Here is a 72,089-nt window from a genome sequence, read left to right as displayed (position 1 = left end):
TTAACTGATAAGATTTCATGATTCTTGAAACATACCCCTTCAGAATCATCATTCTTAGCTAAGTTAGCCAGAGCATCCCCATTTTCATTATAAGACTTAATCTACTTAGGCCTAGTACATTCTTTCTTATAATAACCAAGTTTCCCACAATTAAGGCACTTCCTATTGCCTTTGGGATTCCTACTCTTAGACCTAGACTTTGCCTCTGTTTGACTTTTTCCCATCATTATTCTGCTTCCCATTTTTATTCCCCTTGAATTTAGATCTACCTCTAATGTTCAAGGCCTTATTCGTGGAAGATTTAAGGTCATTATTCTCTTTAGTTTCAATTTCCTTAGATTTCAAGAAACTAATGATCAACTCAAGGGGGGAACTATACCTGCCATACTTAATGGTAGCCTTCATATCATTGTGTTAGTCAGGGATAGCATTCATCAAAGCAATGCTGGTGTATTCATCAATTGTTTTTGTCACCAGCACGTTTAATGTCTTGAACAAGCTTATGAAACCTATCCACATTGTCATCTATGTCCTTAGTAAGATCAAGTTTAAATTTGAAGAGTTTTTCAAGAAGATACATCATACTTGACATAGATGTCTTAGTGTATAAGGTTTCAAGAGTTTTCCACAATTCTGAAGCAGAATCAATGCTACCAACCTTCTTATAACAGAGTCACTCAGGTTGAGTATAATAGCTGACATTGACAACTCATTCATCTCAGCTTTCTTTTCAGCAGATTCAGTTTCAGGAATTGTATCTTCAACAGCTTTGAAAACTTTTTACTGTATCAGAATGCATTTGTTTTTTTGTTTCCAAATACTAAAATCATTTTTCTATTAAAGGGAGTAATCCCAATAACAAGTGCAACCATTTTGAAAATAAAAAAGGTTTTAGCAACACACACAGAAAAAAGAAGAGAAAGAACACTTATAGGCACAACACACAACCCTGCACAATCAAGAGGTGAACTGAAAAGCCACAGAGACACATAAGTTCACCAAGAAAACACAGAATGCACGGATTTGCTTAACCAGGACTCCACAGATGCAAGTAATCACTTAAGATCACATACAAGCATGCACACACAGGTGGTTAGCCCAAAATGTGTTCAAATAGAAAATACACACCTCAAAACTTGAGGTCCTCTCTATCTGTCATGAGCACCTTGGCTAGAGGATTTCCCAATTCTCAAGCACTCACTGAATGAGGGCGCAGGGGGTCACTCTAGGTAGTTTGAATAGCACTTGGTGGATAGGTAATTCTCTCTAATAAGCAGTCTAAGCACCAGAACACATTTTTTCCAACACTTAGCACACAAGAGCAAACACAATGGAAGAAACTAAATGAAAACAGGAAGAGCAACTTAAAAGCAGTAAATCTTAGGCATACCTATACAAGAAAACAAGAGCACATAGCCTAATCCGCGGCCAGCGACTACTACCGCGACTACTACCTGCAACAACTGCCCACCCCTAAAACTAGAAAGCAGTAAGCGTTTTAGGGTTTCAGCCAATTTACCAGAGCGAGTACCCTTAGTTAAGGAGTACTCGTCTTACCTCAGGGCCTGTACCAGAGGCCGAGCCTTACTTTAACGAGCCCACCTCCTTAAATTTAGCGACCCGGCGTGCCCGAATGATCCCCGCGTGGCTCTGATACCACTGCAAGGATCAGATCATTCGGGATTCACTAATTACCAGAATCTCTTTGCAATTACACCGCTACTGAGATGGCTAATCTCAGAAGATACAAGCCGTAATACAAAAAGAGTATACAAGATTTACATACTACGACTATGTACAAGTAATACAAAAGAAAAAACCCTAGCTACTATCTGATGCTTTTCTGCATCAGAATTCCAGCTAAGTCACCGTGTTACTTGCACACTAGATGCACAAGTCAGTAAACATAAGCAAGATCCTCTAAGATCTAATCAAGTACAAACCACAGAGAGCGAGTTAGAAGATGAGAATATGGCTCAGGTTGCACACGCAACTTCACAGGGCCAAAGACCTCTTCTATCTTCACCAACAAGTCACAAGGAAGTACACTTTGCTCCAACCAAGTACCACACGAAAATCACCATCACACCTTAGATCCACCTCCGAAACCACTAGAGGTCACAGGTCTCTCGGATCACAAGAAATCGCCCGAAGTTCTTCACTCAATAGCCACAGATCTGAACTTAACCGTTCAATCTTGCATCAAACGTATCTATCAACACAGGAGTAGACAGATCTACAGTCTTCACTCGCTTAACCAGAGGGAGAGAGTCACCGGAGAAGAAGATCGGCGAAGACCAAAGATGAGAGAGAAAGAGTATCGTATGAATGAAGGAAGTGATAAGGGAGAGTATAGTTTACACTCAGCAAACAAACACAGCTATCAATCCAACGGCCAGGAGACGTGATCCTCGTAGAGGTGCCACGCGGCTGCAATCGGGGGCTCCCAGGTAAGTAATGAGCCTCAACAAGTTGGGCCACTCAAATAAGGATCCGGGCTTAGAATTAATTCATCACATTCGATTAATTCTTCAAGCCCAATCCCAATCAGGTCCATTTATCTCACACACGTCATGCTAAATTAATGTGTTGAGTACAAACCCATTCCATATCGGGAGTCTAAGGGAAGTTGGAAGGTGTATATAATTCATGTCCAACCCCAATCAATTTGAGGCCTTTTGGGAGTGACTCAAAAACAAATCTGTGTGGGCTTGATCCAAAGCCGACAATATCAAACTACTGTTGCAGTCGACAATCCGAACAAAGGGTATCAGAGCCAGGTTGAGTGGGGCCCAGGATGACTCAAGTTTGAGTCGGGCACGTAATGTCTCGATGTGTCAATTGCGTCTGTCTGTTCCCGATGTGATCTGGTTTGAGGGGGAGGTTTGTTGAGTACAAATCCATTCCACATCTGGAGTCTGAGGGAAGTTGGAATGTGTATATAATTCCTGTCCAACGCCAATCAGTTTGACCCCTTTTGGGGAGACCCAAAATAAATCCGTGCGAGCTTGACCCAAAGCGGACAATATCAAACTACTGTTGCAGTCGGCAATCCGAACATAATATATAGGTAATGTTTAGTTTACTAGATAAAATAGTAGCAAAATATAATATAGGATTAAGTTATGAGATTATTTAGCTAGAAGGAGTTGACTATGGCTAATTATCACATGACTATCCATTAAGGATTAAGTCATGAGATTCAATCTCATGAACCAAACATAATTAGTACAAATTTAATCATGAGATATAATAATCTTTCAATGTATTCCATCTTGCTATATTGGAGTCTATTTCCATTATTAATGATCGGATACTTAATAAAATGTTAAATATAGAGTGTACTATATAGGTCATATACTCATTTATGAAGTTTTAGTTGGAAGATGGGAATTTGAATATGATTCATTAAAAATTTAATGAATTAGTATTAATTTCTTAGTAAAGAAAAGAAAATAAATATTACTCCCTCCATCACTAAAAAATATGTACTTTGAGTTCGTCACGGGTTTAATACAAAATTGGTAAAATAAGAGAAATGTATAGAGAAAAAAATAAATAAAGTATTGTTAGTGAAGACTGCCACCTCATTAAAGAGAAAAAAGTTCTAAAAATAGAAAATACATATTCTTGTTGGGATGAAGATTGTATTAAGACAAGAAAAGGTGAGGAGAAAAAAAGAGAAAATTTGATATTAATATCAAGTTAGAGACGTCACTGTAGTTTTAATAAAAGATTGCTTATCAAATTTGTAAAACATTTAAAATCATCGAATTTTATTTAGGAACGTAACTATAAAATTGTTGTAAGATTGGATATAATTTTTGTAATTTAGTATAAAATATTAATATTTGGAAAAAGACTCAAATATGGCAACTGGCAATGTGGAACATGGTAAGATTAGAATATTAAGTGTATTAGTTTTCGTCTAACTTTTGTAAATGAGGGTAAATTATGGTTCCACGTGTCAAAGAGGTATTAATGAGGTATGCCACTTCAGATTCGATGTTGCACAGATTTTTAATTTTCCGTAGTTAAATCTTTTTCTACAACATTTAATTTGTTACCGTTACTTAATGGTGTCAATCCATCTTAAAATCAAGGTTTACGAGAATACACAAAAAAATTATTCCGCATAAAATTATGATAGACTTTATTATTTGGGTTGGACCGAAGTGGAAAATCATGTTGCTTGGCCTGATCGAGTCATGAGCTAGCTAGACAGGCTGTAGATGTTTTTTTGTTTTATACTTGAAGACAATTGAAATTTGGGTTAATAAAACACCATGTTCCTTCAGTTACCGGCGTTCTAGTTAGTTTAACTCCACTTTACAAGTTGCCTTGAGTTTGATTGTCATGCAAGCGTCCGTACTTTTCCCATCCGCTAGGTCAGTTAGATAGAGTCCAGTTTCATTTCGCCAGGTCAAGTAGATTAGAGTCTTAACCCACTCAATGAATGCGTGGCAGCAACCGACCTCTTTTCCAATTGTGTCGTACAAACAATCTCGAGTAGGCTCATAGCCCCTGTGGTTTGACCCCGCTCTTGCCGCTTATACTTAGTAATATTTGTCACATTAGTGGGAAAATTATAAATCTTGTTGAAAGGAGGGACACGTGCAGGCGACCCACGTGAAAAATCCCTCCTCTTCAAGGAACCTGAAGATAAAGGAGGATCGATCATAGAGAGCCTAAAATCTCGACACACACACACACTCAGTTCCAGATTTCTACACCAGGAGAAACACAGCAGCCATGGAGAAAGTAAGTTAGATAGAGGAAGGATCAGCATTCTACCGGAGCAATACTCTCTTCTTCCTCACTTGGAGGGAGAGAGCTTAGTTTAGAAAGAATCTACCGTTTGTTCATGTGTTTTTAAGCTCAGAGGAGCCGCTACAATCGTTCCATTCTGTTTTCGTTCTATTTTTTAAATACACGTTTTGAATCTACTGTTATTTCCATGTTTTCTTAGTTAATCTCTTTTGCAAGCTTGATTGTCATTGAATCTTTGAATTTGAGTTTGATTTGCTGTTTTGATTCTGAATTTCTATGAAATGTTCGGTGCAATGAAGTTTTCTGTTGGATGTTTGTTCAGATCTGGAGTTTCAGAGTTCGATTCTGTTTGCTCGTGGTTTATTATGTATGATATTCGTCAAATTTCTTAGATCTAGGTTCGTAGTGTTTTCATCGTTGTTCGATTTCTTAGACTTAGTTACTTAGTGTTTGATTTACGTTGGAGCTTTGCATGGAAATAGAGTAGTTACTGTTTGATCTGTTGTTTTCTTGGTTGAATTGCATGGATCAAATGTTCATTTGTTGCTTTCCTGTTTTCGCTATGTGCTCTGTTTTTCCGATCTGCCATAGTTGATTTGTTATTTTAGCTTGTTTGTTTGGGGAAGAAGACGTCCGTAGTTAGTTAGTATAGCAGGTGTATGTCACCTTCAGCGTTTGATGCTTTTTCTTTTCAGCTTTATTTGCAACGCTTTAAATAGGTAGTTGTCTCGTTACTTTTCTGTTCCTGCAGGGTACCTTTCCGCTTTTGTCGAGTTCAGTTGATCAGTCAAGAGTAGTAGTAGTTCAGTCATGTTTTCGCGTAGTTAAATCCAGTTGATCAGTTAGATAGGTTTCTTTTTTAGCTCACTCAGTCAAGTAGGATAAATCTTAACCCACTTAGTTGCGTGGCGGCAGCCATCCCCAAAATGTCAACAACACATGCCGAAACACTTTCATCTCTATGGGATTCGACCCTTACTTTCTTTGCTAGTTAATAGTATTGTGGGTTAAGGTTTTGAAAGTTCCCTGTTTTGGTTCCTACATCCGACGACACGTAGATAGAGCTTTAGGAATCATCTTGATCATTCGGTCGATGCCCTCTTGATCAGTCTGCGATATTTTGAGCATTCATTGCGTGTAATATACAACGGGACGAACTAAGCACAACATTCATCTACATTCATATAGCTTCATCTCAATTCTTAACAAAATTAAAGTAATCGAAATAAAGTTCAAAGTGAGACTATTACATTAAGCAAGTATCAGTTTTTAAAAATCATCTAAAATATACAAATAACAATAAAAAAGAAAGATTTTAAAAAAACATGTTTCGGGTCAGGTACCCGCGGTATCGGGTGCGGATACCCGACTCGAGTATCGGGTAATACACGACTCACTGTGGAACGGGTATCAGGACTAACTTTTCGGCCGAAATCGGGTGCAAGTACCCGACTCGTCGGGTGCAGGTACCCGCGGGTACCCGTTTCGACACCTCTATATTTCGTGTTAATCCTTTCAGTGCTTTACCACACCAATGTTACTAATATCTTCTTAGGTACGAGAGAATTAACACAAACACTGCAACCATACCAATAGGTAGCCACGGCCTATCTAGGTTGTGAACTCGTTTAACCTTCTTAGTAAGAAGCCTTAGGCCATACTTGGTATGGTGGAATGGAATGACATTCCTACCTCCGATCCATTCCTTTGCTTGGTAAATTCTTTTCTTAGGAGTCACCATTCCATTCTCTATGGGAATAGCTATTCCATCCATTCCATTCCATTTCATTTTCCTTTCTTATTTTAAATTTTAATAAAATTATATAGATATTATTTTATATTATTATATTTAAATTTAATATCATCACAATTTTATAATAAAATTAAAATCTTGAAATTTTTAATATAACACATACACACACAAACAAACACACACCACCACCACCACAACCACACACACAATCACACTAACACATATGCGCGCGCACACACACGCACACTCACACATATGCACACACACATCACCACACACACACACTCACACATATGCGCGCGCGCACACACACTAACACATATACGCGCACACACCACCACCACCACACACACACTAACACATATGCACACACACACATACACATCCACCACACACATGCGCGTATACACACACAACACCACATATACACACACACACAGCCACACGTACATACACAACACCACATATACACACACAAGAAAAATGGAATATTTGGTAAATATATTTTGAATAAATTTTTTTTATAGAATCAACATATTAATTATTCATATTTCATTACATTCCATTTCTATATTATTTGTAGTTATCAAACATAAAAATGGAATCAATCAAGAAATAACAATTACATTCCCTTTGCATTCCTTTTGCTTACCAAGCACAAGAATGGAATGGAATTGTCATTGCATTCCCACCTTCATTCCATTTTCATCTCCATTCCATCATATCAAGAAGCCCCTTAGACTTGTTTATTTATATTACAATAAATAAACCCTTATATTATATTATTTATTCTCTAGGTAAACAAGTGGACTTGGCGTTTCTCGTATACATGCACAAGCTAACAGTACAAAGGTCTGTACGCTCGAAACATCTTTTAGTATACAAATCCCAGCAAGTCAAAGATACCACACATCTCCGTAAAAAAACAAATGTGATGTTGGCTTTTTGGTAACGGAGGCAATCTGAGTAAATGAGTGGAACCTTTTTAGGTAATAAATCATCTTCTTCACATTTAATCAATCTTCTTCCTTAGGTGGCCCTATAGGTTTATCATTATACATTCTTTCACTCAAATCTTTCCCGAATATGTAGAGTTCCATCGAGTAGGAACATCCATACACAATTTCTTCTTGCAATCAATCTTGTCTCCTAGATAATCTAAGACTTTTTCCCATAAACCCCATCTCTGTGGTGAACTCTTAAGCAACCTCACAGCCTCCCTAACTCGCCTAATGGAAATGCCAATTTCTTTCAAACCGTCTTTTACAATCAAATTCAAGACATGCGTTGCACAAAGCACGTGGAAGTACTAGCCACCCAATATATCTATATTATTCAGCTCCTTGTGAGTCTGGATGGCACCAATTGCGGTATCATTTTCTAGACTCTACGAGTAGGTAAACTCATAGAATTACAGGAATTGAGAATAATTGACTCGAATGCTTTTCTAATTATTTATCCAACGTCCAAATCTCATTTTACTTTAATAATACATGTTTGCTATTGCTTTTGATTATCTAGCCATAATTGAATTATCATCCGTTGAGTTTGTAAAATTTTTAGAGATGGGTATTAATACTTTATCGTATGAATTATTAATATCAAGTCAACAATAACCAATGATATTTGAGACTAAGTGTAAGAATAGTAGATCTTAAGGAGTTTTTAGGAGTTACACGCTCAATTTAAAATTGGATCAAGTTTGTAATCAACTATATCTGTGTAAGATTATAATGACGATATTCATAGTATAACTTGAGTCATAATTGGATGTTAGATTTATAAATTAAATTATTGAAGAGTCAATGAAATCAATATTGTAAAATCCCCTACCTACTTAATTAAACCTCATTTATTTTTTTTATCTTTATTTAATTATGTCTAATTGCCTATTGGTTACAAAAATCAGTCCAAAACCTTGTGGTTTAGGTATTTTCGAGGGAATTGCATTTAAATTAGATTTAGATTGTATAAGTTTTCATTTCTAATTAATCATTCAAAATATGCTCAACTCACATACATATGGCTATCAATTTGGGTAAATAGTGCATGCATGCGTCTTTGTTTGAGTGAGATGGAGGAAAGTTCAAGTTAGTGATCAAATTAAAGAAACTACAAATGTAGTCGGTCTAAAAAATATTTATATTTAGTTCTTACAAATATAGGACAATCACGTAAAAATATAAAAATGTAACGGTCTACAGGATTTATGGGTAGTCATCGCATGAGGGAGGAGGAACAGTTAGTCAATACAAAGAGCCTTTGAGCTATTTCTATACTCCCTCCGTCACACGTTACTCGATGCATTTTTTTCGGCACGAGATTTAAGAAAATTATGTTTAGTGAGTTAAATAAAGTAGATGAGAGAAGAAAGTTGATGAGAGAAGAAAGTAGATGAGAGAATAAAGTAAAAGAGAGAATAAAGTAGGTGAGATTAGATGTTCTGCTTTTAGCCAAAAAGAGAAATGACTCAAGTAACTTGGGACAACCTAAAAAGGAATACGACTCAAGTAACTTGGGACGGAGGGAGTATTAGTTTGTCTCTGAAAAATACTAATACGAACTTTCAAATTTTGAATAGTCAAACAACACATTAGAGCATCATCAATGGGGCGCCATATAGGGCGCTCTATAGTCTTCCACGTTAGCATTTTATCCTCCTACCCATTCACCTGCAGTGGGAGTGGGGCACCCTATAGCCCGCCCTGTAATCTGCCATATAGCATTTTATTTATCTTTTGTATTTATTTTACTTTTTATTTGTATTTGAATAAAATAAAATTGTAATTTAACACTACAAAATAAAAAAACTTCATTTTATTGAAAGTCGAAATAGTAAAATACGAAATACTTAAAAAAACTACAATTTCAACGGCGGTTACGTGCCAAAATTTCTTCAATCATGTCAGACATGAGTCGAGCATGGTCTTGTTGGTTGCGCATTGAGGCCTGTGCTGCTAGAACCTCATTGTAGTCCATCAGTAATCCTTGAACGTAGGGCGAGGTCGCCACACCAGAGCTAGGTCCAGCTTCCTCATCGCCCCAATCGGTGACTCTTGTACCTTCGTCTTTGACTATCATGTTACGCAAGATGATGTACATATACATGACATCGACGATAACTTCCATGTACCAGAAACGCGTCAGACCTTTCACTATTCCCCAACGCGCTTGGAGCACACCACATACCCGCTCCACAACCTTCCGCGCAGCCTCATGCCGTTGCGCAAATGAAGCTCTCTTCCGATCCGTTGGACAACTGATCATCTTTAAAAAAATAGGCCACCTCAAGCATATGCCATCGGCCAAGTAGTACCTCATATAATGCTGGCGTCCGTTTGCAGTGAACTCGATGGCTGGGTCGTTGCCATTGCATTGCTCGGTGAAGAGATACGATGTGTTCAGGACATTGCTGTCGTTGTTCGACCCCGCCACACTAAAATAAGCATGAAAAATCCAGAACCGATGGTCCGCGATGACTTCGGGGATCATCGTCGGGTGGTTGTCCTTGTATCAACTAGTAAATTGGCCTCTCCACGCCGTTGGGCTATTCTTCCACTCTTAGTACATACATGTTCCCTAGCATTCCAGGAAAGTCGTGCACCATCTCATGCAAGTCCATCAGGGTCTGGCAATTGGCAGAGGTCAGCCTTCACAAATATGTGTTGTGGAAAGCCTCCACAATTCCCTTGTAAAATTTCTTCATGCACTTGCGGCCAGTTGTTTCCCCGATGTGAAGATACTCATCGAACATGTCCGTCGTGATGTCGTAGGCCAACTACTGCAGCGCAACCGTGCACTTCTGCAACGGCGTAAGTCCGGGTCTGCCGATGCCATCAGGACGATACTGGAAGTATGTATCACATGCCTCCAATGTATGAACAATGCGGAGAAAAAGATCTCGCCGCATTCTAAATCGACGGTGAAAAACCGTCGGGCCCCACCGTGGTTCATCGGCAAAATAGTCTGTGAATAGATGTTTGTGACCTACATCATGCTCGCGGGGGACAAAGGTCGGATGTCGGATTGGCCTCAGGACCTGCTCTGGTTGTTGACGCTCATGCTCCATTTCGGCCAAGTAATAGGCCGCGGCCTCAGGAACGCAATCGAATAAGGCCCGAGTTAAGGCCCGATTAATGCCCTCCGAGGTACTATGGTCGTTGTCGGGATTCATTTTAATAGAGTGAGAGGGAATTGAGATGGGGAAGAAAGATTGGGTGTGAAAAATGGAATGAGAAATGAGGTATATGTATAGATAAGGAGAAAAAAAACATGTGCGCGTCGTTCGCGCCCCCGCAATGGGGCAGACGATAGGCCGGACGGTGTGTAATCCGAGGCCATCGTCCGCGGAGGAAGCAGAGGGTGCGGAGGAAGGAGAAGCTATCGTCCGCGAAGCTACAGTGGTGGATGATGGGGCGGACAATGCATCGGGCGGGCTATCGTCCGCTCCATTGTGGATGCTCTTACTCTTACACATCATTTTATTTACAATTTACTATTACAATTTAGACTACACTACTAATAATGTGGTGTCCATTCTTCACTAACATTATTTACACTTCTTTTTATCTCTCTTTCTTTTACTTTATTAATTATACACTAAAACACATGTGTCAAACTAAATGTTTATACTTTTCAGGAAGATAGAGTATAAAATAATTTGACCCGACAAATTCCGTTTCATGTATGTCACTAGTTTTATTTATTTGCTACTTGCTAGTTTCCAGCTGCTAGCTGCTAGCTTCTAGCTGCATAATTGGTTTGAGAAATTATGATGTGTAGTGTGTGAAGGGGAAATAGTGGTAATTTGTGCTTTATTTTTATGAAAGGAGACTTATAATACATGTGTTTGCGAGTGCTTGTATGCGTATACATATACGTATCTACACGAGAGGAATAAGAGTGGCGTTTCTAATATTAAAGAAATAATATTGGTCTAACACATAATGACATATTAAATGGTGCTCTGCACGACAATTAAATTTTTTAGGCTTAATTGCACTGCATATAATTACGCAGCTAATATAGAATTAGTAACCGAAAATGATAGTTTGAATTAATAAACGTGGTCAAATGTTAATACGTTTCGGTGTATCTACTTAAAGCAATTTAGCCGTGTGATCACTAACTACTACTACTACTACCATAGAAACTCCTTAAGTTATAAACTGTTTTTTATAGACAAATGAACATAGAGTTAAAAGTAAATTAATGTGGACTCAAATTTAAATTAATTTTATTATAGTCTTAGACATTACAATTATACAACTATACACACCAAGTTAAGCTGTTTTGATAAGCAAAGCTTAATTTAATTAGGTTATGCAGCATAACCTAATGCTTTATCTGTGGAATATATAATATCAACGTTAAGAGATCAGTAAACAATTTTTATACTTCTTTTTGCCAATAATGAATTTTATTTTGACATTTGTAGCCGACGATCAAGGTAGTTGTAAAATCCTAATATGAAAGCAAATTTCAAAACTTTTTCATTTATTAAGTCCTAATATATATTCATTTTAGGAATGCATGTATCATTTTTTATAGATACTTTAAAGCAAACTATTTCCCCTCATTATTATAAAATATGCGTCACAAACCATAAGTAGAGGAAGAAACAAAAGGAGAAATTGTAATGATAGCCTAGTTTGTTAAGGTGGGAGGGACCAAAATAAAAAATATTATAGTACTATATGGTTATTTATTAGTAGTATAATTATTAAGCTCGGCCAGTTTTTTTATTTATGAGGCTACAATTCATAGCTTACTTGTTTTCTTATTTTCAATTTCTTACCGTGGATGGTCACTTTTACCCTACAACTCTTAAATGGACAAGAATATTGTGTGTCACGAACGAATGATATGTGGCCGAATTAATTTCTACATATTATGAGGATTTAATTTTTATGAATTTGTATTGTTTATAGTAACTTCCATTGCACCATATGTATTGAGTTATATTTAAAGATGATTATTTCATGTAAAAAATATTAAAGAGTCTATTAGTACAATTTGACATATTTTTTTTAATTATTCCTGGAACGTGAAAATTGTATGTAAATACAAGGAGATGTTTCTTAATGAACGGAGGGAGTATTTGGGTTATTCTAGTTTTTTTCTTGAATAATCCATATTGTCATAAACTTAAACATGAGACATCATTATCCATTTATTTACCACAAATAACATTCAACACTGATGACAAATTAACTTTTAGCTAATTGAGATTATATACAAACTTGTTTATTGCATTATAAATTTTGACTCAAATAATAATTTCTACTTGCGCGTAAGTCGTAACCATTGACCAAGTTAACCCTAAAGCACAAAAAGACAAAATATTTACTAAGAATTATTAGATGCATGGCACCAAATATATTAGCTATTAATTTACAATTAGAATTCAACTCAAGACATTCTTGCCAAGAAAAGAGCTATGGTTCCTCAATTTGCGCATAATGAACAATCAAATTATGATAGTATTACAAATTGTAATCTCAATAAAAGTCGTAAGATATTATCGCAGAAAAGAAATAAAATTAGTGGTTAGAGATGGGCCACCAAGTGCAAAATATTTATTAAATTTCGGTTAATAATTAATCATTACAAAAAATATACAGTGTGAGTATCCCTTTTCGTATAATTAAAGTTAAACCCTAAGCTATAGAGCCGTTTTCGCTGATCATTTGGCTTAGGACCACCTCCTCCGCCGCCCCTAGCAGTCCCATTTTTATAGTGAAGGCGTTGCCGCCGCCGCTGCCGGCTTTCCTATCTTCAGAGATGACCGTAGCTCCAACACCTCCCTCTTCAATCTCCGATTCTCATCGGTTAATCTCTCGCAATTTTTCTTCAACACCTCACACTCTACCTCGGTTTGCTTCAATTTACTCCTGCAATTAATTAATTAAGCATCACCAAAAAAATTAATATAAGTAATATATTTGTGTTTGTGCATGGATAGTACTACTAAAAGAGAGAAAGAGAGACCTTGCTCTTCTATTTTGAAACCAAACTTCAACTTGTCTTGGCTTGAGATTCAGTTTCTCTGCAAGGGATTGTTTTTGTGCCTGCAAGATTCCATCATTTATGCAAATAAGTAATGTGAGAGAGAATCACTAATATAGTGTAAAGTGTGTGCGCAAATTCTTCAAATTCAATTTATTCACCGTGTTGAGGGTGGTGTGCTCTCTGAAGCTGTCTTCAAGCAAGGTGGTCTGATCCCTAGTGAGCCTCAATTTCTTCCGGCCATAACTCATGGAGAAGTTGACGTCGCGATCATCATCTTTTTTATCATGACTATTATTTGGATGAATTGGGATGGAGAGATCAAAAACAAGAAGACGTTTGTTGTTGTTGTTCTTGTTTTGTGGGACTTCTCTTTTCGGAGAGAAGCCTAATCCGAGGCCAAGGCCAAGGCAAACATTACCATCTCCATTATCCATGTCTTGTTAAATGAGTTAGGATTGGGAGCCACATTTATACTGTTATTTAATATAATGAGATGAGTAATAACAGCTACACTATAAGTTTGGGGTGTAAGTGAGATTAATCACATGTTTAATTATGTATTTATTATCAATGGAGTGATTATCAATTCAAAATCAAACAATAATGACATGCGTTAGGCATATATATGACTCCTACGAGGAAACCAAGAGAAATTTTGAGAGAGAGAGAGAGAGAGAGCAATCACATGTTTATCATGTTTGACTTACTGTTAATATTTGCTTTGCATTTAGGGGTGAATTTAATTTACTGTATTAGAAAAGACTAACAGTAGGAGTTAATACATTATAATGCTCAGGTAAAATTCAACTTTCTAACTTGTAACCCCTCCATCATTAATTTCTTCCTTTCTTTCTTCTTTTCTTGACTCAAATATGCTTCAATCTTAATAATGGAGTACTATATATGTAAAAATAAAGATAATAATTGTGATTATAGGGATGTGATCAAGTGCAAACTCTAAATATTGTACAAACTCCAAACTATGATCTAAATTGTTGGAAAATGTCAACAAATTATAAAATAATAGCAACAAAAAATGTGTCAACGGTTGATGATGTGCTGACACTGCGTTGACATTTTTTGTTGTTGTTATTTTGTTATCTGTTGACATTTTTTAACGTCCATATCATAATTTGGAATTTGTACAATATTTACGGTTTGCATTTTATCACTGATTATATATATTAACCCTAGTATAACTTAATATAAATTTCGTGCTCACATTATGTAAATATACACCAATATAGGGAACAAATAGCTATATGCATGATTCAAGAATTTGTTTGGGCTCATTGAACATCGTGATAGTGAGGGCAACAACAGTGTTATATAACTAATTTTACTGTGCACTATTAATACCGAGAATTAGCTTTTTAGAGTCGAGGGTGATGACACACTGCATTTCTTCCCTAATTAATTAATACTACTCTAATAAAAATATAATTTAATAGGACCTTAATATTTTGCATAGAATGAATACCATTATGATTAAGGAAAATATTTTGTTTAGCTTAATGAATCATTTATTGAGCAATGTCTAAATTATTTTTTACTTGTAAAAATTCAACATGATTATGCCCTTTAAATTTAATTAGATTATTTCAGAATATCGTATAGTTTTTTTTATCATGATTTTGATGAACGAAGTTTACTTTAGATATAATGCACACTGTACTTTATTGCAAAAACAAGTACAGTTAGTTAAAAAATAATGGAGTTTGAACAATGAACCTATACAATCTATATCTCGGCCCCTTTCAACTCATTAATTTTCATTTTACATTATGTAATTATATTCTTTTTTTGGGTAGCATATAATCATGATGGTGTTCGAGAGTGTATTTTTTGTGTTCATCAATACTATTAAAAAGAATAATACATAAATTAATTAATATTACTACAAATAAAAAAATTGATGTTTATCTCATTATCTTTTTTTTTGCGTGGGAGGAACGCATAGCTCCAATCACTACTTCGTGTGAAAATCTATATGACAAGTTTAACGAAAAAAATATCAGTAAAATCGCATAAATTCAACAAAGCCCGAACTATTTTCCGAAGGAGCATAAATTGCTACAAAGGAAAATATAATATTATTAATTTCAGAAATTAAAAAAATGTATAATAGAATTTTTTTTATTACTAAATCGTATATAAGAGGGCGTGTATATAGTGTGTAGTACTGTTAGAATTAATCAATTTGATCCAAACCACTGTCTTCTCCAATCCCAATTCCCTAACTTGTAACAGCACAATCAATTCTCATTTCAGATACTCCCTCTATCCCATTAGAAATGCAACGTTTGCCTTTTTAGGACGTCCCACTAAAAATGCAACATTTCCTTAAAAGAAAAAAATTAAGGAATTTTAATTACTAATTAGGGCTCACTAATTAAGTTCATTAAGCATTAAAAAATATAAAAAAAAAACCCTAGCAGACCCTACCCTACCTACTCTACAATCAATTTCCGTCTACCCTCATTTCTCTCAGGCTATGGCTTAATTTCTCCGCCACCAAGCCTCCGACGACCCTGCGCCGCCAGACCTCAGACGATGACAAAGCTTCCCGCTTTCCCATGCGCCCCCGAAGATGGGAACGCTTCACGATGTCTGATTCACCTTTCTCGCCGCTTGATTTCCCCATTCGCCTCCAGAATTCCACTCTTCACTCACTGATTCCCGATTTTCTAACCTTTGTCGCCCAATTATCCCTCTTCGTTGTCTGATTCGCCGCGTTAGGGTTCATCCGCTGCTCAAACTGTGGAAATGTTGCTCCAAGGTTTTATCTTGATACAAATCTTTGTTATCAGTTTTTGAGATCTTGTTAATTGCTTTGGGTTCGTTTATTTTTGTATGCTAATAATATGCGATCGGTTTTTTTTATCCTAATTTGAATAGCAAGGCTGGTTTATTGAGTGTGAGGCGCCATAATTTAAGACTTAGCCACCAACTTTGAAAATTAGACTTCGAAATTTTAGAAATGTGGTTGTTCTAATTACTTTGGCATTTGTTTTGTTTATCATTTTTTATTGTGCTTATTATAATCATTTTTTAGAACATTATTTAGAAATGTGGAATCAAAATTACGAATATGAAACGCTTAAGTATGGACGGCAAATTTGGCAACCAAATGTCAAATTTATTCAAGTCAACAAAATAGAATTAATAAATCAAGTCAATATATTCACTTTCCCTCTCTCCTTTAAAACATCCACCAATTTTTTCTCTCTCTTACTTTTCTCTCTCCTTTAAAACATCCACCTACTTTTCCCCTCTTTAATCATTCAAACTTTTCTCTTTCTTACTTTTCTCTCTCCTTTAATCACTTACCTACTTTATTCTCTCTTCACTTAAATTCACTAAATCATCTTGCATAAAATCTTGTGCCCAAAAGGAAACGTTGCATATTTATCGGGACGGAGGGAGTATTAATCAAGAGTAGAAGAAGTAGCTACAAGTTCTATCTTGTAATCAAGAACAAAGAATGTAGATTAGAATGATAGTTTTTCTATGCTGCGATTCACGTGTGATATGAGATTGTAAAGCATTAACCATAGTGAAATTTTCTTAGCCCGTGGATGTGTTAGAAAATAGAATATGGAAAATCAAACACGGGCAAAGAAAATAATGTTGAAAATAAACTAGAAGAATTGTAAAGACTGCATTGTATTTGATTGATTTTCATTCAATGATATGACACCTATGTTACATGGTAAGACTTGTGCTCCAAGTATTCTTGATTTTATTATTTTATTTTCTAACACTATGTAGGTTCGTATAATCGAACCGGATAAATTCTTGCTTGCATTTTCTGTTATGTTGATATTCATCTGAGCTGCAAATTTATAACAAGTAACAACATCTGTGGGAACATTTTTTGCGATCGTTTGAAGGGAACGGTTGAAGAAGCAATAATCGCGACAAGATTTGAAGCGGAGAAATTTTTTGGTAAAATGATTTTGTTTTATAGCTCATAACCTTCCTCATATAGTTGAACGTGATTCTGAGTATTCCCAAGACCATCATAATAATTTATGATACCTTTGGAGTGATAGTTAACTCAAAGAAATCAGGAGATCAAAAGAATACTTCACATATAGAGAAGAAGTATCATATTATATGAGATATCATGCAAAGACTAGACATAGAAGTAGTCAAGATTGCATCAGAGGACAGCTTTATAGATCAATTCACAAAGATCCTTCTCGCCTCGAGGAGACGTTTGAACATTATGTGGAACGATTGAGAGTTAGATGTATAGAAGACTAAGATATGCTTTCTTTATAAGTGGAAGAGTTTGACAGTCAAGTATACTTGGAAGCATGTTTTGAGTATAAGTGAGAGATTGTTATAGTTTATATATTGTAAAGCATGTTTTGAACTGCTTTGTATATGTAAAACTATACACATCCATTTTTATTCATTAATGGGAAGAATTATTTTGTCACACTGTGTGTTTTACTTATTGATATATGTGCTAGTATTGTTATTGCACTAAATCGCGTGTAGCGGTCCAGTTTGATAATATCTCTAGAAGATCGTTTAAGAAAAGGTTTTATTATTTAGATCCCTGACCAGTTGAAATTTATTCCATGCATGAATATATTACTTTCAAATTTGACAACTCTTGGATAAGATAGTAATTAATTATAGGTGCATAACATATTTGAATTAATTAATGAATATTTCTATCTTAAACACGACAAATATATTAGTTAAATTGGAAACCCGAAATACTCATAATTTGAGATTGGTGGTACAAGATATTATTCTATTAGGCTTAAATTAAATCAAGGACTTTTATTTAGTTAGTGAAAGTCTAATAGGTTTGGCCCAGTCCAATATAATCATAAAACAAACCATTATGATAATGTTAGTTTATCTCTTTGGGTGAGAAGTAGATCTAAGGTTCTTGTATACACTCGTATAAGTATGCATTTGCGTCAGGACCATGCACACTCGAAACATTCTATTAGTATACTAACCCTAATAAGTATGATGCCATGCATATTTATGTTGAGCCCTATTCAAAGAGCCTACATTACAATCAATTTAGATGTTTGATTTTTTTAATCACATTATGTTGAAAAAGGATTGGGCTTTGAGCAACTTATGTTTAAACTTTGTATGTTGCATAATATGAGATCATACACTTATCTTATATAAACATTGAGAGTGAGAGATGAACAAACATGTTAAAATACTTGTGAGAGTATGTTCTTCAAAGTGATCAAAGAGTTAGTAACAAAAGTTCACTTGTCACACTTTAACTTTAGTTGATAAAAATTATGTTTTGTTTTACGATCCATATTTTCATAGGCAATGTTGAATGCTAGTTTTTACCACGTGTATTTTTTTAAATTTCTATCTTGTATTGTCTGGACAAACAAATAGTTTAATTTAGGGGTTGATAAACACAAAATTTACATATTTTTAAGGTCTGGGTTTGACTAATGTCGAACATGTTAATTATTCCCATTATTTTGATGAATTCCATTCGGTATTTAAATGACACTATTCACTTCATCTTTGAAAAACCATCGCATGAGTATCTTGCATTCTTCAATCAGAGTTCTGTAGTTAACGTTATGATCAATTTACAAACGTTGCATAATCCAACCAAAAGCTGACGAAATATTAGAAAAAATTCAAAATATTAATAAAATTATTGTCTTTTGAAGCTCAGTCCTTTCCCCATATGTCAGCATTTTTTAAACCTATAAATACCATATTTCTTTTATTAATTCGTTCATCAAGTGTGACGCCTCAAAATTTCGTTCCTTTCTTTCGAGATAAATCGGATTTATTAGCTTAATTAATTCTCGTTTAGAAGGTGTAGAATTTTCGTTGTAATTTTTGACGTTGGAATAAATTAAGTATTGTTGTTGGGGAAAATTAAAGTGCAAGAAAATTATTACTTCAATGATAAGAGTAAAGGAGATATTTATTAGAAAAAAATGCTTGGAGGAAAATTTAAATACAAGTAGTACATGCCTCGATTCCCACACAGTGAGAACAAAATAACAACTAATCCTACTCTAAACTTTGAGAGGAGCCAACCTCAAACTAGTAGCTAATTTGGGACTTGGTCAAAAGCTACTCAAAGCCTAATGCTTAACCAATAGCTAAGCTTAGCAATAAAACAAAGTGTGATGTAGTAGATTCCTTCTCTCTCTTCCTCCATACCTTCTCGATTCTCACCTCCACAACACTCCAAAAAGGGGCAGCCCCTAAATCTGCAAAGTTAGCACAAATGAGGTTAGAAAATGAACTCATAAGAAAAGGGGAGGGGGGGGGGCGAGCTCGAATGAAAATGGAGAGGAGGCAGGCTGATGTGTACAGCCAAGAGGCTGCCTTTTAGGGCAGTGAGACCAGCCATTTTGTCACATTCCCATCTTACACCAAAGTAGAAGTTAGAACAAATGAGCATAGTAGAATGAGCCCAATGTACATGCTGAGCATAGTAGAATGCTCCCAATGTACATGCTAAAAATGAACATGAATTAGAGCCTTTTTCCCATCACCAAGGCTGGAAGAACATCCAAGGAGAGCAGCCCCAAATATTCACCAATCTAGTAAGAACAACATTATCACAAAGCTGAGAAAACAGCCCCAAAATAACATCACAACCTCCCAAAAGATGCCAACATTTTGAGAGCTATATAAACAAGCCCCCTCACCACTCCCTCCTTCCCATATTTCGACACTATCGCAAGAAGTGCAGCGAAGGGGAGGGAAGAGGAGCGAGGGCGGCAAGAGATCAATCCATAACCGAGAAAGGCCACCAAGCAAGGTAACTCGATAATACACCCTCTGCATCATGATAGGCAGCCAAGTGCATAGCTCCAAGAACATAGATTATCACTAAGGAAATCACAGGCAACACAAGGACATAGGAAATTAAAATTTGCCACAAAGCCTTAAGCATAGATACTGCAGTGATCGAGTTCCTCCACCAAAAAGAAACCCCAATTTCACATAGCTACTGCCCAGCTTACAACAAAACAAGAGCAAGCATAGTAACTGAGTAACGACGACAATGAAACAACGGGGAAAGGGAGATGTGACTTAGCTTAATCACGAGGAGGCCACGACGCCGCTGGAGCAAAAGTGCGAGGCAGCAGAGGCGCGCCTCGGAGCACGCCCGACAGCAGCGGCGACCGGGGTGCGCGGGGCAGCTGCAGACCGCGACCGAGAGAGGGAGAAGGAGGCGACGCCTCCTCTCTACCGCTGAACTCATCAGGGAGCATCCGGCGGAGGAAGTCGTCGGCGAGTGTCGTGGCTGCCTTGCGACGGAGGCAGCGGTGATGGGTGACAGGCGGCGGTGGGTCTGCTCGTCGAGCAGCCGAAGGCGATGACGGACGGAGGCTCTGTCTCTTGAGTCCCCGACTTGGGAGTTTCAAATATGGAAAAAGATCGAGAAGAAGAAACGGTGGAGGTAGGCCGAGGAAGAAAGCTGGAAAAGGAGAAGCCGATTTGGAGGACTCGCCGGAGGGAGTGAGGAGCGACGGTCGGCGAATCGTCGGGAAGGAAGGAGTATCCGCCGCTGCTCTTTTCTTTTGAATTATGGATTTACAATTGAGAAGAAAGATGATTTGGGGGAGAGAGTGTCGATGGGTAAGGAGAGGGGAGTATTTGGGCTGATGTCCCATTGTTAGTTACTGGGCCAGGTAAATTAAAAAGGATTTGGGCTAAGTCCCCTATAAATTAATTCCCGAATAAATTATTAAATTCCCAAAGATGGAAAGAGAGGAAGTGGGAGACGCGAAGGGCCGACCGGCGTCGCCCCGCGACGCCATGTGCGGCCTTAAGAAAAATTCGAAGAAAAGGATTTAAGAAGGGATTTTTCCAAGAATCCATATTAAATAAGAGCACAAATAATTGTGTTAGAGAAAATAGAATTTTCCAGATTTAGTAAAGAGAAGAATTAAATTCTACAGAGCAGTGAAACCCGAGATAGGATTAAGAAAAATCCTATAAAAGCCGAGACTAAGATGTAGGTGCTATCCTATAGGATGCATGCATTCTTTTCTCAAGGAAAAATAGTTCAAGTACTAATTAGCGTGCTACGCTATTTTTACATGATAGATTAATCAAGGGCAAGTGAGGCCAGAAAAGAGTTAATAATTGGAGACAAGTGTATCAGATGGGCTTTCTTTTAATATCCAGCACTATAGTGTGGATATAAAGCAAATACTTTTGAAGTTATGAAATATCATCTTTTCTCAAAATGGAGCAGTAATTATTTTAAAGTTGTTGTCATGCCATAAAATGTTTGTTTTCGAGGCCTGTCTGTTGGGGCTATATGCCGAGAGTTTTGGCGATGCCAAAACTAAGTAACAAATTCGGTTCCCAATAGGACCACAAATCCTATTCGGAATAACGTGCACAAGAGCCGTGAGCCATCCTAGAGAGGTTGGCCGGCAATGGTGTCCGTTGAAGGTGGCCACCTTCACGGTACACGTTTCTCAGACATGGTATGAACTTTGAAAAACTTAGACTGATCAGTCGCACTTTTAAGATCACAAAGAATTTAGTATGCTCGGGCATTTTAAGAAAAACCCACATGTGATACTGTTGATGGATGACAACTATATAATGTATGTTTCGCTTTTCGGCACGTGTCCACTGAGTACTCCTGTACTCAGCTCTGCATGTATTTATAAATGTGCAGGTTGAACGCCAAGAGGAAGGAGGGTTGATCACAGTCGATATTAAATAATCAAGTGGATTTCTCGACGATTCGTGTCTTCATACACGAAGTCGTTTATTAAGGACCTATTCCGCTGTACTTTTGTTAAGTGGGAACTTCAAAGTCTCACCATCGAACTCTGATTTAGTTGATAAGAGGAATTATTCTATTTTTGAGACCTTGTAATTAAATAATTCGCTCCTATTTTATGGTATCTTTCGATTGGCCTTTTCGGCAAGTTCCTTGAATTCTACCCCTTTCTTTTCCCGTTTCTATAATCCCTCTTATTAGTCGCGAATTACCCGTTTTTGCTATCCTTAGCAAAATAGGGTCGTGACACTAAGAGTATTCAAGGAGTCTTCTACTTCACACATAATTTCATCCATCTTCTATATAAGCTCTGAAGATCGAGGTAAGAGAAAGACTGAAGATAATTCTAACCAGTATTATATCTAGTTGGTTATCATAGTATTTCATTCTTTAATCATTGTTTTTGTTACTTTGTCTATGAGTAGCCAATAAAAAAAAATTATGTTTACTGTTTTTGATATTCAAAACTTCATTTACTTTATTCGGTTTTGCAGAATAATGCTTTTGATTGCTTGACAACCAATTTACTTTATTCGGTTTTGCAAAATAATGCTTCTGATTGCTTGACAACCAGTTTATGTATGATCTACTGATGTGAGGCGGAATTGACAGAGAAACTACACATTTGATTGGAATTGATAACGGTAACACTAGAGTGAATATGACAAAAAAAAAAAGCAAATCTATTAGTGATACTTTGAAGGATCTGATAAGGGTATTTCCCTTATCACAATGCCGGAGACGATAAACAAGAAGTCTCGGAGGCGGAATCCCGTCGACAACTCAAGCTTTAAACAAAGTACTAAAATAAAACAGAAAGAGACGTAAATTCATATATTCATTCATTCGTTCAATGAAAGGAATTACAATGACACCTATTTATAATGCTAAATACCATAACTTAAGGAACAAGAAAATATCCTAAACATATATGGAAAAGATATGACAAATCACTAATTAACTAATTAATAAAGATGTGGGGATCTTCATATAGATATGCACGTATCAACTCCCCCGCGAGCGGTTAAAATCCACCTTGTCCTCAAGGTGGGAACCACGAAGCAACGAAGAGTGTTGAAAATCGAAACTTTGGTGAGTTATTTCCTCCTGGATCAAATGTATAGTGGTAGGAAACATATATATCATGCTTCAACCGGTCACCAACGCCATTTTTTTGGAACTTGTGGTTCTCTTTTAAACCACATTTTGCCATTATCACCACCATTATTTTCAGAAGTGGTCTCTTCTGCAATATCAACTTCTCTTCTTCTTGAGCAACCCATCTAGAAACCCGGCTGTCTTCCTTGGATCTAGAAAAGAGTTGTTCCTCCTCGTCCATGAGATGCATTACAAAAACATCACAAGACTTCTTTGGTGTTTTGTCAATTTTTGCGCGTGTTTCAACCACCGCCTCTGCATCATCTTGAGGCTCACCAATAACCTTCGTAACAAGATATTCTTCTTCTTCTTCTTCTTCATTCAATACAAAGTAGGCTGGTGGCGGAATTGCAGCATCAGCGGCCATCGACACTATGGTTGAGTGGCAAAGACTTGTCGGATGGAGCAGAGACTGCAGCACACCAACCTCTATATGTTATCTACATTCTCTATTGTCTGATAGGAAACATAGAATAGTGTGGCGATTCGCTCTTGTAAACTTAAATCAATAATTGGATATCTTAACTTTTGATTAATAAACCGAAGTATTAATGAAATCAAATCATATTTTTGAATTCTATCTATTTGTTTGAATGATCTTATATGTTTATTTACTTTTATTTTATTAATTGTTACTTTATCTGGATAATGTATAACAGTTGCTTGCAATAGTCCCTATGGTTTGATACAATACATTATATACTTACCAGATATATTAGAATGGGTTTGGTAGGATATAACTCATCTACGGATGAAATTCTATGAATAAAAATGTCATTTTTATTCATAGAATTCCATCCCTGGATAAATTATCTACCCTACCAAACATGCATTAATATCAGATATATTAGAATTGTATGACATTTTTATTCATAGAATTCCATCCTAGATAAATTATCAACCCTACCAAACATGTATTAATATCAAATATATTAGAATTGTATGTATACTTGCATATTTTTTAATTGTTATTAAATTATGCATCGATTATCTTCGTCAAGTATGCACGTCTTTATTGGGTCTATTTAGTAATGCCCCATAAAATATATGTTTAAATTAAGTTATACATACTCACTTTGACTTCTAGTAGCATTGATCAACAAAAAAAAAATACTTATATCACTATGATCTATTTTGTGTATATCACACTTCGGTGTCACCAGTCATCTCAAAAGAAAGTTACTTTATAGTATATCGTTGATATTCAGTGATATAATTGTCGATAATGATTTTATACGATGACCGATATTCATTGACGATGATACATAAGCCATTACAACAATAACTATAACTACTCCTACAGAAATGGCCTATTATCATCTTCGTATTTGAATCTCACTGTGATATTGACGAAATTTGTTTTCTGCTTCAATTTCATTGATGTAGGTTTATCATGAATTAACGGTTGTATTAGTATACTATTGTATCCATCGATTTTTTGTACTCAAATCATGTTTCTTTAAAGAAAGGAATCATTGTAACTAAATACACAGTACAATTCCTTCATTGCTCTTTCACGTTACACGTCATTAAAATTGTTGGCCACGTGGCATCATTGTTGAGCGTTGAATATTGATATCTAATATACTTAGACTATAGTTCATCATATTTTGATAGTACTATTTTTTAGACAAGTCTATCTCTATATTTATATACTCATAAAATGTATATACTTCCTTCGTAGGCCGAAAATAGAAACTTTTTATTTTGATCCATCCCCTAAAAATAGAAACTTTCTATTTAAAGAAATTTCTTTCTCTTTAAAAAGGTAAGACCCATTTTATATTAACACATTTGATGTGAATCCGGGAGTCCTAAAGAAAAATCGAAGAACCGGATTTGAGGACAAATCCTTTGACAAAGAAGGAGAGGATGATGTGAATCTAGATATTCAACATCATAAATCACCAAGACATCGCGGGCCATGGGTTGATTGGGTCAGAGAATAAGGTGGAGACATGGCAAGGAGCCAAGCCGGATTCAGAGGTCTGATTCAAACTGGAATTGCACTATAAAGATAAAATCCAAATCCACTCCTCAGACCACCATTGTCTTCATCGTCGAAAGAGCTTCACGTGGGTATCTTGCATGCCTCAATCGGAACCCGGATGAGGAAGTTATGATCGTTTTAAGAAAGCCGCGCAATGCAGAATGAAACCCGCGGGCGGGCGTTATTCCTCATGCACAACGCCGATCGGGCGTTTTTCTCGAAAGATCAATTTTTGTCCAGAAACTTCACGCGGTCGGGCGAAATGAGCCTAGGGAAACGCCCGGTCAGGCGTTTTGTCCGGGATGTGACTTTTTAACCAAGATTTATTTTATTTTGCTCCTTTTCACTCCTAGTATAAATAGACAATTATGCAGACTTTGAATGATATTGTAAGAACAAAGACTCCATTGTGAGCACCCATCTTTATCATTGAAGATTTATCCAAAATCCCTTGTGGTTGCATTTAATCTATTGTCGGGCTTATATTATTTGTTAAGGTATGCTTTCTAGTTCTTGTGTTGCTAGTTGGTGGAGCCATTAGGTTTTTGTTTGTGAAAGTAGCCATTGGGTTTTCTTTCTTGAGCTTGAATCTAAATCTTAACACTTATCATCTTCTTCTTCTTTTCCATCTTTTTATTGTCATATTTCTTGTTTGGGTTATTGGATATTATTGCAAGAACAAATCCGGGCAACATATGTTTCTTGAATCCTTAATATTCACATTTTTTTGGTATCAAGAGCCATTGGTTCTTGTTCTTGTAAGTTTGAACAAAAAAAAAACAAAAAAAGAAATTGTCAAAAAAAAGAGTCATACTTCAAAATATATCCATGGGCTTTAGCTATAAATTGTTATATGTGTCATTGGGTATGTCAATGTGATTATTCGAAAGTTGTAGGCCAAAATTACATCAATTGTTGGGTCTATTGTTGTTGGGTGAAATTGTGCACACAAAGTGTTTGTTGATTTGTCCCATTGGCCTAGCACCTTACTTTCACTTATCTTTTGGCTTCTAGAATTAGTAATTACTTGTCCAGTTGCATATCTTGTTTGTGAATTGTGCTACCCTTGTGGATTAACATCTTTGAGAGCAAGTAAGGGAGAGTATCCTAGCCACCAAAATTTCTAAGCCTTCCGAGCGACATTGGGTGTGAGTTTTGGGGAAAGGGGTACATATTATGGGAAGTGAGCTCCTCACTAAATTCTCCATTCTCGGGTGTGTGTGTTGTTTGTGTTACTAACAAAAAGGGACTTGTCCCTAGTCTTGTGCAATTTGTTTTGTAGGTACCTGAAATGGAGAACTATAGGCATAACTCGCCTACAGGGCAAGTCGCCTCATCATCCGATGAAACTATCGAAGAGATGTTTTCCTCAATCATGAAAGAGTTGCACGAGGTACGGGGAGGAATGAGTACTATGAAAAGGGGCTTTACGGCGTTCCGAGATGATGTAGTCCTCTTAAGAGACCGAGTTGCACATAATCATTCCACACCACCTAGTGACCGAATGGGAAGTAGAGGGGGAAAAAACAATACGAAGTGGAGTGAAGCCGCATACTCCAATCACCGAAGCAAACATGATTATAACCATGTAGACGATTGGCTAGACGATGCATGTCGGCATCTCACTAGAAGGGAACGAGTTCCGAAGTTCCATGGAGAGCCTCACTCTAGGAGGGTGAGAGATGATGATGAAGAGCTACTTGAGGATGAAAAGGAGTTCATAGCCACACATGAAGAAGACGCACACCCAACTTTCAATGATGGCGTGTCTAGCATAGTGAAGCCGAGGACGAATGTGAGTCATTTAATGCCCTTCAAATCTTGAACACCGAACCAAAGCCACATGAGGTTGCTAATGGAAACAAGCACTTGGGAGAGAATCGAGAGAAAGAGAAAAAGCTAGAGAGTGAGAGTATGCTTCAAAAGCCAATAGAATGTGAGAAAATGCGAAAATGTGAGACGCAAAAGCCAAGAGAGAGTGGTGGGGGTGAGTGTGAATCAAAGAAACCAAGAGAGAAAAACTACAAGCATGTGAGGAAAAAAGGTTGCTTGTTAGATTCTAAGATCAACCTTGGGAGGGCTCTAAATCACCCTATTCCTTTTGCCATTGGCGAGGAGAATGACCCTTATTTCACTAACTCTTATGACTTGTCTTTTCTCTTTGATGACTTTATGAGATAAGAATTGAGAGGATTAGAATGTGAACCCCGAGTCGTAGATGTACCGAGTAACTTCTTACCGGTAATAAGCTCATAGAAGCAATGTCAAGATGAATCACCCATTTCCCAAGGTTCAAGTATTATCACCTTAACTTGTGATAATGATTTAATGAAACAAGTGAATGTGATTGGTTTTCAAATTCCCATTTGTGTTGATACTCTTATCACTTGCGGTTTGTTTGATATGTGGCATGATAATCCTGAATCATTACTTGCTAAGTTTAGTCTTACAAGGTATGAGGATCCTTTCTTGCGTATCCCTAGCCTTTCTAAGAATGTAAATTCTTTTATAAAGGCAATGTTAGATATGTGGATTGGTAGAGTGGGTGGATTTGGGACCAAGAGGTACAAAGTGTTTGATGCATGTGTGTCTTGGCATGATAGGTTTTATTATTGCATGAGAATCAAACCTTTAAATGGAGTTGGTATATTTTATGGCTATTTTGTCAAAGATCTTACAACAAATGATTTTGTGTTGAAGTGTCTTGTGAAAGAATTGTTAGACTTTTGTGCCTCCATATCATGTGCATGTATTTTGGACTCGTTAGAGTATGATCAAGGAAAATGTCTTGATGGGATGCACATTTGTATTAGGAGAAAACTTGGTAACCATAACACTTCTTATGAAATTGAGTTCACATATGTGGTATTGTTAGGTTGGAAATCCTATGCTCTTTACTTGATGCAAACTTCATTGTTTGATGATAGCATTCTAACCCCTAGTGGCCGAATTTTTCCAATATTGTTATTACTTTATGATCACGATGATGGTATAATTGATGAGACCATATATTCACTAGATGTACTCCACATAGTGATGTGCAAGCTAGACTATGTAGGCCACAACACCTTTGGTAAGCCTAGTCCAACTTCTAGAACTATGATATTTGATTTGGACTCGCTCAATTTTGTAGGTATACTTGATCGGGATTTGAGGAAAAATCCTTCAAAAGAAGGAGGAGATGATGTGAATCCGGGAGTCCTAAAGAAAAATCGAAGAACCGGATTTGAGGACAAATCCTTTCACAGAGAAGGAGAGGATGATGTGAATCTAGATATTCAACATCATAAATCACCAAGACATCGCGGGCCATGGGTTGATTGGGGTCCGAGAATAAGGTGGAGACATGGCAAGGAGCTAAGCCGGATTTGTTAAGGTTTGTATACTAGGAATCACCTTTCGAGTTATTGAATACTGTAAAACTCTAATAATTATTTTCCAAAGAATGCAACAGATTATTTTTGTCATAATGTTGTTATGTTTTACATTTAATGGATGTTTATTGCATATTTAAATGTATAAGCGAACATAACATAAGTCTAAGTCTTTGTTCTAGTAGACCGGTTGTGGGTTGCGCTCAATTTAAGGTACACGGTCAGTTCTGAACAAAGAAAAATAAGAATTTCACAACCCAGATAGACCTAGACTACCTATGGTGAAAGGTTGCAATGTCAGTCCGATTATTTCTAAGCCTTATTGAAATATGATGACGTTGGTGTGGTATAGCACTGAATGGATCTAATAGCAAGACGAGTCTTTATGCTATCTACTAAAAGACGAGGTCTTGATAATTAATTTCTTAATCAATGTACGTTAGCATTGAGCATACGATATTGAGTATCTACTACTTTGACTTACCAAAGGTGCGGGTTTTTCGTCACCCAACGATCCAGGTATATTGGGTAGTGGTGATCATTATCTACCGGTGCTAGGATTGCTATTATGTTGAATCGTGCACGATGAGAGTCTCGTTTGATAACATCCACAAGAGGAGCTCGAAACAAGGTTTTATTATTCGGAACCTAGCTAGCTGGAGTTTAATTACTCTATGAATAATAAATAAGAGTTTCTTGCTAAGTCCACTCTTGGAGAATAAAATATGTTAATTAATTAAGTCTATAGCAGACATTAATTAATTAATGGATGTTTCTATCTTAAGCGCGGGAAATGAATTAAACAAATAAAAGGAAACCCGGAATACTTGTAATTTCGGATTTGGAAAGGCAGTGCAATATTACTTCTGTAGTGGCTGCTTGTAATATTCCAATATAAGCTTATATTAAATTGTGAGTTCAATTTAATTAGTAAAAAGCTAATTGGGTGAGGTCATGTCCAAATTCTTCCTTAGATCCCTGACTGGACCTAATATGTGACTTAATATAAATAGGAGAATAAAGGAGACAGAAATAACAATTATAATTGCTCCCAATTTTCGTCCCCCCTCTAAAGAGAGAGAGTTCGAAAATTACTTCTTCTGTGAGCTGAGTTCTATCTTCATTATTCGAGTCCTAGTATTCTGGGGAGATTTGCCCACACAAATATCAGTATATAGTCCGGGACACCAGTCGAAAGATCCGAGGTCGAGTACTGAAGATCTTCACGAGGAGGCGAAGCAAGCCATCATCAATTCTTGATTGAATCAACGAGGTAAATTGGCTAAATCCGTAGTAAGCATGTTTTAGGGAATTAATATGCTAAAACATGTTTTAATTCAAGTTATGAGCACAATACTTGTTATAATTACGCGAATAGATTTTGTCTAGATAATATGCTAAATAGATCAAATTATGTGATCTGTTAGAACATGCACGCTTCTGCTGCTAACACATTCAATTGGTATCAGAGCCAGTCTTTGGCTCTAAATATTTGGATTTAAATTTCACGAAATTCATGTATGCATGTATTATTTGATTTCAAGGCATGTTCTTGGTGTTTTGTTTAATTTATTATGCATGATGAACTCAAGAACTATCGAATCAAAGAACTTGAATTACTCGATCATACGATACGTGCGATCGAGGTAGGGATGCCGAGACAATGGGAGCCGGTGAGCCACGATTACGGGGTGACGCGCTGACGAGCTAGGGCTCACGCTCGCCGCTGGCCGAGACCTCAAGCCCCAAACGCACCCGCGTCGAGAACGACACGGCGGCTGGCGTGGTGTGGTGGTTCGTCCGAGAACCACCGAGACACCAGGCACCGAGAGCTGCATCCCTAAGCGGAAGGATGGAGCTGGCCGAGAGCGGGCGCGCCACCGTACGCGCCGCTGGCCGAGAGCTCGCGCCACCCGACGGCTCGGATGTCCAAGACGGGCATCAAGACGCTGCCCAAGAGGCGCGCGCCACTGCGTGTGCGCCTGGCCGAGAAGCGTCGGCACCCGACGAGCCTAGATGTCGTAACGGGTGCTCGCCGCTGGCTGAGAGGAGCCATTCCTCCGCGCACGCTCCTGGCCGAGACGCTGGCGAACTCCGACGAGCCGGTGGCCGAGACGCTGGCGCGCCACCTGCGCGCCGGTGGCCGAGACGCCGTGTTTGTCGGATTCCGATGAAGAATTCATCGGATTTTCGCGTTCATCATTCGTGCGAACCTCGTACGATGAGATAATGATGAAACATTATTTTAATGGTTATTTAATTATTTTATTAAAGATATCATTAAAATATTATTAATTAATGGAAATAAAATCTTTTTGGAAGATTTACCTAGATTTTAGGAATATTTTTATTATTATCTATATCTATGGAAATAAATAATATTATTTTATTCCTAGATGATATGGATGAGAATAATTTAATTATTTTATTAAAAGATATCATTAAAATATTATTAATTAATGGAAATAAAATCTTTTTGGAAGATTTACCTAGATTTTAGGAATATTTTTATTATTATCTATATCTATGGATATAAATAATATTATTTTATTCCTAGATGATATGGATGAGAATAATTTAATAGTTTCCTAATAATAATCTAGATTTTAGGAATAATTTTATTATTTTCTATATCTATGGAAATAAATAATATAATTTTGATTTCTAGATGATATGGATGAAGATAATTTAATAGTTTCCGAATATTTAAATATCTGAGATCCTAATAATGATAGATATGTATCAATACATTAAATAATAAAATATCTCTTCCTAATCTTGAACATGGAAATAATTTGAATTTAATTTTTCATGTCTTATTAAGAATTAAATAATTTAATTATTTTAGATATATCTTATAGTAGACATGAATAAGAATTAAATACTAGAACATTATTTTCTTAATGAAAGACGCCAACTATGAATAAGAATTTAATTATCCAGCAAATTAAATACCAACAGAATTTAATTAAGCTTTTATCTGTCTAAAGGCTAAGGATAATTAAAGAAAACCATAACCCGAAATATCTAAGCTATAATTACGAACTCAACGTTTGTATATGGTCTCCATCAATTGGTCTGCAATTTATGAAGCTTTTTTTCTAATATTATCGCCACCTGCTCTGTGGGGACAATAATCCTATGAAAATAGCAAGTTCATAAGGCGGACTTCTCAAATATAAATAGTATGAACTAGAATGTAGTTTCCAATATTATCGCCACCTGCTCTGTGGGAACAATAATCCTAAGAAACTGCGAGATTCAGAAGTTCACACAGGATTTATGGGATAGCTTGATCTTGTTAGCAGCACATGAGCATTGTTATGAGAGTGTGTTGTTGGAATGAGATTCTGTAATGCTAAATTCGGTGGTCTTGCTTAGGCAACATTAGGCGGCCATGCCACCCTGTGGTCTCTGGACTATTCGTTGATGATTGTGACCAGTAAAATTGTAAAATTTTAATGCGTATTGACCTCCTCTGGAGGATACAAAATTTTAATATTACAGTTGTAAGATTTTGAAAAAATTTATGGTTAATCTAATCAAACTTCTTACATAAGTTTATGACAAATGGTAAATACTTTGTTTTGCAGTGCAAATCAAATCGTCAATATGTCGTTCAATCCTCTTTCTGCAATTCTTAAAGAAAACAAACTCGAGGACCAAAATTACATAGAATGGAAACAAAATCTGGACATCGTTCTCACAGCAGATGAGTACATCTTTGTACTCACAACCCCGCGACCTCCAGTGCCGGCGGCTAATGCTGTGGCAGGAGTCAGAGATGCACACAGACGGTGGCATAAGGCGAATGAGATGGCTAAGTGCTACATGTTGGCTTCTATGTCTTCAGTACTCAAGCATCAGCATTCAGCCATGGATACAGCCGCCGAGATCATGCAGAATCTCAAGAATCTTTTTGGTACTCAGAATCGAACGGCTAAGTCTCAAGCCTTTCGGAGTATCATGTCGAAGACAATGAAGGAAGGCTCGTCTGTGAGGGACCACGTCCTCGAGATTATGGGCCACCTCAACCAAATTGAGGTCTTGGGAGGGACGATCGATCCTGAGTCCCAGGTGACTATTATCCTTCAAAGTCTTCCCCCTAGCTTCCAACAGTTCAAGCTCAACTTCGAGATGAACAAGAGGAACTACACTTTGGCAGAGCTGTTGACTGAACGTCAGTCGGTAGAGGATCTTATGATCCAGGCTAAGGCGGCCATGATGACTTCGGCGCCTCGTTCCTCTGGCTTCAATCCTAGCGCAGGAAAAAGGCAAGCACCGAACTCAGGACCGGCCAAGATAGCTAAGGGTAAGAAGAAGAAGAGGGCAAAGGGCAAACAAGAAGCCCACGGGGAAGTGTTTCAAGTGTGGAGAGAAGGGGCATTGGAAGCCAGATTGTCCTAAAAAGGGCAAGGCTACAGGTATGCACCAAGCTTTAGTAGTCGAGTCATGTTTGGCTTCGAAGTCTACTTGCACTTGGGTTATTGACATAGGAGCCACTGATCATATTTGTTTTGATCCTGACTTAATGCAGGTGACAAGACGGCTACGTGATCGTGAGATCGAGGTCCAGCTGGGCGACGCAACAAAAGTGGCGGCCGTAGCAGTGGGAGACATTTATTTGCGTTTTAGTAGTGATAGATTTTTGATTTTGAAGAATGTTTTGTTGATAGCTTCTTTTAGAAGAAATTTAATTTCAGTTTCTAAATTAGTTTTTGATGGATATTCGATTTCTTTTAATGACAATTGCATTATTAAGAAAGATGGTTCTGATATCTGTCGTGGTATCATGGAAAACAATCTGTACACAATCACATCTACACAGTTTAATAATCGCAAATCAGAACTCAATACAACATCGAAAATTTCAAAGAAACGAAAGGAACCTTCAAGTTCAATGAACGAAACGTACTTATGGCACCTTAGACTTGGTCATGCCAATGAAAGGAGGATCCATTCTCTTGTTAAACAAGGCCTTATTAAAGGTCTAGAGGAGGAACCTTTTCATAAGTGTGAGTCATGCTTAGAAGGCAAGATGACCAAGAGGCCTTTTCAGGCTAAGGGCAATAGGGCTAAGGAAGTACTTGAGCTCGTTCATTCCGATTTATGTGGACCAATGTCTACTGAAGCAAGAGGTGGTTTTCGATACTTCATCACATTCATTGATGACTTCTCGAAAATTGGATACGTCTATTTGATGACCCACAAATTAGAGTTTTTCGATAAGTTCAAGGACTTTAAGGCTCAAGTGGAGAAGTATCATGGTAAGACTATCAAATGCCTGCGATCTGATCGTGGAGGTGAATACCTCAGTGCCGAGTTTTTGGACTACTTATCGGAGTCGGGTATCCAATCCCAATTGACTGCGCCGGGCACGCCCCAGCAGAACGGCGTGGCTGAAAGAAGGAACAGGACCTTATTAAACATGGTCCGATCGATGATGAGTTATGCACGGCTACCTACTTCGTTTTGGGGACATGCCTTGCTTTCTGCAAGCCATATTTTACACAATTTACCGTCAAAATCCATACCTACTACTCCTTATGAGTTGTGGACTGGGCGCAAGCCCAATCTAGCACATCTCAAGATTTGGGTTGCCCGGCTCATGTATTGGAAAAGGATCCAACTAAGCTAGGATCAAGGACGGAGGTATGTTTGTTTATAGGGTACCCTAGAGGAACGAAAGCTTATGAATTCTTTAGTCTCCGAGATAAGAAAGTTATTGTGAGCACTCACGCCACATTCTTAGAGGAAGACTATGTAATGAATCATAAACCCAGCAGTGAAGTGGCTCTTGATGAGCTAACTTCTGCCATAAATTCCATTAACCAAGAACGAGTACCAAGTGTACAAACAATTCCAGAAACTTCAACTTCTATTCCAAGAATTGTAGTGCCGCGCCGCAGTGGGAGGGTCTCACATGAGCCCGAAAGATACATTGGTTTGGGGGAATCTATGGATCACTCCTCAGACAGCAATGTATTAGATCCATGGAACTTTGCGGAAGCGCAGGCAGATGTCGATCATTGCGAATGGGTGAAAGCAATGGATTCAGAACTACAATCTATGATAGACAAAGACGTCTACGATTTGTCCGTCCTACCCGAAGGCTGTACTGCCATTGAGAGCAAGTGGATATATAAACGTAAACGTGGACCCAATAGACGAGTTAAAGTCTTCAAGGCAAGACTAGTGGCTAAGGGGTATACCCAAAAGAAAGGTGTCGATTAAGACGAGACTTTCTCCCCAGTGGCCATGCTCAAATCGATCCGGATACTATTGTCTATAGCAGCTTATATGGATTGGGATGTATGGCAGATGGACGTTAAGACTGCGTTTCTAAACGACGGTCTTGAGGAGACCATCTACATGGAAAGGTTATGCCATAAAGGGCAAAGAACACATGGTTTGGAAGCTTAAGAAGGCCATTTATGGCCTTAAGCAAGCATCTAGATCATGGAACCATTGTTTCGATCAAACTGTTCGTAAGTTTGGATTCGAAAAATGCCCAAGTGAAAGCTGTGTGTATAAGAAGGTTGAAAAGGGGAATGTAGTGTTCTTAGTTTTATATGTAGATGACATTCTTCAAATTGGAAACAATAAAAAGGTGTTGTCATCAGTACGAACATGATTGTCAAACCAGGTCGAGATGAAGGATATGGGAGACGCGGGACACATCCTCGGGATCAAGGTTCTTAGGAATCGAGAAAAGAAGATGTTGTGCTTATCTCAAGAACCTTACATCGAAACAGTACTTAGTAGCTTTAGCATGCAGGAGGCCAAGAAAGGTTTCTAACCTTTTAGACATGGCATCCATCTATCTCAAGAGATGTGCCCCAAAACGCCGTCTGAGATACAAGCAATGAGAAGGATTCCATATGCTTCGGCAGTTGGAAGTCTCATGTATGCTATGCTTTGTATGAGGCCTGATATTTGCTTTGTTGTTGGCATGGTGGCAAGATATCAGTCGAATCCGGGCCAAGGACATTGGACTGCCGTAAAGAACATACTCAAGTACCTTAAACGGACTAAGGACTATGCTCTAGTTTACAATGCAGTCGAGCTCTGTCCTTTGGGATATACTAACTCAGACTTTCAAGCTGATCAGGACTCGAGAAAATCTACTTCAGGATATGTGTTCACCTTAGGAGGTAGAGCCGTAATTTGGAAGAGTGTGAAGCAGAAATGCATCGCGGACTCGACCATGGAAGCCGAGTATGTGGCCGCTTCGGAGGCTGCAAAAGAGGTAGTATGGTTCAAGAACTTCCTTATGGATTTAGGTGTGGTTACGAATCTGCCCAAGAGCATCACGGTTTATTGTGACAATTCTTGTCACGACCGCCCTTTAGGGTTAATAAATATGGGCGATCGTGATTAAGAGAAATTAATAAAAAGACGAAAAGGACTAGGGTTTTAATAACGAGCTTGACCAACAGTTAATATTCAAATAAAACGACCAAGAATTTGACATAAATTGGTAAAATCCCAAATATTCAATATCCAAATAATTTAGGTTGCAAGCCCAATAAACGATAAGTGAAAGAAATGTCACAGCGGAAACGACCAAGAGTAAGAGTGACGTCATGTGTGAAGACACAACGACACCCATAATTCAAAAACAACAATTCATTTAACAATTGACTTGCTCAACACCACCGTACTCTCGTCGCCGCTCAACCTGCACATAAGGAAAACACATGCAGGGCTGGGTACTATAAAAATACTCAATGGGCTCATGCCGAAAACATTTTCAATAAAGAGTAATTTATCATGCCATTCACAAGTAACCATCGGGGTTTAGCTTTAGAAATGTCTGAGGCACTCAAAATCATTTCCATTTCAAACATCGACTGATCAGTCATTTTCCCATAGACGTTAGCCATATCTGTCAATACATGACTTGGAATGTGGCCACAAACCAAGCCACTAGACCGGCCAGCCCATACGCTAGCACACGGTCTACCATAGGTGTACACTAGCCCAAGTAGGGTTTGCGGCCCTACAAGGACCCGAATTCGATTTATATAATAATGACATAAAACCACATCAGATAGGCACGTAAAAAAAATCAAATCATAGCATGATAAATACAGTTTCATTTCCATCGACAAAATATTTAGGACGTTGTCCTTATTTAAAAGAAAGCCCACCTCAATTGATTAATTCTCTACACTTCCTTCCCTTTGGTATCTCGATTCCCTTGCGAAGTCTCACCTTTAGAATTTAAATAATACATATATCAACATACTTTTCATTTAAATAAATAAAATGCATGCATCCTAAGCGAAGTTATTTATCTCGGTTTTCGGTTATTCGGCGGCCGCTTGCACCCTTAATTCCTCCGTTAGCTCCTCGTATTTTTCTCCACGATATCAAAATAAAATTCCCAAAATTAAATTATCGCAAGCATTTTCCCCTCGAACTATATTTATTTCGGACTTAGGATATAATTATTCGTTCGTTGAAATATTCCGAAATTAATTAGATAATTCGACACTATTAATTATCGGCCCAAAGATTTATTTAAAAGCCTCAAAACTTAATTATTTCCCCCACTTTATGTCTCCAATTAAATTAGGAAACCCCAAAAAATTAAATTGGAGCCCAACTAACCAAATCCTACCATTTAAATTAAAGAGGCCCAAACAATTAAATGGAGCCCATAAATTTATTAAATCAACAAGGCCCCAAATCATTTTAAACCCAAGGCCCAGATTTTAAAAAAAACAAAGGAGCCCAATTAATCACCATCATCTACACGCCTCTCTCTTTCTCTCTACCTATCTCTCTTTCTTCTTCTTCTTCTTCTCTCTCTCTCCTCTATCTTTCGGTCGATTGAAAGGAAATTCCAAATTCCCGTCGGCTTCCTCACTCAATTCCAGATCAGAAACCACGACTTGCCGGAGGACGTCGTCGCTGCGGACCGCACGGAGCTCGCCGCTGCTTCGATCTCAGCGTCCAGCCACCGCCGATCGTCCTCGGCGTCCACCGGTCAGGGCCCCCTCTGCGTTCGCATGAAGCCGCCGCTGCTGATTCGGCCATCACCGCTGGGCAGGCGCTGCTGCTCTGCAGAGACCGCCGCTGCCCCAGAGTCGACGCCTCCGCTGACTCCGATTCGTCACCCGCGTCCACCGGCGTCGCTCGACGTCGCTGCGTCGCCGCTCCGACGGCCTCGACTTCATCCGAAGCAGCCTCGTTTCCACCCCGATTAACCCCGCAGATAAGTTCTCTTCCAAAATTATGTTCTTTCGCATTCTCAGTTAATCACAGCGGGTATTCCATCATTAAATTTCGCTTGATGTTGGTTTCGGTGTTGGTTTCTTTCCATTTGGTTCGATTCCTAAGTGATATGTTCTAGCAAATATTTAAGGTCTAAACTGTATGGTATGCTCCAATATGAAATACAAAATAGGAATTGGAATTGGGAGGGTGTATACCTTGAATAGATTTCGAAGGAACAACCGATAGCTCACTCTCTCGAGTTTAGTTCTCGGTTTCTGCCGGATAAAGTTTAATGAGTTGGTTTCAAAACATGTAGAAAAGAGGGGAAATTCTGCAGGATTACCTTGAGTTCGATTGAGTGGAAGTTGAGAAGAATAAGTCTTGTTCTTGTGAGTTCTTGTTGCATAGAAACGAAAATATGTGAAATCTGGTTTGTGAAAGGAGTATTATAGAGAGGAAGTGACTGATGGATAGTTTAGATTTGGGAGAGATTCACTGAGTGGGGAACGGTTATGAACGTGGGAAAAGGAGTGGGAGGCGTTTTTTTCCCCTTTTTTTTAACGTTAATTTATTAATTAGGTTTGTTTAATATTTTATTTGCAGATCACGGAGGAGGAAGATCTCATCACGGAGGATGAATATCTATGAAAAATCTTTATTTAATATTTGAATTAATATCGACTGATGATCAAATCAACCGGGAGAATATTTAATTAGATTAGTTTAATTCACATTCCATTGTATTTTATTTTAAATTGTGCCGTCCACAATTTATTTATCACGGACTGGATTTTTATATCCAATTTTTCAATTTATTCGATCCAACTCGCAGATTGAGTCCAATATATTTATTCCTCACGGAAAGAAATTATTTTAGATTCGCGCAGTAAATTATTTCAAAATCTCTAGTCCAGCAATTCCACTCAACAATTAATTCACAGACTTCGCAATATTAAAAGCATTAAATACAAGTACTTTAGGGTTCACAAATTAGGTTTAAAAAAACGGGGCGTTACAATTCTGGTGCTGTGGCAAATTTGAAGGAACCGAGAGCTCACAAAGCGAGCAAACACATAGAGCGGAAGTATCATATCATAAGGGATATAGTGCAGAGAGGAGACATACAAGTGGTCAAGATTGCGTTAGAGAACAACCTGACAGATCCTTTTACAAAGGCATTGGCGGTAAAACCGTTCGAGGGCCACGTTGAAGGGATGGGAGTTCGACTCATTCAAGATCTCAACTCGCTTTCAGTATAAGTGGGAGAAATTTGACGTGTGCACACTGTTTTGTATACTCGAAAGCTGTTTTGAGTATAAGTGGGAGATTGTAAGGGTTTGTATACTAGGAATCACCTTTCGAGTTATTGAATACTGTAAAACTCTAATAATTATTTTTCAATGATAGCAACAGATTATTTTTGTCATAATGTTGTTATGTTTTACATTTAATGGATGTTTATTGCATATTTAAATGTATAAGCGAACATAACATAAGTCTAAGTCTTTGTTCTAGTAGACCGGTTGTGGGCTGCGCTCAATTTAAGGTACACGGTCAGTTCTGAACAAAGAAAAATAAGAATTTCACAACCCAGATAGACCTAGACTACCTATCGTGAAAGGTTGCAATGTCAGTCTGATTATTTCTAAGCCTTATTGAAATATGATGACGTTGGTGTGGTATAGCACTGAATGGATCTAACAGCAAGACGAGTCTTTATGCTATCTACTGAAAGACGAGGTCTTGATAATTAATTTCTTAATCAATGTACGTTAGCATTGAGCATACGATATTGAGTATCTACTACTTTGACTTACCAAAGGTGCGGGTTTTTCGTCACCCAACGATCCAGGTATATTGAGTAGTGGTGATCATTATCTACCGGTGCTAGGATTGCTATTATGTTGAATCGTGCGCGAGGAGAGTCTCGTTTGATAACATCCACAAGAGGAGCTCGAAACAAGGTTTTATTATTCGGAACCTAGCTAGTTGGAGTTTAATTACTCTATGAATAATAAATAAGAGTTTCTTGCTAAGTCCACTCTTGGAGAATAAAATATGTTAATTAATTAAGTCCATAGCAGACATTAATTAATTAACGTATGTTTATATCTTAAGCGCGGGAAATGAATTAAACAAACAAAAGGAAACCCGGAATACTTGTAATTTCGGATTTGGAAAGGCAGTGCAATATTACTTCTGTAGTGGCTGCTTGTAATATTCCAATATAAGCTTATATTAAATTGTGGGTTCAATTTAATTAGTAAAAAGCTAATTGGGTGAGGTCATGTCCAAATTCTTCCTTAGATCCCTGACTGGGCCCAATATGTGACTTAATATAAATAGGAGAATAAAGGAGACAGAAATAACAATTATTATTGCTCCCAATTTTCGTCCCCTCCCCCTCTAAAGAGAGAGAGTTCGAAAATTACTTCTTCCGTGAGTTGAGTTCTGTCTTCATTATTCGAGTCCTAGTATTCTGGTGAGATTTTCCCACACAAATATCAGTATATAGTCCGGGACACCAGTCAGAAGATCCGAGGTCGAGTACTGAAGATCTTCACAAGGAGGCGGAGCAAGCCATCATCAATTCTTGATTGAATCAACGAGGTAAATTGGCTAATTCCGTAGTAAGCATGTTTTAGGGATTTTATATGCTAAAGCATGTTTTAATTCAAGTTATGAGCATGATACATGTGATAATTACGCGAATAGATTTTATCTAGATAATATGCTAAATAGATCAAATTATGTGATCCGTTAGAACATGCACGCTTCCGGTGCCAACCCCTTCAGGATTCAGAGGTCTGATTCAAACTGGAATTACACTATGAACATAAAATCCAAATCCACTCCTCAGACCATCATTGTCTTCATCGTCGAAAGAGCTTCGCGTGGGTATCTTGCATGCCTCAATCGGAACCCGGATGAGGAAGTTATGATCGTTTTAAGAAAGCCGCGCAATGCAGAACGAAACGCGCGGGCGGGCGTCATTCCTCATGCACAACGCCCGATCGGGCGTTTTTCTCGAAAGATCAATTTTTGTCCAGAAACTTCACGCGGTCGGGCGAAATGAGCCTAGGGAAACGCCCGGTCGGGCGTTTTGTCCGGGATGTGACTTTTTAACCAAGATTTGTTTTATTTTGCTCATTTTCACTCCTAGTATAAATAGACAATTTAGGGTTTTTCTATGCAGACTTTGAATGATATTGTAAGAACAAAGACTCCATTGTGAGCACCCATCTTCATCATTGAAAATTTATCCAAAATCCCTTGTGGTTGCATTTAATCTATTGTCGGGCTTAGATTATTTGTTAAGGTATGCTTGCTAGTTCTTGTGTTGCTAGTTGGTGGAGCCATTAGGTTTTTGTTTGTGAAAGTAGTCATTGAGTTTTCTTTATTGAGCTTGAATCTAAATCATAACACTAATCATCTTCTTCTTCTTTTCCATCTTTTTATTGACATATTTCTTGTTTGGGTTATTGGATATTAATGCAAGAACAAATCCGGACAACATATGTTTCTGAATTCTTAAGATTCACATTACCATTTTTTTCTTTTAATTTTTTTTACTTTATCATTTTTATATTAAAATCCGTATCTTTTCTAAAGTTTCTAGGGGACGGAGGGAGTAATATGTTACGTTACATTGTTATGCTGTGTAAATATATTTTTAATATGGAAAGATTTTTTTGGTCTTGAAGAATCAAATCCGTACGTATTTTTGCATATTAAAAGATCTATATAGTTATCGAATCGGGAAAACCCAGAAGGATGAAATGGCAAAAGATTTCTTTGCCTCCTAGCAAGGAAATTATCTCACATGTTACAGCCATTTAAAATACTAAATAAGATGCTTAATTTGCAGCAATTATCAATTAAATATATGCATTAATATCTGTTGAATAAGAATGCCATGAAATGGGTCATTGTCTTTTCCCAAAGTAGAATTAATTTCGTATTCAATCAATTTTATATGCAAAGCATCCACATGCAAGAGGGTTAATTCAACGTCGTCATTGCTGATTAAATTTGTCAGATATAGAAATATGTGTTAATTAAATTAAATCTCAGCTCATTCTTCTTGTTTGACTTCCGCGTAACAAGATCTTGTCTCTAGTATAATTGAAATATGAATACTACAAAGAGTATCTTTAGCATATTTGTCAGGAATTAGATTTTACTGTCTTCCTAAATAAATGTAACAATATTCAAACGCGGGATCTATAGTAAATATATCTTGAACAACGAATAACATTAATTAATAAATTAAATTAATTAGTAAGAGCTTGCTGTATGAGAATACAAGTAATACTAGTATTAATTTAAACAGCTCAACTAGAAATTGTACTAATTTCGTTCTAAGACAGAAAAGGAAAAATGACAAGGAATATTTAAAAAATTTTGTATAATATAATAAGCTAACAGAGAAGAGTCACATGATTTCCTAGTTGTACACTGACTCCAATGGAGGATAATTAATATCCAAGCCTGCATCTAAGTTAATCTAGGAGAATCACATTTGATTAAATTTATCTCTTCTTCTTGGATTCAGCAACCCTAACAATTTCTCCGTTCCGCTCTGCCAAACACAGCCTTACACCCCAAGCAGCACATAATACAGAATTGTTATGGGCAGGGCTATCACCATTCCAAAAATAACTCTGCAATAAATATCACATAACAAATTAAATCATCTTATTATTATGAACTATTTATAATGCTAATTTTTCTGTGTATTTGCGTATGAAAATACTTACGCAGTGCTAAGTATGTCTGGGTGCACATTGTATTCTTTAGCAAACACGAAAGGAACAATTCCCTGTGGAAGCGCAGCCTGTTTCCAAAGAGAGAGTATTTTCATTTAATTGAGTAATTTCTACTACTGTTTTTATTTATTTTTTATTAATTTAAAGAAATTGGACCTGAACGATAGCAACATGTAGAAGAACGCCGCGGAGGCCGATGGCGATGGAAGTTGCGGCGATGACAGCCGGACCGGTTAAGAACCTAACAACCATTGAAAATGTGGCTACAGACTTCCCACAATTTATCATCTTTGGTTGCAATGCCATGAATAAACCTGCAAAATTCATAATTAATTAACTTAACCAAATTAAACAACCTTGAAATCAAAGTGAAAAAAATGTTACCTAGGCTGAACATGGCCATGCCAAGGCCTGCATCAGACAAAATAGAAATGGAACCCTTCACAATTGATGGCATTTCAATGTTCCACCTGCAGTTGATAGATCATCATCATCATCAACGTCTCGGAAATTCAAAAACTATCTAGGTTAATTGTAATGAAAAAAGTGTGACCTGAATGATACAAGAGACCAAATGAGGCCAAAGAGACTAGCATAAGTGTTGGGATTTCTGATCAATTTCCTCCAAACCATGATCAAGATAAGCCTAGTCATCACACTTGTTGGTGGCATCTGTGTTTTCTTGTCCATCACTCCACCTTCTTCCATATCCATTTTCTTGTGGCATGAATACGGAGATGCATTTGGCGGGAACTTGACTGCATCCTCCATCTCAATCTCCTTCTTCCCGTTCTCTGCCGATCCCACAATCAGATCAATAAATCAATTTTACTAAATTGAAAATGAAAGAACTACCTCTGGAATGAGCAAGAGCAGCATCGTCGATGGTGGAGAGGTCGGAGGAGGCGGCTTTGTTAACGGCATTTCTCATGTTTGCTTCGGAGACGGGGGAGGCGCTGGAGCTCCACACAAACATGTGGAGCTCCTTGTTGGGGAGAGTGGTGCTGGCGTTGCTGTTGCTGTTGCTGATGTTGGGGAGAGCGGTGCTCGCGCTGCTTGTTGTGTTGCTGATGTTGACGTTGTTGTTGTTGCTGGCGCTTCCGCTGTCCTTCCTCCTTGGCCCAGAGAACATGGGGTTGGGAGGTGGGTACGAGGCCTGCGGAGGAGGCGGGGGCGGGGGATGGAAAAGCTCCCCGCTCATGCTGCGGCCAGTGGTGTTCCGCTTCTTCCCCAACTTCATCATCTCCTCGTCGAAATTGGAGGTTCTAGGCGTGGCCCCTTTCGACGACTGGAGAGAGAAGACATCGCCGCCGAAGCTGTTGGTGTAGCTGTGCTTGGGGCTGGCGGCCTTGCTGTTGAACATGGCGTAGAAGTCGGTCTGGTTGAAGCTGGAGCCGCGGGGGGTGGGCTCGCGGGAGGACTGGACGGAGTAGATCTCGACGCCGGTGAGGTTGGAGGCGCGGGGGGTGATGCCGGAAGAGTGGATCCCTTTGTTGTAGGAGGAGATCATGGAGGCGGAAGTGGATCGTTTTACAACAACGTGGAGCTTCCCGTCGTGGCCGATTTCAGCGTCCGCCTGGAGGGGCTCGCGGCCGTTGAGGGAGAGGACGTCGGAGTCGACTTTGAAGGAGGTGATGGAGGCGGCGGTGTCGGGGAACTGGTCGGTGATGAGCATCTTGGCGCCGCGGTACTCGAACATGAAGAGCATGAGCGTGTACCAGATGACGCTCTGCATCACCACGATTTGGACCATGAGGTTGCCTGAGAAGTCGCCGTACATGGCCCTGAGCAAGGGGATGCCCATCACTAAGGTGTTGGGGAGGGTGGAGAGGGAGAAGAGGGTGATCATCCACTCAAGGCTGCTCTTCTTGCTGACGGCGTGCCACACGAAGAGGGCGGCCAGGATGACCACCTTCTGGAGGGAGTCGGCCGCGATGAAGTGGTAGTTCATCGCGTAGATGTCGTTGGTGGAGATGAAGTGGAAACCGAGGAGGGGGACGGCAAACACGGCCACGAAGCGGTTGATACCGGAGCACTGGTCTGGGGTGAAGATCTTCCACCATCGGACCGAGCCATAGGCAAGGATCATGGCCACGTAGAGGGGGATGATGGCCGCGAGGACATCGTAGATGTCGTTTCCGGTGATCATGCTTTCGGGAAAATTGGTTCAAGCACACCAAGCTATAATCACCATAAATATATAACAGGGAGGGACACTCGTCTTTAAGATTTTAATACTACAAATATTACTTCCCCTCAGCTCCAGTTTTTCATTTTAGTCGGTCTTATTTTACTCATTTTAGTAATGGACTGCACTTTCTATTAACTCTACTCATATTTTATTATAATACCAATCTAAGATTTTAATACTACCAATATTACTCCCTTCAGCTCCCATTACGTATCTCAGTTTTCTATTATGATCCGTCTCATTTTACTATTTTTAGTAGTGAACTACACATTTTACTAATTTTTTTAATTTACTTTCTTATACATTTTAAAAAAAAAAGGACACGTATTGAGTGACGGAAAGAGTAGTAAATAAGTACTACTTCAGTCGTCCATCATTAAATGTACCAATATTTTTATTTTCTATTTATATGTCAATAAATATCTCATTTCATTTTTATTATTTTTAGCAAGTGGATCTCATATCTTATTAACTCATCACGCTTATATTTTATTATAAAATCACCATATATATATATAGTATATGATAGTGATAAAATACAAACTCATATATTGTACAAACTCCAAACTTTTCAACACAGTATCAACACAGTGTAAAATTTCAAGATTTTGATGTCAACACAATTTCAACGCAATGTCAATACGGTGTCAACTGTTGACACTGTTTTGATATTTTCTGTTGCTGTTATTTTGTCATTTGTTGACATTTTCTAACGGTCTAGATCATAGTCTGGGGTTTTTATGAAATTTAAAGTTTTCATTTGATCACATCCCTATATACATATAAGTAAGATTCTAGTTGTATTAGTAACTTTTTTTTTGTTCAATTTTTTTTTTATAAAATTCAAGCTATTGAAAAATGGGTCATTTATTGAGGACTAACTGAGAGATTTTGCTAATTATGTGAACAAGTTTTTGATAGGAAAGTAAAATAAGGAGTAGTATACATGAAATTCCAAGACAAGCGCACTTATAATCACATGCAACTCAAGGAAAAGAAAACGGTTAATTTGGTTTCTGGGAGTCTGCATTCATAATAAATCAAACTTTGCTGCAATCAAGTGGGATTTTTTTCACACAACAGGGGAAAAAAATGTTGATTCTTACTACTCAAAAAGATTATCTCTTCTCGTGAATAATCGAGCCACATTTCAGCTATATATTTTCATATTACTTGGGATACGTAATGCTGGTTAAAAGATATAGCAATTCACTCTGATGCAAAATGTATTTTTACCTAGCTTCTGAAACTCAGAGTTTCATATAATGTTGAATCTAGAAATATTCAAAGGTGGGACCAAATTGAAGATTTACTTTTGTTTACTACACCCTCTGTCCCATAAGAACATCTACAATAGTGGACTAGCGCGACTGACGAGCGGACCAAATTGAAGATTTACTTTTGCTTACTACACCCTCCGTCCCATAAGAGCATCCACAATAATAGACTAGCGCGCGGACGAGCAACCGGCGAGCCGCTCGTCCGGCGCACTAGTCCACTACTGCGACCGGCGACCCCGCGACGGACGAGCTAGACGGACGAGAGGTCGTCCGTCGGATAAGGCGGTCGTCCGTCTGCTCGTCAACTATTGTGGGTTCCCGACGGACGAGCGGACGGATGAGAGTTTTTTCCGATTTTTTTTCAAAACTCTCTATATACGGCTCGTTGCACTTCATTTTCATTTGTACCACTTGTATTAACGAGTTTCTCTTCTTTCTCTCTACATTTCTCCCTACATCCCGAAATGGCTAGTGGTAGTGGTAGCGGTAGCGGTGCGGGTGGTAGTGGTGGGGATGCTGATGACGTAAGCGGGTGAATTAACGAAGAGTTGTGAGCCTATACGACCGTGGAGATAAATCGTCTGATACAAGCGGCCTTGGAGCAGCAGTAGCCGGCAGTACCTCGCCCCATACATCATCGAGTTGTAGTACCCGGGACCACGTCGCTGCACACTAACGGTTGTATGACGACTATTCGCTGAACAGCCGCGGTTTGGGGACAACTTTTTCAGGCGGCGTTTTAGGATGCATCAGGATCTATTTATGCGAATCGTGAAAGCTTTAGAGCGTCGGTACAAGTATTTTCGGTTCAGGTTGGATGCGAGTAGCAGACCCGGTCACTCGCCTATACAGAAGTGCACTGTCGCAATCAGGTAGTTGGCCTACGGAGGTGCGGCCGACATGTTCGACGAGTACCTCCACATCGGCGAGACGACTGACCGCGAATGTCTCAAGTAGTTTTGTCAGGGCGTCATTGAGATATTCAGGGAGAGGTATCTACGGAAGCCTACCCCCAAGGACTGCCAGGCTCTGATGCAGATGCACGGGAATGTGCACGGGTTTCCCAGAATGTTGGGCAGCATAGATTGTATGCATTGAGAGTGGAAGAACTGTCCCACCCCCTGGAAAGGGATGTACACGACCGGCTTCAAAGGCAAGAATCCCACGATGATCCTTGAAGCCGTAGCTGATTACCGGCTGTGGATTTGGCATGTGTATTTTGGGGTAGCCGGGTCGAACAACGACATCAACGTCCTCCAATCGTCGCCCTTTTCAACGAGCAGTGCATGGGCGTTGGTCCGGCCATCAGTTTCGTCGCCAACGACAATCAGCACGATATGGGCTACTATTTGGCGGATAGTATATACCCTAGGTGGCCCGTCTTTGTGAAGACGATCAGATGCCCAATTGATCCAAAGAAGATCTACTTTGCGCAAGGATGTGGAGCGGGCATTTGATGTGCTCCAGGCACGATGGGTAGCGGTCAAGGATCCAACACGTTTGTGGTATGACGACTGCATTGCTGATGTCATGTACGCGTGTATTATCATGCACAATATGATCGTCGAACAAGAAGGTCCAGGACTGACTAATTGGGCCAATGAAGATGTTGATGCTGTCGGTCCAAGCCACGGCGTGGCCACCGCCAATGTACGAATGTGATACCTCATGGGGACGCAGATCGGGTCTGTGCATTTGCCGATTTTCGACAACAAGAAGCCCAGATTCGACTCTAGAAAGATGCTCCCTCCGTCCCATAATAGATGTCACACTTTCCTTTTTAGTTTGTCCCATAAAAGATGTCACATTTCCCTTTTTGGAAAACGCTCATTCTCACATTAATATAAATATATTATTTTCTCTCTCCACCTAACACACAAACCACATCTCCAAAAATCTCGTGTCATTCCTCAAGTGTGCCATCTATTATGGGACGGATGGAGTATAATTTAAGAGTTATGGGCACGAATGAGTGCATGTTGATATTTATATTGTAATTTGTAGAAATCGTTGCATTTTTTTGTTGAATTGTACTTTTAATTTTTTTTTATTTAATGAAATTATGATTGCACTTTCTCCGTCCGTAATTGAAATTTTAATTCTGTATTTGTGAATTTGTTTGTTGGGATGTCCTAGTGCTTATCCACTATTGTGCAGTGGGATGTCCTAGTGATGTGGCAGTGCAGTGGGATGTCCTAGTGACGTGGCAGGAGGTGTTTTTGGGATGTCCTAGTGCTTGTCCGTTGGGATGTCCGCCTTATTTTAGATGCTCTAAAAATATGGACAATGGATATAGCACGAGAATTAAAATAATACTAATAAAGTAAGAGAGAAGAGGAGAATTGATGGTAAAGTAAGAGAGAAGAAGAGAATGATAGTTAAAGTAATGTTAGTGGATAGTGTGACCTACATTATTAAATTGATATAACTTTTCAAATATGGAATGCACATATTTTTGTGGGACGCCGAAAATGAAAAATGCACATATTTTTATGGGGCGAAAGGAGTATTATAAATAAGGTCATGTTTATCTGCAGAATTCTATCTGAAAAAGTAATTTGATTCATTGAATTTTAAATTTCGGTGTTTGTTTGAATTTTAATGAAAATGAGAAAATAATCAGAATTCTAGAAAGAAGGCAAGTAGTGCATCTTTCCGTATTTAGATTCTCCAGCTTTTCCTATAATTTTAATTATTGTATACTACTATTATTTATTATTATTATTATTATTATTATTATAACTAATAATTTATTAAGTAATTATAATATAATTATCTGAATTATATAATTATTATTATTTAATTATAAATTTAAAAAAATCAAGAAAGTCTTAGTTAAATTTTGGATTTGTGAATTATATCTAATTAAATTATCAATAAATAATTATAAATAAAATAATAATTAAGTTATTTTTATTTAATTTATCATTATTATGTTACAAATTTATAACTTATTAAAGAAATCAAAATCTAATTATTTATATCATGCATTATAATAATATATAATATTATAATTAATTATATTATCTTTCTAATTGGTTTACTAATAGAATCTCAATATAAATTTTAAATTATTAATTATATTATTATTATTGTTCTTTTATTAATAAAATTTAATAATTATTATGTCAATTAGTTCATTTGAGTAATATAAGTTCAAATTCATACTCCCTCCGTCCCACAAAGATTGTCTCACTTTGACCGGACATGGGTTTTAAGAAATATAATGAAAAGTGAATTGAAAAAGTTAGTGGAATGTGGGTCCTACTTTTATATATTAGTTTTATAATAAAATGTGAGTAAAAATGAGTTAGTGGAATATGGGGTCCACTACCAAAAATGGTAAAAAAGTGAAATGGGACAAAATTTATGGGACAGACGAAAATGAAAAAATGGGACAATCTTTGTGGGACGGATGGATTAATAACTTTCTTTGATATTTTTAAATATTGATAAGTAATCTATAAGATTGACATTAGTTAAATTTTGTTGTTGCAAGTCTTAACTTTTTCTAGCAGGAGTATTTGATTTTGTGTTTTAATTTACAAATAAAATCTAAAATCTCGATGTTTATCCAACACATGAAAGTAAATTTATTCGGAATCATATTCACGTGATTCATATTCCTAGGATTCATTTTCCCTTTCAGCTTTATTAAGTTTACGAGCATTCCGTCCCCCACACCCAAAAGAGCTGACACTCACAATTCATCGCGCAGCAGCATAGTAGATTCTCTTAGAACATCCACAACAATGACTCTTAAATCATTTCGATCCCTTTTATTATTTGGCTCCACACCAGTTTTAATCATTTTTTTATTTCATCCTTTAACTATCACCTACAACAATCAATCTCATCTCTTAACTATTCATGATTTACTCTATTTCGTTTCTTCTTATTTTATTTTTTCCTAATCCAATTTAATTTTAATTAAAAAATATATCAAACTTTAAAAAAATGACATTTACATTAAAAAATTAAATTAAAATTAAAATGACAAAATTGAACTGCTAAAATTACAATTTATTGAAAGTGATGAACTACAATTTCAAATCTCGTGCAAGTGTGTTCGATTAGATGTTCTTGGAGTTGGACGTGGGCGGCAACAGCGCGCACAAGTGCCCGACGGCATATGCGCTCGCTTAGCGGTTCCGGCACACCCTGGCATAGGGGACTGCTTGCAGTTTGATGTAAAAAAAATGGTGATGAATAGGGTGTTTATAGATGATTTATGAATGAATTGAGGGATAAAAAATGAAAAAAAAAATATATTAAAAATTTGAAAAAATGATAATAAAACAGTAATATTTGGGGAAGTAGGAAAAAAAGAATTTATATTTTTTCCAATTTTATTCAAATTTTTCTGATTTTATTAAAAATAATAAAAATTTCAACAGTCAAAACAACGTCCACTCGCGGCGTCACCACACACTCTATATCGCACCAGGTGAGCCTGGCGCGTCGTCCCATCAGACAAAGACGTGACCTACGCGGCAGTCGGCCCTCTGCGGCGAGACGCAACGGTGTTCCGATGGCAGTTCGAGATGAGACAGCCTGTCTGATCGGGCACCATTGCATATGCATCCTACAAAATATATCAAGAAACTACTTTATACCTTTCAAGTTTTTCTTTGTTCTGTTAAAGTTAAAAATCTTTGTTTAGTGTGCCGAACTACATATGTATTGAGTGAACTTTTATTATTTATTCAAAGTAATGTGTTATATTCTTATTTTGTGGATTTATACTGATTTGAGATTTCTACACATTGGTAGCGAGATTCAATCATTAGAAAACTCAGAACAAAGTAGAAATCATCATCCGATTCGGACATGATATATGTTTTGGCTTTTTAGAAACACACTAAATAATACAAATATGAATATACATTTTTTGCTTCTCTTACATTTTGCATTGTTCACCATCAATTACATTTTCAAGGACTCCACTCTAATTAACTTTAAATGGCTACACGATTAAATGTAAGAAATTAACTTAATGGCTACACGATTATAGTGACTATGTCTGTCTGGCTACCAATGTAGCATAGATGAACTCATTCCAGGCATCGGGTACTCCGGGAAGACACCAATGGCTACAGTCTTGCCTTCTCATAGATACCTTCTTGAGTTGAGTCACGTTTTTCCCATAAACGGAGGGGTGTCCATCCTTACGGAAATTGGTCAGGCGTGTAACGTTCAGAAGCACTGCCTGCACCCTCGTTTCCTTGAGGATTTCCTCCACAATCGTCATCTTCTGAGGGTAGCTATCGATGATTGCCCCTTGCACTACCGGTTCAGTCTCTCCGTTGCACGATCCACCAGAATCCCACTCTCCACCTCTGTTGTTAAAAAATGCAAGCATTTGAACAAGATCAAAAATCGCCTACCACGCTAGAAAGTACAGTTTGTTTATATAACAATGAAGGGAATGTGGTCCACGAACTGAAAGCAATGGTAAAATAATGCATAACAGAGTTGGGAAAGGGGTACCTGAAATGAGCAGACGAGTATCCACGATAAAAAACCAGCTTTTCGTGGCTCATTTTGTTCTTGATCCACGTTGCCCAAGTCTTGATGGCTCTTCTATAAGCTTCCACAGCATCAAATTTAGGATAGATGTAATTGCCTTCTTTGTAGTAGTTTTTCCTGCAGCATTGGGAGTGATATTCATGAATATAACCGTAACTAACAAAGTAGCTGAGTCGATTTGGTGAGGAAGTGTCGTCTCACATACCCCCTAGACGTCTTTCCATGGGTCCACCAGTGGCCCGTGTTGAACACAAGTATGTCGGCCCTCAGCCAACGAGCAGATGTCTTGTCAATGCGATCGATGGATAGAGTAGGATTGGAACTTCCTTGTGCATTGACACGAACCCCTTCCCTGACAAGGAAGTGCGACCGAACAAATTCCACAGTGCAGTTGTAATCCTGCAAGAACCAGTTCAACGGCCATAAGTATTTTCAATACCGATGATACAAAGAAAGACCTGCTCAGATTTACCTCAAATTTGAACATGAAATATCCTCTTCCTTTAGTTATTTTATATCCATGAGTTTCATACATTTTGGACTTATCCGGAAGCCCTTCACGCAGAAGACACAGCAGAGACTCAAACTGGTTACGGTTCATAGAGTCTCCCACCAGCATAAGCCTCTTTCCTCTCAGTCTCACCAAGAAGTCTGTCGCACTAAACCTACAAAGTTACAAGCTTTCCATATAAATAGGCATCGCTAAAACATGGCGCGTGAATGGCAAAACACATGATCAGAAAACAGCAAGCACACATAAGTACAATTTCAAGTCTACCTGAATCATAATCCTGTTGCTAAAGAAATTCACTAAAGGAGCTTCATTTCATACTATCATTCTCATTCTTGCAACTTCTAACTGGAAAATACAACCAAGATTCACACTTTCATGCTAGCATCTTCATTTTATTTAAACTGTCAGATTATGAAGAATTGGTAGCAACCTAGATAAATGTGCCAACCACTTAATTTATCACTATCTCCAATTTTGAGTAAAGCTTACTTCACCAAGTATATACCAAAAATGGCAACACAACAATTGACTCCAACCTCTAATCCAAAACTTCATATTCCAGAGTAGGAATTAAGCAATGCCAACACTGCAACATTAAGTATAAAAAAACAACTTGTTTGCATTTTTCCCCAAATATCCAAGCCATTGGATTAACCAAATTAACATATTAGAGGCAAACAAACACATCACCATAAACTAGCTTATATAAACAAACAAGAACCAACACATCATCACACTGTATTGCTATTTCTTAATCCCTCAAAAGAGAGATAAACCTGGGAAGTTCACATCCATGCGGTTGCCATCTCCATTGTGTATACCCAGAATCAGGCCTCCCATTGCTCTGACAATCGAAAGCCTCATCCACGTAGGGACAAGAACCCGCTCTATACAGCGGATACCCTTCATCTTTCACCCATTTCCCACTGTACATATCACAATTCCTCAGCTTTTCCGCCACCGCATTATCAATTAAACCACCAGTCTCCTCCAAAGACTCCACCTTTGCACCAGATTCTTCCAATTTCGTGCTGTTTCTGTCATCTGAATTGGACTCCGGTGTGATGAGACCTATCTTTTCCTCGTCCGACTCCGATGGATCCAACGGCTCTGAAGCATTCCGAGGAGCTTCGTCGTCAAGATTCGAATTTGATGAAATGGGAACTTCATTTTCCTCATTCGAAGAAACGGACGGCTCTGAAGGTTCATCATCAAGATCAGATTTTGATGAAAGGGGCGCCGTTTTTTCTTGGAAATCAGACGAAATTGAAGTGGGTTGTTTTGTGTCATCGAATTCGTCGTGGGAGAGAGGGGATCTCCAGACAAGGAGAGGGGCGGGGATTTGGGAGATGAGGCTGAGATCTCTGAGTTTGGGATCGAGAGGGCTTCTGTTGAAGAGGAGGAAGCAGAAGAGAGAGAGGAGGACGAGGAGAGAGAAAGTTAAGAGCTTGTTTCTGGTGAAGTGCGAGGACGAAGCTACCATGGTTTTTTCACATAGCTGTTTCGAAATTTCGGTTTTTATTTACTTTGTTTTCCATTTCGTAAAAATCGAATGTCTAAACTGCATTTCACATCGTCTAGGTTTTGGATTTACGCTTAGGATCCATTTGGTACACTATTGTAATTAATTGGAATTGAATTTTAATTGGAATTGGATTAGAAGGAATTGAATTCTAATTCAATTCCAAATTCTATGTTTAGTAAGAACATCTCCAATGGCGGCGAGCGGACAGACTAGCCAATTCCCGGCGCTGGCCGGTCCGCTCGCCGAACCATTGGAACCGGCAGACATGTGGGACGAGTACCTCTACATCGGTGAGACGACTGCCCTAGATTGTCTGAAGTATTTCTGTCAGGGCGTCATTGAAATATTCCGTGATCAGTATCTTTGAAGCCCTACCCCTGAAGAGTGTCGGGATCTGATGCAGATGTACAGAGAGAAGCATGGGTTCCCCAGGATGTTGGGCATCATAGATTGTATGCATTGGGAGTGGAAGAACTGTCCCGCTGCCTGGAAAGGGTTCTACACGACCGGCTATAAGGGAAAGAATCCCACGATGATCCTCGAGGCTGTAGCTGATTACCGGCTGTGGATTTGGCATGCATATTTTGGGGTAGTCGGGTCGAACAACGACCTCAACGTCCTCAACTCGTCGCCCCTTTTCAACGAGCAGTGCCAGGGCGTCGGTCCGGCCATCAGTTTTATCGCCAACGGGAACCAGCATGATATGGGCTACTACTTGGCGGATGGTATATACCCTAGGTGGCCCGTCTTCGTGGAGACGATCAGATGCGCATCAGATGATAGGAAGACCTACTTTGCGGAACGGCAGGAGTCGGCGCACAAGGACGTGGAGCGCGCATTTGGTGTGCTCCAGTCTCGATGGGAGGCAATTAGGGGTCCAACGCGTTTGTGGCATGTCGATTGCATTACTGATATAATGTACGCTTGTATTATCCTGCAGAACATGACTGTCGAAGATGAAGGTGTACAACTGACTAGTTGGGCCAATAACGATGCTAATGAAGTCGGCCCAAGTCATGGCGTGGCCGCCCCCAACGTACGAAGGGGGTACCTCACGATGAAGTCGGCCGCCTCAAGGCACATGCCGACATGCGCCAAGTGGATGCTCATATTCGGCTCCAAAAGGATTTAATTGAAGAGTTGTGGGCACGGAGGACTGCATGTCGTTAGATTTTTTTAATTAATGTAATTTTTTTAATTAATGTACTTTTTTTAATTTAAATATTATTATTGAATTTTTCCGTATCTGTGTCGTAAATTTAATTCCGTATTTTGTGTGATTGTTAATTATTTGTTTTTTATAACTTTATTTATTGTGTCTAGCCTATTGCTAGCCTATTGCTTGTCCAGTTGTTTGTTCTGATGATGTGGCAAGAGGAGTTTTAGTCCTGATGATGTGGCAGGAGGAGTTTGTGGCTATCCTATGGCTGGCCTATTACCATTGGAGATGCTCAAAGTGAAGTAATTGATATGAAATTGAATTTTAATAATTTGTGCACACACATTGTACACATATTTATACAAAATACACACTCACACACACCTTCACACAAAATACACATACTATACACACATAATGCACACACACCGTACACACTACACACATTTCACACACTTCACACACTACACAAATATCACACACTTCACACACATTTCACAACACTACACACACTACAAAAATTTCACACACTACACACACTACTCACATTTCACACATTTAACACACCTCACACACAAAACACACATTTCACACACTACACAAATTTCACACATTTCCCGCACTACACACATTTCACACACTACACAAATTTCACACACTTTCACACTTCACACACATTTTACATATTTCAAGCATCCGATTTCTAGATTTTTTTTAATTTTAGATTTTTTTTTCCGATTTGAATAAAAAAACTGAAATTTTCCAAAAGTTTAAACTGAACCAAATTTGAAATTTTGGTTTGTGAATAGTGTGTGTATTTTGGGTATAGTGTGCGTAGCGTGTGTATTTTGTGTAAAATTTGTGTCGTGTGCGTATTTTGTGTGTAATGTGTGTAGTATGTGTATTTTGTGTATAGTGTATGTAGAGTGTGTATTTTGTGTAGTGTGTGTATAGTGTGAAATGTGTGAATTTGTATAGTGTGTGAAATTTGTGTAGAGCGTGAAATGTGTGTAGTGTGTGAAATTTGTGTAGTGTGTGTAGTGTGTGAAATTTGTGTAGTGTGTGTAGTGTGTGAAATTTGTGTAGTGTGCGAAATTTGTTTAGTGTGTGTAGCGTGTGAAATGTGTGTAGTGTGTGAATGTATGTAGTGTGTGTAGTGTGAAATTTGTTTAGTAGGTGTAGTGTGTGAAATTTGTTAAGTGTGTGTAGTGTGTGAAATTCGTTTAGTGTGTGAAATGTGTGAAATTTGTGTAGTGTGTGAAATGTTTGTAGTGTGTGTAGTGTGTTAAATTTGTGTAGTATGTGAAGTGCATGTAGTGTGTGTAGTGTGAAACGTGTGTGTGTAGTGTGTGTGAAGTGTGTGTAGTGTGTGAAATGTGTGTAGTGGGTAGTGAAGCTATCTAATTTTTTGACTATTTGGAATTCCAATTTTCTACTTTTGATATTGGAATTCAAATTATGGAATTGAAAATTTTGGAATTATGATTCAATTACAATTCTATACATTTTTGTAATACCAAACAATGGAATTGGAATTGGAGCATCCAATTCCAATTCCATAGCTCCAATTCCATGTTCCCAAACACACCCTTAGAGTGTCCACAATGGGGGAGCCGCGGCCCCCCATTGCAGAGAGCCGAGAGCCGGAGCGCAGGGCCGAGAGTCGAGGGTGAGCCGCGGCCGCGGCCTTCACGCGGCTGAGCCGTGTGAGCCGCGGCCATCCACTGCAGCGGGCCGCGGAATTTTTTTTTTTTTTAATTTTTGAAAATTATTTTATAAAACACTACACTACATTTCCGGGTTGTTGTTTTAAACTAGGTCACTTTCGTTGTATAATTTTCCTACTTTAATATAATACAACGAAATTATTGTTACATTTTTTTTAGGTTGTGAATTTTTTTTGTTTACAATCCAAATTATTTTATTTTAATTAAATTTATAAATATCATAAATTTAAAGACTAATAAAATTTATTAGACATAAATTAAAAAATATTATTAAAAAAGCAAACAAATTAATTTTATTTTTTGGAGATGGCCACATTTCGTGGCCATATTATTTTTATTCATTTTACCATTGTAAATGCCACAAGAGAGCCACAAATGGTGGCCGGGCATTTGGTGGCCTTCAAGGGCCACCATTGTGGACACTCTTATGGATTTGTTGAGCTCTTGAGTTTTGGAAAGATTTGCAGTTAGCTTGGCAGAAAATTATCAACTACTAATACAATTTTAATTCAATAATCTTCTAGTAATGAAAACAAAATATTGTTATGGGAGATTATAATTTCTCAAATTATGATTTCAAAGACAATGAGTGATCAATGAAACTTATTAGGATTTTGATTTTTGAATTTATATTAATCACTCAAAATTAATTAAAATAATATTTTTTTAGTAAATTTAAAATATTCAAAATAATTCTAATATAAGTAATAATTATATATTTTTTAATTTTAAAATTACAATAAGATATACTCTCTCTGTACCACAATAGGAGTCACATTTATTATGGAACGAGTTTTAAGAAAGATAAAGAATAGTAGTAAGTTGAAAAAGTTAGTGGAATATTAGATCCACTTTTTTATATTGATTTTATAATAGAATGTGAGTGAAGTGAGTTAGTGGAATGTAAGACCTACTTATAATTTATGGTAAAAGTGAAATGTGACTCTTATTGTGTAACAGACCGAAATAGCAAAATGTGACTCTTATTATGGGACGGAGGGGATAATCCTTACTTAACCTTGGTTTACCTCATAGCTGAGTCACTTCTTTTTTACACTTGTTTAAAAAAATATGGAGAACAAGTAAAGTTAGAAAGAGAATAACGTAGATAAGACATTTCTCTACATTATTCGCTCTTTTACTACTCCCTCCGTCCCCAAAGAGTATGAACTTTGGGATCGACACGGATTTTAATAAATAAGGGGAAAATTAAGAGACAGAGAGAGAAAGGGTAGTGGAAGTAATGTTAGTGGATAGTGGGGTCCACATTATTATAATGGTATAAGTTGTAAATAAAATGATGTGTAAGGGTAGTATTTTGTTTGAATTTTTCAAAATTAAAAAGTCCATACTCTTTAGGGACGGACGAAAAAAGAAATAGTTCATACTCTTTGAGGACGGAGGGAGTATATTTTATCTCTACTTGAACTATTTATTATGATTCTCCTAAAACGAGTGCAAAAAAAATTAACCGCTTCAATTATGAGTAAACAAAGGAAGTTATTAATAAAAAATATATACAAGAGTGTGAACTATTGTCTTTTTCGTCCGTCCCTGAAAGGTATGAACTTTCTAATTTTAGAAAATTCAAACAACATATTACCCCTACTCATCATTTTTTCACAACCTATACCATTACCATTACCATTACCATTACCAACTTATATCATTACAATAATGTAGACATCACTCTCTACTAACATTATTTGCACTATCATTTTTCTCTCTTACTTTTCCTTTTATTTGTTAAAATTGGTGTGCTATTTTATTATTATCATTCCAAATTTTAATAATTATAGTACATTCTAAAATAGAATGAATTCAAATGAAAAGGCTTTCTTAACTAAATTCCTTTCAACGTTGGGTGCCTGCCTGCACGCTGCCGCATGCGCACACGGACACATGCCATTACCTACACCTACATGGAGAGAGCAAGGGGCTTCACACCCTATTAAATTCATTTTTTAAAGTTTTTTCTGACTGTTCAAAATTTATTCATTTTATAACATCCACAATAGGACAGATATCCTGGCGGACAAGCACTAGAACATCCCAAAAACACCTTCTAGCACGTCACTAGAACATCCCACTGCACAATAGTGGACAAGCACTAGGACATCCCAACAAACAAATTCACAAATTCACAAACACGGAATTAAAATTTCGACACGAATACGGGAAAATGTAACCATTTTATATAGATTAAAAATAAAACATACATAATTAAATAAAAAATACATAAGTAAATAAAAAAATATACAAATTTCACGAAGAAAAAAAACCATCCCCAAGCTTCGACACACGGGGCCCCTTTCTCAATCCTCATCATCCCCTAGGCCAGTCCCAGCGGCATCGGAGTCCACAGAGGCTCCCCCTGCGGCACTCCCGCCGAGGGGTGGGAGCCCCAAATCGCACCGCATACTGTCGATGACCCCCTTCAGCATCTCCTTGTGTAAGGGGTCAGTCGTCGTACTTCAATTTTGTATGACGGCTATCATGCTCTGCTGCAGTTGGATGCGCGCGAGGTGGGCAAGCTCGAGACTCAGCTGGACACTAGGAGCTGCCGATTGGACCTCCTGGGACCCACTGGCGCCTCCCCTAGACATCTGTTGTGCAGTCTTTTGCCCAACCAGGCGACAGCGGCAAGAAAACGAGGGAGGGGTCGGAGCCTCTTCGGCATCATCGGGGAGGTCGTGGGAACCGGTGCTGCTGCTGTACTCGCTGGCGATGTTGACCCTATGCCGCTTCGGCCAGCCAGCGTCAAGACCCGCACGAAACTTGGCGGAATCCATCAGCACCACATAGGCGTCCCAGTATTTAAACGCGGCGAACTTCCCGCGCTCGGGGAACTGCTGCATCGACAACCTCTTCACATCCTCCACGGTCTGGCCGCTGGTTATCATGCGACTGTTGTTTTCGTAGATGACGGCAAATCGGGAGCCAGCGGTCCTTATTCAGTCCCATTGCTTTCGGCACTCCTCAGGCGTGTGAATCTTCCCATCCAGGAAAAACACCTTGTAGGCTTGGGTGATGCGAGACCACATATTGTCGATTTTCTGATTGTTCGACACAATGGAATCATCACAAACACTAATCCAAGCCTTGGACAGAGCCACGCACTGCTCCTCACTCCAAACGGTCCTCCGTTCATCCTCCCCATCGTCCCCCGCCACCGCAAGACTCACCTGCCACCCCTTCCCCTTGTTGCGGCCCTTTCCCTTCTTCTTCGAAGCATCCTGACATCCTCCTGCCCGTGGACTCTGAGTGGGAGGCACCCTAATCAGAGATATACCCAACTCCTCCTGTGAGAAAGTCTCAGCAGAAGTGAACTGAGACTCTAGTGGAGTCCAGGTCTGGGAAGCACCTGTCAAAAAATCAAGAGTGGGTCGATAGACATTGACCCAGCAGAAGTGAACTGAGACTCTAGTGGAGTACAGTCTGGGAAGCACCTGTCAAAAAATCAAGAGTGGGCCGATAGACATTGTCCCCGGGCAATTCGGGGACCCCCACTCTACTACCCCCGGTAGCGGCAGGCTGCCCCTGCATCATCCCGCTCATGCCCACCATCTGGGGTATCATCGGGAGCATCATCCCGCTCATCCCCGTCATCCCCGCACTCATCCCGCCATTTGGGGCATCATCCCCGCCACTTGGGGCATCAGTCCGGCCATTCCACCTCCAACGTGGAACGTCGGAGTTTGCGATTCGCTCGTGGCTGGGGAGTCGTTGTCGTGCTCCATTTATCATGAATAGAAATGAGAGTAGAGAGAGAAACTCGTTAATACAAGTGGAGTAATTGAAAATGAAGTGCAATGGGCCGTATATATAGAGTTTTGAAATAAATAAATTAAATTGAAAAAAAACCGCTCGTCCGTCGGGAACCCACAATAGCGGACGACCGGACGGACGAGAGGACGGACGACCTCTCGTCCATCTGGCTCGTCCGTTTAGGGCTCTCCGGGAGCAATAGTGGACGAGCGCGACGGACTAGCGGCTCGCCGGTCGCTCGTCCGCGCGCTCACCCACTATTGTGGATGCTCTACATATCATTACATAAAAGCCCCTATTACCAAGATTTTGAAATTTTGGCCCCTACTCGATCATGTTCATTCTAGTGTCCACCCCCATATATGTATATATAGTCGCACACACATAATGGATAGGTGAAGAAAAGAAATGCATATTTCTCCAGAATCCTTTCTATTTCTTTCACCCAAAGAAATGTGTTTTTCCTTTATCCCTTTAGATTTGACGACCAATGGAAATTACAAGGCAATAAATGCAGTTTGGTGAGAGATTTCTGATACGGTAGATGTCGATGCATCAGAAATCTCCACTGTCTGCAATAAATGCCTTCAAACCTGCAAATACTTGTTTCCTTTTGCTCACTAATACATTGGTCACTTTCAAACATGTTATAATCCTATATTTGTTTCATTTTCAGCTCACATTTTCACAATGAGGGCTTCTCTCCTTCTCCTTCTTCTCTTCCATCATCACATTCTCATCACCACCTCAACACTTATGGCTGCTGCTCATCCAATCAAGCATCTACAATCTTCTAGAGAGAGGACAAGCACCTCAATAAGGCTGCATTTCTCCAGATACTCATCCTGGAATGTCGCCTATGACGACCAGAAGCGCCTCGTTCCCACCGGAGCAAACCCTCTGCACAACCGGTAGAATTAAACCCTACAATTCTCTACTCTAACTATCTTAATCCATAGGTCTCTAGTTTTATGTGTGTTTAGGTGATGATATTGCCGGAAAATGATGCTTTCCGGCCATGGATCGAGTCACATTTTCTAGAGGAACATGTATTTTGTATCTGTATATATAATGTGTATCCATCTCTTTGATCAAAGAGTGCCAATCAATTCTTTTTTCAGTTATTTTTACCTTAGGTGAGAAAGATTATGTGATTTGCTATTACATCATGCAAGTTGTATAAGTAATTAAAATGAAGTGTTTTCAAATTTGAAAACAAAGGCTCATATTCATCTTAATCTTCTCTAGTCATTTCTCAATATTTTGATGCTAATAATATGAAGATAATTGAAGTCTCACACAGATACAAGTGCGTCCGTGTTGAAAATATTTGAAAATATTAGTTCTCCTCTTTTAGAAGTTAGTTTAGATTCGTTATTAATTATGTGTTGATGGGACTAGTAACCTGATATAGGAAATGGCCTTGAATTGCAGCAGAAAATAATTAATTACATGCAGACTTTTACTTTGGCCAACCAAAAGCACAGTAAAAAAGGCAAATTTCATTAACTATAAGTTGGGTTTTTCCAGCAAAATCATCCATCCCACCTCATGCATGCATACACTTTTTTGTCCTACCTTTTTTCCTAATACCAGTCACTTCCACTTGCATATTCATAGATACGTGCAAATATATTTGTAAGAGAAGAATCATCAAATATGAAAATTGTGTACAACAGAATTTGGGTATCAGATATAGTGTTTTTACCAATGGGGGTGAACAGATACACACAAGTAGCCAATTATTTTGTTGTATTTATGATAAACATAGTTTCCAAATGGTCATTGATTTCAATCTGGAAGAGAGGAAGAATTATAGCACCATGAGTTTATTTATCTACATAACAAATGTTGATGATTTGAATGTAACAAATAGCCGAATGAATAAATAACGAACCAAACCTATTCATACATAAAGACATGGATAACCAAGTTTCTACATGTTGCTCGAAAAATTGCTTAGCAAAATCTTACTTTAGATGCAGAGGGAAGGTAGGAGAGTCGCTCCTTAAAGGAGAAGGGAAAGGCTCTGATATTGAGTCCCATGAAGTCTTCTCATCGTTCCTCTTCTTTCTCTCCAAGAAGGCAGGTTTCGTCGGCATCGTCTCCAATTCAACCTTGCAAGTTAGGATTGCTACGATTTCAGACATTCGTGGCCTTTGATTTCCTTGAGGCTGCAGGCATAGGAAAGCTACTCTAATGGCATGCAGCACATCCTTCTCAACAAAGCCATCTTAGCGTATTCTTGGATCTATGAGATCAGCCAGCATGGACCTCTCGTATAGCTTCCATGCCTAAAGGGATTACGAGCACCAAAAAGAGCGGATGTGGTGAGTTTCACTCGTGGATTAGAAACAAAATCAAGAAAATAAAAGTAGGATATTAGGTTACATATTCTGGAAGGTATTGCATCTCTGATGGCAGGGTTAGGTCGGTATTTCTTCTGCAGCTGATAATTTCAAGCACCAGAACTCCGAAGCTGTATATGTCAGCCTTTTCAGTCAGCTAGCCTCTGATGGCATACTCCGGTGCAGTATATCTCCTCTGCAGAGTAGATGCAAAACACAGTCATGGACTCATGGTTATCATTCTGTTTTCCCAATTCTTAATCTTATTTCATCCAATTTTTCAGCGATTCTAATATGAGTCGAATCACTATAAAGTTATTCATTACACGAAGATATATCACTTACAAGGTTCCTGCGAACGCAGTGCTGAGATAAGCTTGATCCTCTGGGAAAAACCTTGTGAGGCCAAAGTCGCGTATCCTAGGTTGAAATATATCATCAAGGAGAATGTTGCTCGCTTTAATGTCCCTGTGTATGATTCTGATGTGCGAATCTTCATGCAGATACTGCAGTCCTCGAGCAACCCCGAGAATTATTTGAAATCGAGTACCCCAGTTCAAAAAAATGTCATTTTTCCCTGCATACACAAATCATACGAAAAAATTACTTATTTCGTGCAATTTTTCTTGATTTGAGCACAAAAGGAAAGTTATAGGTTAATGTGTTACCATAAACGATAAGGTCTAAACTCCTGTTCTTCATGTACTCATAAACAAGAAGTCGTTGAGCCCCATCAGAACAGCAACCCAGAAGGCGAACCAGATTCTTGTGCTGTATGTTTGTGATCATCCTCACCTCAGAGAGGAATTGCGATTCACCCTGCTGTGATTTCTCGACTGCCAGCTTTTTTACTGCGACCAGCCTTCCATCGTCCAACTTCCCCTTCAAATATCAAAACGAGATAGATAATTGGAATCACAAAAACATGTAAGGTAGCATTCCAACCCCTTACCAAGTAGACAGGTCCAAATCCTCCTCTTCCAAGAAGATTCAACTGATTGAAGTTCTTGGTAGCCTTCTTCAGTGTCTCCAAGTTAAAATAGCTAATCGTACGGAGATTTCCACTTAGAATGTCTCTTGTTACTGCAGCACATGAAACAAGGCCACAATAAGAGAACGTGACTTGAGTTGACTAAACGGGATTCTCTAAGTATCAAAGACCAAACCTGGCCGGTTTACTGCCCGAGCAACGAGGGATCTGAATTTTGCGGGCTTGATAACTTTCCGAGAAATGAATATTAAGATGAGCAAAAGGAGTAGTATGATCCCACCAAGGAAAATGAACAGAGGTAAGTAAAGAAGCATGTTTTGAAGGGGAACTCTCTATGCCTAGTGCAGCTGATGGTGGAGTGCTCACTGCGTCCATCCATTACAAAATTTCAAACTAAAATCTTTACAATAATCAATTTAAACCACTGCTATAACATGAAATTTCTACAATTATGACAAATAAAAACGATTTTGCAAAACCAGACTACAGTTATAAATTTAAAGCAGAGGTTTCATTTCTAACTTTGGGTTTCTTGGCGGCAATCCATCAAACAGATCGACAGCAATATCAAGAACTCGTATCACTAAGCTTGTAAAAATGAAAATGGCTGCGTAAAATTGAAAACTCATATGGAATTCATACCTTCAACTGTTATACGGCGCATCGTTCTTGATGAATCCGCGAATTTCTGATGTTAGTAAATGCTGGTAGAGAATGAAAACTACGACACAAAGAATTTACGTGGTTCGATTTACTGAAGTAAATCTACGTCCACGGGAAGAAGGGAGGGCAAGATTGTATTGCTTGATCTGGGATTACAGCTTACAACACAGACTTGCTATATGGTATCTTATCTCTAGAGAGCTTAACCTTTTTCTATCTGATCTAAGTTCTATTTATACATTGAACTAAGATCGTGGCTTGCATCACCACTAAGTCGTGGATGTCGTGTAGGTCATGGCCTAAGATCGTGGATGTAGTGTAGGTCATGGCCTACGATCGTGGCCTGAGTTGACACCACGTGGTAGTGGGTGTGTTGGAAGTTGTGGAAATCCAGTATGGGTCCAATAACTCCTTGTTCGGTCGAATGCTGAGACCGAACTGCTTTGGTTGCCGATCTGAGAGTAGAGCTTGATGCCGACCTGAGAGCAGAGCTTGATTGGTTGGCTTTTACCGAGCAGTAGGCTGAGGCCGAACTCTAGCTTGATGCCGACCTGAGAGCAGAGCTTGATTGGTTGGCTTTTACCGAGCTGTAGGCTGAGGCCGAACTCCTTGGTAATGCCGAACTCATACTCTTCCTTGGGCTTTGGGCTGATGGGCCGTCATTGCTGTTGGGCTTGTTTAGTACGCACCCCATCACTACCCCCCCCGAAGGGCGAAGTGAATCACTTCGGCGAAGTGAGTCACTTCGGCATTCTGGATAAAGGCAAGGGGGAGGCTGATGTCAGGGGACGTGCCTTGCATTAAATGCGACTGTAAAATCCGGCCGTTGAATCCTGAAAAGGTGGGATTCGAAACGGTGCGACGATTTTGAAATCTTCGCCGAATCTGATAAATACCTCCTTTCTTCATCATTGAAGCACTTTTGCGACTGCTTCTTCTGCACTCCCTCTTTTTTGCGAAAATTCTCTCTCCGCTTTCAAGAATTTCTTCAGACTTTCTTCACCTTCAAAAAGTAAGAAAAATGTCTTCTTCTTCTTCTTCGGAGTCGGGTAGCGTTAGGAGAGGCGGTAAGGGGTCTTCTGGCCGGAAAGAGTCCGGGGAGAAGACCGTAGAGTATTTCCATAGTATTTTGAGTAAGGATACTGTGATATCCCTACCCGAAAAATACTTTTTTCCTGGGGGGAAGGCGGTGGTACCTGACGGTGATCATAGGGCTGACTCCCCGCCGGAGGGTTACGCCACCGTGTACGAGGCCTGCTTAGAATGCGGGCTTCGTTTCCCCCTCCCTTCTGCCTTTATAGATTTACTAGATTTTTTTCAGCTTCCTTTAGGCCAGGTGACTCCGAACTCTTGGAGGCACTTGTCGGCCTTCGCTGCCGAACTCCGTAGGTTAGGAAGGGATTTGTCTTTGAAGGCGATCCTTAAATTCTTTCAATTTAAGAGGAAGGGGTCTTGGTTTTACTTGATCCCTGTACAGCCCTTTAGGGCCTTTTGTAAAACGAAGTGGCCGAAGTGGCAAAACCGCTTCTTCTACTATGATAGGACCGCGGCTCCTAGTTTTCCCTGGAGAGGGCCGAAGTCCGTTATCCGTCATCCTCGGCCTGAACCGTTGGACGAGCTCGATGGCGAGCTCAACAAGATTCCCATAGTTAGGAAACAATACACGGAGTCTGAGCTCGTCAAGGGCGACGTCGTGTTCGACATCTCGTCTTCGGACGAAGAGGCCGAGGGTGAGGATTTCTCTTTATCTTTATGCTCTACTGCTTTAACGAAGAAAACTAACCTTGCTTTCTTGCTTTTTGGCAGTGTACATGCTGAATAAGGCTATCCGAAAGTCCTCCGAGCTTGTGGAGCCGGAGAGGCAGAGAGCCCCTCGCTCGGCGTCTGAAGCCGAGAAGAATCCGAAGAGGCAAAAAACCTCTTCTTCGGATCCGAAAGTGCCGGAGTCGTGTTCGGCTAAAGGGAAGGGGAAATTTCATGAGTCCCCAAGAGTGCCGGGGAAAGACCTGGTCATCTCCGAGGTGGTTGCAGACATCCCGGAACACGTCCCTGAGCCTTTTCAATGGCCGACGAATTTTGTGGAGGTAAGCTTTCTGACTTGGCTTCTTTTCCACATTTTTTGATGGCCATTCTGTTGAGTTTTTTCCTTGTTCATCTTCAGAGAGCCAAGCTCGTCTCCGTGGAGCTCTCCAAAGCATCCCACGACTACGAGGAGATGCAGAAGAAGATGCATCTTGCTCGTAGTCTGGCCGAACAGGCTGAGGCCAAATTTGAGAGGGCCCGAGCTGCTAGGATCTCGGCTCAGGATGAAGCCCGGTCAGCCAAAAACCAGCTCATCATCCTGCAAGAGCAGACGAAGCACCGGGAGGCTCAGAAGGAGGCTGCCGCCGTGGCTGCCCAGGGGGAGGCTCTCCGTGTTTACACGGAGAAACTCTTTTTGAGCAGCCAGTTCTCGGCCTTTGTCGGTAGTCTGGTAAGGCTAATTACCGATAAGGGCGAGCAGGGGGCCGACGTCGTGCTGCCTCTGTACAGCCGAGAGATAGCAGCTCGGCTTCAGAATCTGCCGCTCCTTGAGGAGCTCGCTTCATCCTCGGTCCTGCTTTCTGCAGACCGAGTCCGGAGTTGTCGAGCTGATCGGGACGAGAACCTGGAGGCTATCTTTGCCTCCGTGGGACCCGTTTCACCCGCTTCGACTTACAACGGAGAGGGTGAGGCCGAGCCGCTGGAGGAGGAGGCCGAAGTCGAGCGGGCCGGGCATCCGGAGAAGGAAGCCGATCAGGAGGCGGAGGCGAGGCCGGCAGGATGCGAGGCCGAGGCTGAGGTAGCTCAGGAGAAAGAAGCTGAACCAGACCGAGGATCCGGAGACGAAGCTGGCGGAGTATGATTTCATCTCCCTTCTCTTAGTCTAGTTTCTTCCTTGTAAAATGGCCTTGAAGCCCTCCTAGTGTAAAAAATTTTCCTTGTGAATGAAAAATTCTCTACACTTGTCTTCGTATAACTTTTCGTACTCGCCTTTATTCCTGTTGTATTTTACTATCTGCTCGGTACAGCTGCCGAACTAATATAGCTGCTTTGTACTCAAGGAGATGGAGATACTTCACTGGAAACGGCTGTACTCTTCGGCTTTAGACGAAGCTGAGAAAAGAGCTATAGCCGATCAGACGAAGAATGACGAGCTTCTGGCTCGTTTAGTGAAGCTGGAGGCCGATAATAAGGACTTAGAGTCCGATAAGAAGGATCTGGAGGCCGAGCTGAATACGACCATTGCTGAGAGGACTGCGTACGAGGATTACATCCGTGTGCGCGGGGGAGTGACCATATCAGATGTTCAGAGTCGAGTTGACGAACTGTGGGAGGAATATCATGTACTCCGGAGGAACAATGCGCTGGAGAGCTCGGCTTGCCAACAAGTTGTGAAATCATTACGGCGCTGGGCTTCTCGGTACGACATCATTCTTTCCCGGCGTCCCGCAATCGAGAGATTCCTTAGGCATTTCCCGCCAACAGATGCTCGCACTCCAGATCAAGCCTCTGGTTCCCTTGTTCAAAATCCTACTCCAAGTCAACAACGAACTCCGGAACAGCCGGAAACGTCAAGACGAGAACGGGCTCAGGAGCAACCGGAATCGTCAAGACAGGGACGGACTGAAATTCGCCGAGGAGTTGTGACTATGAGCGAGCAAGATCAGCAGATGCTTATTGCAGAGACTCTTCATCGCCGAGGGGTTAGAGCTTCTGGGGCTCGCGGAAGAGGTGTTGGGTCGAGGATAGCATCTCGTCGACCTGCTTATTCTTCATCTGCTCGGAACAACCGAACTCGGCTTCCAGAGGATTTTGCAGATAGGTGGCTTAACTTCAGCAACCCTGGACAGTAGAATAGTCCTTTGTAATAGTGTAACGCCATTTTGTAGGGTAGCTGAGTTGTATGCCGAACGAGATTTGAAAAATGAAATTTTGTTTTCGCTTCTAACACTGTATTTACAGCTTAGCGAAAAAATTTCATCGTACTTGTCCTCGGTCTTATGAAGTAAACTTCTTTGACCGGACTTGGTCCTTGGTCTTATGAAGTAAACTTCTTTGACCGGACTTGGTCCTTGGTCTGATGAAATAAACATCTTTGACCGGACTCGTCTTTGGTCTGATGAAATAAACATCTTTGACCGGACTCGTCTTTGGTCTGATGAAATAAACATCTTTGACCGGACTCGTCTTTGGTCTGATGAAATAAACATCTTTGACCGGACTTGGTTTGTGTTCTAATTTGGCGATTTTTGTCGCCGGGATCGAACTTTCCCTTGTCCTAATTCGGCGAGTTTTATCGCGTGGATCGGACTTTCCCAGTTAACCGAAGTGGTCTTATGCAGTAAACCTCTTTGACTAGACATGGTCGTCCTCGGTCTTATGAGGTAAACTTCTTTGACCGAACTTGGTCGTCCTAATTCGGCGAGGTTTATCGCGTGGATCGGACTTTCCCTTATTGCAGTTCGTTTCAGACGAAGTGCTTGTTAAGCTGAATTGCGGTCTTGTATCCTCCTTGGAAGCTTGGACTCACAATCGTTGGCTTATTGCAGTTCGTTTCAGACGGACTGCTTGTTAAGCTGAATTGTGGTCTTATATCCTCCTTAGAAGCTTGGACTCACAATAGTCTTTAATAATCGATCTAAAAAGGGGATCAGTCTTTAAAGAACGATATACCTTGGTACCATTTGTAAGAGACGACAAGCACATAGAGACAAAACACATAGAGAAAAAATGAAAAAGATGAAGGAAAAAAACTTTAAACCTTTTTTTTTTTTTTTTTTTTTTTTAAAAAAAAACGACAAGTAAACGGTACAAGTAAGAAACAAACAAATAAAAACATATACCCCTATGACCGAACTAGACACAAGACGGACTGACCGGACTTTGTCTCTTACAAGTGGAACTTCTTGAGGTTGGAGACGTGCCATGTTCGGGGTACTTGTTCTCCTGACATGTGAGTCAATTTATAAGACCCTTTGCCGAGGACTTCTGACACCCGATATGGACCCTCCCATGTGGGTTCGAGTTTGCCCAGCTTTTCTGCTCGGCTTACTTCGTTGTTTCTCAAGACGAGATCTCCCACTTGAAATTGAAGCTTTTTCACCCTTTGGTTATAATACCGGGCTACTTGCTCCTTATACTTGGCTGCTTTTATGCACGCCAATTCTCTTCTTTCTTCGGCGAGATCTAGTTCTGCTCTCAGTCCGTCGTCATTCATTTCTGAGGAGAAATTTAGAGTTCGGGGACTGGGTACGCCGATCTCCACCGGAATCACGGCTTCAGTGCCGTACACCAGACTATACGGAGTTTCACCGTTGGAGGTTTTGGGTGTAGTTCGGTAGGACCATAGGACTTGAGGGAGATTTTCTACCCATTGTCCTTTGGCTTGTTCTAACCGAGCTTTTAACCCTTTCATCAGAATCCGGTTCGTTACTTCCGTTTGTCCGTTTGCCTGGGGGATGGGAGACCGAAGTGAACCGCTGTTGAATTTTCAGCTCTTGGCACCAATTCTTGAACGTCTTGTCGGTGAACTGAGTCCCATTATCCGAGATGAGGATGTGGGGTATGCCAAATCGGCACACTATGTTCTTCTAGACGAAGTCCAATGCCTTTGAGCTCGTTATCGTAGCTAATGGTTCAGCCTCCACCCACTTCGTGAAGTAGTCCACGGCAACGATAAGGAATTTCATTTGCCGAGGAGCTTGAGGAAGTGGTCCCACTATGTCTATGCCCCATTGCATGAAAGGCCAAGGGCTTTGCATAGTGTATAGATCGGTTTGCGGCATCCTTGGGACATTTGCATGAATTTGGCACTTCGTACACTTCTTGACGAGCTGCACTGCCTCTTGTACCATGGTTGGCCAATAATATCCCCATCTCAGAACTTTTTTAGCTAAAGCTCTGGCTCCGATGTGGCTACCGCACGATCCTTCATGAACTTCTCTGAGGATGTAGTCCGTCTCTTCTGGTCCTACGCACCGCAATAACGGCTGGAGGTAAGACTTTCTAAAGAGGACTCCTTCATGAAGTTCGTACCGAAGTGCTCGGCACGTGATCTTCCGAGCTTCTCTCTTATCCTCGGGCAATTGTCCTTGATCCAGATACTGCAAGATCGGCGTCATCCAGTTCGGCGAGCTGGATACTGAATGTACCTCGGCTTCATCAATGCTTCGATGCATTAATTCTTCCGCCTTTGAGCTCGGATCTGAGGCCAACTTACTTAAGGCATCTGCTCGGCTATTTTCCGCTCTGGGAATGCGGATTATCCGAAAATAAGAGAAACTTCGGCTGATGCTTTGCGCTTTGTCCAAATACTTCTTCATTCTCTCGTCACGAGCTTCACTTGTACCCAACATGTGATTTACTATGACTTGTGAATCACAATGGACTTTGAGAGATTTGACGAGCAGACTTTGCGCTAACTGGAGTCCGGCCAGGAGAGCTTCGTACTCGGCTTCATTATTAGTAGTGGGGAATAGGAAACGAAGTGAGTAGGTTACCTCGTGTCCGTCGGGAGCGACAAGTAAAATACCAGCTCCACTTCCCATCTTGTTTGAAGCTCCATCTACGAATCCGCTCCAGCAGTCCGGCGGCTCTACTTCGGATTCCAAGGGCTGTGCTAGTTCGGCATTGGCAGAATTCTTCTGTTCGGCAATAACAGGAATTGCTTGATCGAACTTTGCTTCTGCAAGAAAATCTGCCAAGGCTTGTCCCTTGATGGCTTTCCGAGGTAGATATTCAATTGTGTGCTCTCCCAACTCTATAGCCCACTTGGCGATTCTGCCTGATGCTTCTGGTTTGGTCAACACTTGCCGAAGTGGCAGATCAGTTAAGACGCATACCTTGTGAGCATAGAAGTATGGCCGCAGTCTCCTTGCTGCATTTACTAATGCTAGAGCAATCTTTTCCAGAGGTTGATACCTGGTTTCTGGACCTCTTAATGCTCGGCTTGTAAAATAGATGGGAAGCTGCTTTAGGCCTTCTTCTCGTACAAGCACCGCGCTGATGGTTTGATCCGATGCCGCTAAGTATAAGAATATTACTTCGGCTTCGGTTGGAGCAGAGAGAATAGGAAGCTCGGCTAGATAACTTTTGAGCTCGTCAAAGGCCTTTTTCTGCTCGGCTCCCCACTCGAACTTTGGTGCCTTTTTCAACACCTTGAAGAACGGCAGTTGCTTTTCGGCTGCTTGGGAAAGGAATCGATTCAGTGCGGCTAGACATCCGGTTAGCCTTTGCACGTCATGTATGGACTTCGGCATTGCCATGTTCTGAACGACTTGAACTTTTGAGGGGTTTGCCTTGAGTCCGTCCTTTGAAACCCAACAACCCAGAAACTTTCCCGAATCTACCAAAAAGGTACACTTTTGGGGATTAAGTTTGAGGTTGGCTTTCTTGAGCACGTTGAGAGTGGACTTGAGGTTGTGCTCGTACTCCGAAGTGCTTTTGCTTTTGACGACTATATCGTCAACATACACTTCGACCTCCTTTCCAATCAGGTGCCGAAAAAGCTTGTCTACCATCCTTTGATAAGTGGCTCCGGC

General features: G+C 39.4%; 3 protein-coding genes and 1 pseudogene across 3 annotated transcripts; all 4 read right to left on the bottom strand.

Annotated features, from left to right (window-relative positions):
• Nucleotides 1-13,079: 13,079 nt before the first annotated feature.
• LOC121796908 (homeobox-leucine zipper protein HOX19-like) lies at nucleotides 13,080-13,968 on the bottom strand. The gene is made up of 3 exons (XM_042195675.1): nucleotides 13,693-13,968; nucleotides 13,514-13,593; nucleotides 13,080-13,416 (listed from the first exon to the last, which is right to left on the bottom strand). The coding sequence occupies exons 1-3, from the start codon at nucleotides 13,966-13,968 to the stop codon at nucleotides 13,257-13,259; spliced, it is 516 nt and encodes a 171-aa protein (XP_042051609.1). The 3' UTR covers nucleotides 13,080-13,256.
• A 28,679-nt stretch (nucleotides 13,969-42,647) lies between these two features.
• Nucleotides 42,648-44,981, bottom strand: LOC121793929 (auxin efflux carrier component 2). Its single transcript, XM_042191952.1, has 7 exons — nucleotides 43,984-44,981; nucleotides 43,688-43,884; nucleotides 43,386-43,626; nucleotides 43,217-43,302; nucleotides 42,989-43,146; nucleotides 42,824-42,900; nucleotides 42,648-42,727 (listed from the first exon to the last, which is right to left on the bottom strand). Exons 1-7 carry the CDS (start codon nucleotides 44,979-44,981, stop codon nucleotides 42,661-42,663), a joined length of 1,824 nt encoding a protein of 607 aa, XP_042047886.1. The 3' UTR covers nucleotides 42,648-42,660.
• Nucleotides 44,982-51,169: 6,188 nt separating this feature from the next.
• On the bottom strand, nucleotides 51,170-53,877 carry LOC121797371 (protein trichome birefringence-like 5). Its single transcript, XM_042196126.1, has 5 exons — nucleotides 53,123-53,877; nucleotides 52,305-52,497; nucleotides 52,038-52,231; nucleotides 51,794-51,949; nucleotides 51,170-51,642 (listed from the first exon to the last, which is right to left on the bottom strand). Exons 1-5 carry the CDS (start codon nucleotides 53,827-53,829, stop codon nucleotides 51,321-51,323), a joined length of 1,572 nt encoding a protein of 523 aa, XP_042052060.1. The 5' UTR covers nucleotides 53,830-53,877; the 3' UTR covers nucleotides 51,170-51,320.
• Nucleotides 53,878-62,863: 8,986 nt separating this feature from the next.
• Nucleotides 62,864-64,239, bottom strand: LOC121794999 (annotated as a pseudogene).
• Between the last annotated feature and the right edge of the window lie 7,850 nt (nucleotides 64,240-72,089).

The sequence above is a fragment of the Salvia splendens genome, chromosome 3, assembly GCF_004379255.2.
Source record: "Salvia splendens isolate huo1 chromosome 3, SspV2, whole genome shotgun sequence".
Taxonomy (NCBI): Eukaryota; Viridiplantae; Streptophyta; class Magnoliopsida; order Lamiales; family Lamiaceae; genus Salvia; species Salvia splendens.
Note: the sequence above shows the minus strand (reverse complement) of the source record. Positions and strands in the feature narration are given on the sequence as shown.

Excerpts from the sequence above, each read along its gene's own strand:
- LOC121793929 (XM_042191952.1), bottom strand. The coding sequence starts at position 44,981 with ATGATCACCGGAAACGACATCTACGATGTCCTCGCGGCCATCATCCCC. Across the intron at positions 43,627-43,687 it reads TGCTCTTGCTCATTCCAGAG|AGAACGGGAAGAAGGAGATT; the intron begins GTAGTTCTTTCA and ends TGGGATCGGCAG. Across the intron at positions 42,728-42,823 it reads CCAGACATACTTAGCACTGC|AGTTATTTTTGGAATGGTGA; the intron begins GTAAGTATTTTC and ends TATTTATTGCAG.
- LOC121797371 (XM_042196126.1), bottom strand. The coding sequence starts at position 53,829 with ATGGTAGCTTCGTCCTCGCACTTCACCAGAAACAAGCTCTTAACTTTC. Across the intron at positions 52,232-52,304 it reads ATTTCATGTTCAAATTTGAG|GATTACAACTGCACTGTGGA; the intron begins GTAAATCTGAGC and ends TGGTTCTTGCAG. Across the intron at positions 51,950-52,037 it reads CATGGAAAGACGTCTAGGGG|GAAAAACTACTACAAAGAAG; the intron begins GTATGTGAGACG and ends CCAATGCTGCAG.
- LOC121796908 (XM_042195675.1), bottom strand. The coding sequence starts at position 13,968 with ATGGATAATGGAGATGGTAATGTTTGCCTTGGCCTTGGCCTCGGATTA. Across the intron at positions 13,594-13,692 it reads AGCACACCACCCTCAACACG|GCACAAAAACAATCCCTTGC; the intron begins GTGAATAAATTG and ends GGAATCTTGCAG. Across the intron at positions 13,417-13,513 it reads TTTCAAAATAGAAGAGCAAG|GAGTAAATTGAAGCAAACCG; the intron begins GTCTCTCTTTCT and ends AATTAATTGCAG.